Here is a 72089-nt window from a genome sequence, read left to right as displayed (position 1 = left end):
TAAAACTATGCTGTCTACCTAGTTAACTTGTTCCTTCTGTTCCTTAGCAAGTTCACCTATCCAACCAGAGAGACAGTTCCTTCAGCTCACCTTCACCACCCTCCTACTTTCACCTTTCTCTGCCTTTGCTTTATCTAATGTCTTTTTTTCCTTTCTTACCTACCACTGCACTAACTCACATTTGATATACTGTCAAACATGCAGTAAATAAACACTAACCAACACAATTAAAAGTCACTGGTGGACAAAAACTGGAATAACAACTAAAAAATAATAATTTTGAAACAACAGATTTGTAAATCATGTGTGTTAGTCATTCCTCCCCCTTCTTGAACCTGCTTGTTTCCATGGCAGGACCTTTCAAGAGAAGACCATCTCTTGCCCTCTACTTATGGGCCCTAATGATCACTGGAACCTCCAAGGAATGCTGCACTGCAATCAACAAGCAAAACAATATTGCACAAAAAGAGAAGAATGTATCTATTTAACAGAAGGATCTAGTACTTCTATCACTATTAAACAAATGTAATCAGATTTGACCAAAATTTTTCATTTGAGTTTTTATTGCCAAGGAAGCTTTGGTATATCATTTTGACCCAGACAAAACAATTACAGATTTGTCTGCACTATAAATATTCCTGTTTCTTTCTATAACATTGGCTTGCATTTCTTTTTCTTCTACTTAAGCAATACTATTTCATTCTGAAAGGTTCAAGGGGAGTGAATAAAAAAATTAGTAAATAAAACAAATATAACATAGATACATAACAGAACCCCACTATGGTTTATCTAACCCTCACTAGTCATGAGAAAATAGTTCTGGGGTCTTACAAGGGTTATACCCTTGAGTAGATTTCCAAAGATTATGAAGATTGAGACTATAGCTTTGATATGAATTAATGGATGGTGTTGTGCAATCCCCTCACAGTATGATGTTTTTTGTATGCTTATGAAGCAACTTGGGAGGTTAATGAGTACAGATGCATACTACAGATTCCCCACATAATTTTATTCCCCTAGAGACAAGAAAATGATGCAAAAAAATCTCTTAGCATGTCCTGATAAATGGTAGCAGAGAATTTTAAATGAGGAGAAGATGCTGCTCCAGGGCTCCCAGCAACCCAGACATGCCAGTTTTCTCTAATGAGTGCTGAAGACTGGCTAAGTTACAAGATGTATCTGCAGAGGCTAGCCATTCCTCTTTTTCCAGAAAGTTTATTAAAGTGCTTATGCAGTGCTTGCTCCAGTTGTCAGATCCTCAGGGCATCTTGTTGCAAAAACTCTCAGTCTAGACAGCTATCCAAATCTCACTGTTCTTGGAAGCGTCTGATTTCCTCATCAAGTTCTCCAAGAGCTGACCTCTGTTCTAGTGCAGAAGAGAATATATCAGGTTGAACACTGTGGAATCAGCAAGGCAATCTTCTTTTTGATAAGCAAATGAGACCTAAACTAAAGAGTGTGGTAAATCAGACCAAGGAACTCTGGCAAAACAGAAACATTTTCTGTCTGCGTAGTAGAGAGTGCAGCTGAAACTGGGTTTGTGACCTTAAAAGTCACAAAAAAGTACTACATCTGTTGTTGGTGTGTTTTTATATGCCTTTGCAGAAACCAAATTACTCCATGAGGAATGCTGGGTACTGTAATAATTTTGATACTTATATATCTCAGATATAGTCTAGTCTGAAAAAAAGCTGGATGAAATTCATCAGAACGAGTGACAGGTAGTCTCTGAAAGAAATAATCAAGCTGACAAATACAAGATGGAGAGCAACAATTAAAGGATGTGATGTGGGACTAACAGTTGGTAACCAGCTGAATCTGTCAGCACTGCTATACAGCTGAAAAAAACATGCCAAAAAACCCATGACTGCATATTCAAATAAGAGTCCAGCCTGCAAAATAAATGAAGTTGTTCTGTTTTCCACTGCACTGTGTAGGCATTGCTTAACGGAGTGATATGTAATGGGTATGGCTATGTATTTCAAGAAAGATGTGAACTAACTGGACACAGTTGAAAACTGATCAACTGCATGAAAAATGGGAGTTAGAAGGAAAGATTAAACAAACTGAGACTGTCAGAAAACAGGGGAATACATAACAGTACTAAATGGCTTGTACAAAGAGTTTACTAAAAGAAAGTCTTTTTTCCAAGGTTCACAGTAGTAAATATCTACCATAGCTGATATGAACACAGTTTGTCCTGCCTTGGATGTGATGGCACTTATCTTTCTACCCAAACATGAACTAGAAATGACCATTTAATTCTTTTCCATTTGCTTGATTATGATTGTGCCTATACAATAATGAGAAAAGCTATATAATGTTTCAATCTAATTGTAAATTCTTCTGTCCCTTTGTTTCTTTTACAATGTCCTAACTTCAATACATATTGTCTTCATTTAAATAATATAAAATTACTCTAATTGTTTATGAATTTTTTTATAATAATATGGGCACATCTATGTGTACTGTCATGTAAAGTTCATGAATATGTGATATACATGTAATTTCATCTATTGTCCTAAAAAAGAAAACTGTGTGATAGTGCATCTGTGACTTTTGAAAGCATGTGTCATTGATTCCCCTTTCCATTTAAACCAGTTCTATTTGGAAAAAAAAAAAAAGAAAAATAGTGCCTTTTGTTTGCATCTTTGACTTTGGGCATCCAGTAAAATATTTAAAACATTTCCTAATTACTATTATCCACTTATTTCTAAATACTATCAAAAAGCAGGTATTCAATGACACTTTTCCCTAACAGGTTTCGCTGTTGTCTGATTCTTCAGTCCCTACAACCCCAATCCTATCCCTACCTGCAGAGCTCTCTGGTTACATGCTCATAATCTGACGCCATGCTATTTTTCTGCCAATGCTCATATTAAGCACTTTTCTTGCCATATCAAAAGGACACTTTTAAGTGATGCTGAAACACTTTGTTAAACCATATCATTGATAGGTAGGGACACACTCACAGAAATTAAGCATGGCAAAAGTGTCCTAGACCATGTTATGTGATCATTTGTTTAATATGCATTAATTTAACAATGTAAATATATATATGCCTTCAAAATTAACGATATTTTGCACTGGGAAGAGGCTATTACAAAGACCACAGTGAGACCACTGATCTGCAACTGTGCCTGGTTGCTATAGAGTCCTTTTTTCAGGCACAACCCTTTCAAAAGGTGTGCAGGGCTGCAGAGTGGTCCGTCCATCCATCCAAACAGAGCTGCAGGGCTGAAATTTTAATTCTGAGTGTGTACCAGTAAGAGCAGAGATGAATGATGTGAAAACAGGGAAACAATTTTTAATGACTTTTTAAATAACACACTAATGTTTCTCCATGACAGAAATTCTTGAAAGAAAAGGATGAAGCCTCCATCAGACCGGCCTGTGTCATTATCATAACTTGTCTGAAAAAGCCGAAGGTCATTTCTAGCGGCATGCCAGCAAAACTGAATCTTCATTTCAGCTCAGCCTGTCCCAGTTAATTCCCTAGTGAAGAGGCAGCAGAAATTCATGCAGTGGGATAACCCCCGTCCTGCTGGAAGGCCAAGCTTGGTATTGAAACAGCACAGGGGGAAAGCACCTCTAGAGAACTGACAACTTCTGGCTCTAATTCCCCTGCAGGATTATGCATCTGATTTTCTGGTTTCTGATAAAGTTAGCATGAATGCATTTTTAACTGATCTCTATGGTTTGCAGAAACCTTTCACACAGTCTTTGCAGCTCTAAACCACCTGGTTTGGCAGGCAGGACTGTTTTTGTGTTTCACTAAAAGACCACCAAACTTCATAACCTGGTATGAACCACAAAATATCTAAAATTTTATGACGGAGTCAGTCCTGCCAAGACTTCTAGACTAGAGAAGTTCAGAATAATGGTGGGGTGCATCTGAATAACAGCAATATGTCAGGGCCCTGTGTGGCCTCCCTCCTCCCTTCTAGGGGTTCAGCTGGTGTCAAGCGGGGCCATCACCCAGGGCAGGAGCTACTGTGAGGGAAGAGTTGGATAACACCCCGGCCGGGGCTGGACCCCCCTTCCTTGGGGGCTTCCTCAACAATGCTCCCACCCTCAGCCTTACCATGTTTTCATGCAGCCATGTCTGACCCTGGTTCCCCTCACCAGGCCCAAGTCATGACGCCCACCCACAGGCCCATGTCCCTGCCCAGCCTTGGCGGGGCCCCGTCCCCAGGGACGTGTCCAATGCCCGGGGCTGGGGCTGCCCCAGTGCCCCCCTGGCTACCCTGCTCCTGGCTGGGGGGTTGGACGTGCCCTGGCTGCTGATCCCTGCCCCAATGGACCCCATAGGCAGCCCTCCCCCAGCCCCCAGGGAGCCCTGGCACTGAGCACGGCACCCAGCCTCCTGCTAACCGCATGGCTCCTGCACCGCACAGCTGTGGGAACACGGGGTAAAACACCATGCCGGGCAAAAGCTGACCGATGGGAGAGGGGCAGCAGTTATTATAGAGTTATTGCAGGCAGGAGTAAGGACTGACAAATAGCAGTGACCATGGAGCAATTAGAGGCTGACCATCTAAATACTCCATGCTAAATTTCAGTGTTTCTTTCTCCTGTCTAAATCCAGAGACTTCTTCAATTCACCATGCACACAAAAAAGAAAAAAAAAACCACAAACAATGTAAGTTAAAAAAACCACACTGGGGCAATTGAAGGTAATGTCAAGGTTTGCTGGTGATTAAAGGGAGAACCAGGCAGTCCCTTTCAATACATTGTTCCTTTTTGTTGATGTCTCTGTGAAGTGACATGTAAATTTTGTTTGTTTAATTTTACAGTACCCTTTAAAATAACCACACTGTCAGAAAGACAGAAGTCTTTGGACCACAAGTATTAGGACTGCAAGACAACCATGAATTTGGTAATATGGGACTTAGCTTTCAAATAATCTCACTTTTCTGAATAAATCTAACTCAACAGATTTTGAGGAGAGTAGCATTAAAAACCACTTCCTTTTTGTCAAGTTGCACAACAGTTTAGCTACCAGTAAAAATGAAAATAATATACCGCACGCACTGGCATTTTCTATGGGATTTAGGACAAGGAAAGTAATCCCATTATCATAGTTCTGGCCTTAATAAAGTCCTGTTGTGTATTAAAAAAAAACCCAAACAAACAACCAATATCAAGATACATCCAGAAAGAACAATAACCTTAAAGCATTCTTATAGGTAAATTTGCCTCATTATTTGTTTTACAAGTTTCGGGAACAGGACTTCTGAAGCTCTTTTTTAGTTTGCTTTTAAGGTGAGAATATGGCTCATCCTTTCTGCAGGGGTCCCCTACTTTTCAAGACCGCATCACCTTACACACGTACATAATGGAGCTGTTTAACTGTGGCAGTAGGTGGTCTAATGAAATATTACCACATCATTTCTTCAAGGACTCCTTGGCTTCTTGTGTCGTTTATCCTTCTCAAAATCATAGTGTTTACTTTGGACAGTTTTGCTGGAGTTGCTCCTTGGTGCCTGATTGATTTGATGAAAAGAAGGACAGGCCACTAGTGCCCCTTGGCCTCGTCCAATAACAGAAATGTTTCTCTGAGGTTGGCAGCTTGTGCTTGCTCTAGGCGCTGCTCCAGGTTTCCTCTGAGGAGCAGCTCTTTGATGATACGTAGCCCACTTGGAGGAGTCCTGTTGACATCACCAGAATTGGCTTTCCTTGCACGCTGGCTGTAGCAGATGCAATTCAAGGAGACATGAAAGACACAGGAGAACGGGAGAAGGAATGGTCTTCCATGGGTCGCAGATCATATGCGTTGTTTCTCCTCCAAAGTTGGAAATGGATTTCTTCGAAGCCAAGCTAGGGAATTGAGGCTGTCGGCCCAAACACAGCTGGGACTCCAGCTGAGCTGCTGTTGTTTGTTTAGTGACAAGAATTGTTCTCAGCTAGGACCTTCAGAAAACAATATGTGTTTGAAGAGGCAGGATGCTGCTGCTGCTGCTGCGAAGTACGGAGTATCCTCATCTCCCCACTCTGACTGCAGTGGGAGCTGAGAGCTCTCAGCACGTCATTGGCAGTGATCATCACCTCATGATTAGGTCCGTGGACAATTAAGGTTTTCAGATCTTCCCACACAGAAGTGATGAAGAGTTGCAAACATGAGGTTCTGATTCTCACTACTGTTATGAAGTGTGACTGCTGAAACATTTATTTCCACTTCAAGTATTTGTCCATATGTGTACTCCACTATTGGTATGCATACACAGTATGGGGTTGGAATTTTAAATCTTTGGCCAGCAGTATCTGCTGGGGACATTCCTTCTTGCATGCCCACCCGCTGTGATGCCAAAAGTGTAAAGGGCAGTTCAGGTATAATAGCACAGTTTCTTCTCAGCATTCATGATGTATAATCATTTGTACTATAGTCAATATATGCATTAGCTTTTACTTAACAGTGCTCATTACGTAGCTGTTCCCTGACAGTTCTTTAATCAGGTTTAGTCTGTAGTCAGAAAGCAAATGAGCTTCCTGCTTTGTCATAAGCTGTTCCACACTGGGATTGCTGGATTGAAACACAGACTATCTTTTAAGACAGAATTACTTCTTACTTAAAGAAAGCACTTCTTTAGAAAAAAGGACCTCAGAAACTGCAAGAAGTCTCTAAAGATGCTATTTTCCTTTTTTAAAAAAATTTTCCTACACCCTTCCCTATTCAGTATAACTAAACCCACCTGAAACCCCACAGTTTAGAACAGAAGTTCCTCCAGAGTTCTGTGTTCTCAGGATTCATCCTCACTTATCCTGGTTCAGCAAGCTCTGTTCACTCTCATAATTTTTATCCCAAAGGGAATATCACTCTCAAAGGGTGTGTTTTTAGAACAGCCGTAACTGAACATGCAATCTAGATGAAACAGATCTCTTTAATGGACTTTTGTTAAAGAAATCTAGTTGGTTTATTCAATCTTGTACCAAAGGGACTCTGCAAACAGAAGAGTGGATTCAGGAAACGAAAGAGACCTAGTCAGCATCTGTAGCCATGTTCTTACTTAATTATCCCTGTGGAGACTGGGATAACTTCTAACATTGCTTACAGAGCCCAGTGTAGAAAGGGCATCAACACTGTACACATTTGCTTCATTAACTTATATCCATACTGGTCCAGAATGAATTTCACAGCACTGAGTAGGATCACAGTGGCAAAGGACATCCAAGTTTTGAAAGAGTCAGTCACATCTGCTCTCAAATGGGCTGACGGTTCCTCCAGTACACCTGAAACAGGGGACAACCTGACACAGGCAAGTTGAAAAGCAACCAACTGTCCAAAAAGAAAGCAGGTGGCACAAAATTTGGTCAGCACTGTACAGAAAAGCACCTGTACATCACAGGTGATCATGGACTAAACTTTTGAAAAAATAAAAACTTCTTACTGGATGTTTATAAACTGGAGCATGGTTTTGCAAGATGCAGGATGCAATCCTTTTGCTCTGCTCATAATCAGTTGTGGGTCCTCTGCATATAAAAAATAGAGGACGCTTGAAAACAGGCCAGTGGAAAACAAGAAGAGCATTGCGTGCCCTATAAGGTGTTACTTATGAGAAAAGATTGATATTGGCTTGCCTGGGAGGAAGGGATTTAGAAAAAAATTTGGCCTTCAACTATGTAAAAGGTTGCCACAGAGTTTGGCAGTGAATTGTTTTCTATGTTCGCTGTGGATAGGACAAGAAGTAATAGGCTCAAATAGCAGCTAGAAATACTTTATGAATTAGAGAAATTCTTCTGTCTGTAACTGTGGTTAAACAGAACATCTAGGGCAGTTGTGAAATCCCTGTTCTGAAGAACAGACCAAGAAAATCATCTGTCAGGAGTGGGTTAGGTAGAGGTTGCCCTGCCTTGAGGAAGAAGCATGGATCTGGACCATGGATCTTTCCTATTCTGTGGTAATGATTTGATATAATATAAAAAGGGCTGAGGTCCACGCCTTAGAGAGGTTTCAATTAAAAAAAAAAAAAAAAGTTAAAAAAACCTACTATCCATTGTTTCATCTTCAGATTTTATTCTACTATTCAAAATTTCAATTTAAGACAATCTTTCTTTGATTTTCTCTTACACATAATTTACAATTCAAGATTTTTGTCCTCACTTGTATGAGTCTGTTCTAATTCCCCTCACCCTCCACCTTGCTCAGAGCCACTTTTTCTCCATGTGGTTTGACCCATATCACTTACCATACTACCACCAGCACAGTCTTTTCCCTGATTGACTTCTGTGCTTTCTGTGTGTTCCTCAACATCTGAGATCTCATCTTCAAAACTCTCCACCATTCTTCTGTCTTCTCCAGTATTAAAACTATGTTGCAAAATAAACATTTCATTATCCTATCAGTGGCTAATTTTCAGTGGAGTCTTCAAATCTGGGGCATTATTTCAGTCCCAATTATAATTACAGTAAAATACCAGTCAGGGGAATACTAACAGAAGTATATAAAATGAGAAACTAGGAAATACGCTCAGCTTCTTTGTGCTTATTTCCTTTTATAGAATGAGATGAATGAAGAGTAACTTTGTGCTTTAGTGATTCATGCACCAGTGAGAAGGGGGGACATTCATTTAGGCCATTAGCCACAGCAAGTGCTAATCTGGGATAAACCAGACTCTTATCCAATGAAATTATTGAAGGTTAAGTATATTTGAATACTGGGATAGATACAGACACAGAGTTAAACAGAACAGTTTCTTTAGCTCTGGATTAAAACACTTTGTCAACCAAGGAACCAAAATTTAGTAGATGAATATATCTGAAGGTCCTGGGAAATATGCAAAATCAGTAAATAATTATGCAATTCTGTAAATCTTTGATTGGTTGATTGGTTGGGGGGGAATGTTTTCTTCAGGATGTCAAGAAGCAAGATAAAATACCATGGTTGTCTAAGAAAGAAGGTAAAATACCATGGTTGTTTAGGAGGCTATAAAGAGCAAAAATGGAATGAAAGACCTTATAAAAGTCTGCCAGGGAGCTACCAGACAGTTTAACTATTTCAAACTAGTTTCTATTGAAATATAAAGAATAGCAGATCCTTGAGTGGCATGACTTTTTTTCCCTAAATTTTTTCCTACCTTTTTCCCTGGATGCATACTTGTTACTTCTAAGTGTATTACCATAGACAGTAATGTTTGTGGCCAATAACATGGAGGAAGACAATTAGTCTAAAAGATCTTATGTGCTAGCGGGCAAACTAAACTCATTCTTCTTGCCTTTTCAAACCCTGCCTAGAAAGAACAAAAAGTAGCATTTGGGAAAACTGTGGTTTCTTCTCAGTTCCTCACTGATCTGTGGAAACCTGGGAAAACCCCCTTAACTGTCTATTACACTGTTCTCCATCTGCCCTCCCCTCCACTCATGACTTCCACACAAGCTTGCACATGTGTATCTTTAGTCTATCTTGACCATTTAATGGATTTTCCAGGACAACAAACTGCATCTTAAACTGTACTTGTGCAGTGCCTAGCAAGCAATCCCTGAAGCTTGGCTAGGGCTTTCAGTGCTAATATAGAACAAAGAAATTACAACAACTTGGTTTTGTTTGTTTGTTTTAAATTTCTGTAAATAAGCCACTCTGTAAATAGGGCTCTCCCAGTATTCACCAGTGACACAAGTAACTCCATGGGCACTGGAACTAGTGACTGTCTTCCAATGCATTTGTGTCTTTTAGCCAATTTTTCACTGAATGTTACCTCATGAGCCTTACCCTTATTAGACATCAAAGAGAAAGAGATTAGAGATCTGCTAATTATGAGAAAATATTTCAGTCTTTTTGTGACTTACCCGTAAAAAGAGAATCCTCATGGAACAGAAATCTTAATCAATCCTATATGTGCAAAAATCATATGTACTTAATAATCTTTGAAATGTCTGTCAAATTCAGCTCTGTCAAGTCAATTAAAACTGGCCCATGAGCTTAAAAGTTCTGTTAGTGATTTACTAGCAGATGATAGACAGATGGATGGCACGATCATGCCAGCTTCATTTCTTTGAGAAATTAGGATTAGTAAAAAGCTTACTTCAGTTCTGAGTTAATTTTTCACTGTAAAATTGGTCTAGTAAGTACAAATCATGTCCTGTATCCTTAATGGTTTACTTCTTTCAACTGTTTGGGGTTTTTTTTCTATTTTATATTTTTCTTATTTAGGCTACAGTCAAGGCAAATGTTTTTCAGTCAGAGGAAAAAAGAGGTAGAAGCCCTTACAAAGGAGCATCATCACTATGCTCTGCAACTGTCTGATTTTCTGATGGAGAGCAGGTATGTTGGGACCAGTCAGGCAGTTCTGGTAATGGTTAAACCCAGTGCCAGCTCTAGACATCTTCTAGTCTCAGTAGGACTACACCGACTTCCTGCATCTAATAGAATAGTCAGTCTTCCCTCAGGATCTGTGTAATTTGATGTCCTGCATGTGGTACTAATACAGGTTAAACATAAGATAACCATACAGCCTCACACATATCACTGTCATTTCTTTTGAAAGTCAGATTTAAGTTCACTGCTGGAATCACAACAGACTTACAGATTTTCTTGCTCAGTGTAATTTACTGTTGAAGCTCTGCCATTGATGATGAAGCACCTGAATCTGGTGCTTCTAGCAGGCTGTGTAAGAGCTCCTTTAATTTTCCACCATGTTTTATAGAGTCATAGACTGCTTGAGGTGGGAAGGGACCTCTGGAAACTGTCTAGCCGACCCCAGCTGATCCAAGTAGATCCAGCTGGAGCAGTTGCTCAGAACTGATTTTTGGTTTAGTGATGAGGTTTCTTGTCTTCCAATGGCCTATATATCACAGCAGTGGTCCTAAATTTTAAGGAGATGATTTATATCTGTTCCAATGTTGTTGATTTCTCTAGATTTAGCAATGTGAAGTGAATGCAGCTGCTAGGATCCAGAATCACAGCCATTTGGGTCATTCTGTCTGGTCAGAGTCTTTTTGCCTAAGCTCCGATATGTCATTAATGAATCATTCTATTCAAATGCCTCAAAGCAGGGGTGTGAGTAAAGCAAAGGTCAACTTGGATGAAGTTAGTCCAGCAAACACAGGTAATTAATCCTTCTGAATCAGCATAATCAGAAACGAAAACTTGCTCTATTTGCCCAGATACAATTAAGCGCACCTTGAAAAACCTTTAGGGATATTTTTTTTTATACCCCAGTAGGAGTGTGTAAGAGAAATGTTCTCACCACAAGACTATACCAAAAAAATATAGAATAACTCTAGTGTTATAGTCACTTATGAGTGGAGCACAACAGGAGAGATGCTTTCCTTCTGCATCCTAAATAATAGTTTTGTAAGTGCATATCTCTTTTGGCTTGGATTTGAGCTTTTCAGATTTATCCTATTTTATATATCTACATTAAAATAACAACTCTTTTCTAGGAAGCCTGTTTTTCTTCACTAACTGAAAAGGAAGTATAAAGAGTTAGACCAGGTATAGGTATCTACTTATCAGATAGTTAAATCCTATTTCTGGTTTGGGTTTGTTTTTTTCCATTTATTTACCAGAATATCATCTGTCTCACACATACGGAAATAGAACTTTTCTTACAGCTATAGCTGCAAATGGTGCATTGTGATACACAGACCAAATGGCCAATCATTTTTAACCAGTATTCCTTTGGGAAATATGATTTAACAGTTGCCCTCAGCTCACCATTAACAATCTCAATTTCTGTTTCCATCTTTAAGCAGCCTCAGTATTCTTAGATATGAACATAGATAACTGGTCTTCATTCTGTTCTTGAAGGATTAAGAAAACAGAAAAAAGTAAAAGATCCCACCAAAAAGTATGTAAGTGAAAAATGCCACCTCTGTAAGCTCACTCTAAGGAACATCTGTATTTTATGCATACGTCTAATTCTTCAGCCTGCCTCTGCACAACTGAAGCAAGAATTTGGCTCTCTGGTTTTATAATCTATTTAATAAAAAGTACACAGCGACAAAGCAAGACTAGCAGCTGGCTTCTGATGCACACATCACAGCAGTTCCCCAGGGGATCCTGCCAGGCATCTTAGGTGGTTCAGATACTGGCTGATGATCTCTGCAGACTAGATCTTACATTTCTGCAAGTAGTGATTATGACTCTGAGCAGAGTGTTTTTCTCCCCTTGCCCACCTCTCTTGTGTGGTTTGTCAGTCCCCATAAAATTTTGTGCAATTTTATCGCTGCTGCTTTCCCTGCACTCATTCCTCTAAGCCACATCTGGTATGTTACATGTCTCCATCTGAGAGATTTCTGCTGGCTTTCCAATAGCTTCAGTAAAGTGATATTGGCATAGGTGCTTTAAAAAAGCGGAGGCCCCTTTGCAGTACAAATCATTGCAATATGTCTCCATCTGCCACTGAGCCAGTAAGCTTAGTATTGATAAATATTGATAAAGAGTCCTCCCCACCCTGAGGGGGGAGAGGGAGGGGAGGCGGGGGCTGACGCTTGGCTGAGGGGTGGTCGCCTGGAGGGAGGGTTGGTCCATTGTTGACTACAGTCCCGGCAGGCTCAATGTCCTGTCCCCTTCCCCCTGGAAAGAAAAGGGCCTCCTGGGCAGAGCTGAGGTGTGAGGGGTGTTTTGCTGCTGAGTTTGTTGTGTGCCCCAAGGGTAACAGGGCAGCCATTGCTGCACTCTCTTTCGCAGCCCTAGACCATGCACGTTTGCCTCACTACAAAAAGAACATTGAATGACTCAAGCGTGTCCAAAGAAGGGCAACGAAGCTGGTGCAGGATCTGGAGCACATGTCGTACGAGAAACAGCTGAGGGAACTGGGGGGGGGGGGTTTAGTCTGGAGAAGAGGAGGCTGAGGGGAGAAATCATCACCCTCTACAACTACCTGAAAGGAGGTTGCAGAGAGCTGGGGATGAGTCTCTTGAACCAAGAAACAAGCGATAGAACAAGAGGGAATGGCCTCAAGTTGTGCCAGGGAAGGTTTAGACTGGATATTAGGAAGTATTTCTTTACAGAACGGGTTGTTTGGCATTGGAATGGGCTGCCCAGGGCAGTGGTGGAGTCCCCATCCCTGGAGGTGTTTAAGAGTTGGGTTGACCCAGTGCTGAGGGATATGGTGCAGTTGAGAATGGTCAGTGTGAGGTTAATCGTTGGACTAGATGATCTTCAAGGTCTTTTCCAACCTTGATGATTCTGTGATTCTGTGATATTTTTGTCTATGACTATTTTGAATCAGCAGCTATGCTTTTGTTAACAGAAATTGTGCAAGAGCTTCATTTTTTCATTATGATTCGAATGTAAACCTCTGTGCATAGGAGCACAATTTTTTGTAAAAATTAATCTTTCTTCTTGAGAAAGTTCTGCATCTTGAGTTATTTAGACATCACAGACCAAAGGTTTTCCAAGCCACTTTTCAGTGTTAAAACCTTTCTAGAATATTGTAGGCAGAAAAGACACAAAAGGGCACAAAAATGTACATTGACAAAATCTTTTCCGTATGGATCTGGAAGTGTCAGCCTTGTAAAATTCATGTTACTGTTTAATCAAAACTGGACAGAAAAGTATATTTCCTGTTTATAAGAAGGCCATATGTGCAAATGGAGCATTAATTTCTTTTGAAGCTATAGAAATTAATGCAGTAGTTTTCCAAGTAACTTTTTATTTCTGAAAGTACTGCAAAAACTACGGTGGCTCCACTCTGTTTTGGGAATTGGGCAGGACCTAAGTAGCTGACATGAAACTATAGCTGATATGAAATAGGTTGTGATTTACCAACTGCATTGTTAGATCACATTATTTCATGCTCTGTTGGAAGAAACAATACAGGGAAGAAAGTATGTACATAAACATAGAGCTAAACAATGCACACTTTTTGAGAAATAGCAGCCACCACATTATGAGCTCATCCTGGACAGGAATGAAAAAGCACAAGAAATGATCCTTCACAGTGCTACAACACAATGCTTTGCACTGGAGTTTTTTTAAGAACTCTTTCAAAACATTATTTCATCCTCTGGGACATACAGAAGCATTATGAAACCCCAGTTTATAGAAGAAAAAAAAACACTGGCATGAATATTCCAGAAATAAGCAAGTAAAACTGTTTAGTTTTAGTCTATACGCATCATTTAAAAAAAATATCTTAAGCACAGCATTCAGGTGTTAAATCTGGACCTAGACTGCAGACAGATGCACTGGCATGAAGATGAGGGAAAGTATTTTAAGTACAGGCAACACAGCAGCCATGGAGCTGATCTGCAGACCTCAGTGTTTGAAGTAACTCTGTGGGCTTAGCACATTTTCCCCCTCTTCTCCGTAGGGGACTGCACACGGTATAGCTGTATGCAGGATTTCTTACCTTGGCTATTTCTTTGGCTGTCACAATGGGTCAAGTGGAATCACAACGTAAGTGCCAGCTCCTGCTTTGAATAACTCAGTTGTACTATTTCTCTCATCAGAAGGCTGTCAATGTCCACTGGAAGAGAAAGTTCTTCCTCTCCGCAGAAGAGAGAAATGGGTCTGGCTAGAACTTTCCTTCCCAAGACACAGGATTTCAGTAAAAAATAATTAGGCATCAGGTCTTCCACGCAGTTAAGAATGATTGCTAACAACAAAAATCAGCTTCTCATTTTCATTCACAAAGTTGCCAAAGATGGAAATGGAACGAAAAAAACCTAATAGCTGAAAAGATTTTACACAGAAGACCCTTCAATCACTGCAGAAAAGTGGATATTATCCACGCATTTCAAATGTAATATAGTAAATATTTCTCCCCCTTTTGAAAATATTCCAGAAATATTGTCTTACTAATAAACTCAGATAATATATTAAATACCTGGGTCATTTGTTAAAGTAGCCATTAGTTCTGAAACATTTTCCTGTACTCAAAACTAGAGATATGTTTGAAAGCCTGGGACTTCCAGTGTATAAGTCTCAACCTGCCAAATCTAACAAGTTAGCAGGAGAGCATTCTTTTGACCTACCTCTCCTGCGTTGTGCCCATGGTTGCATGAATAATCGGAATTTTCAGATATAAATAAGGGAATATGGAAGCATTCAAGTAGGATCATCTTTGTGGTTGTCTGTCTTCATTTCTCTTAAAGGGAGGTTAATTTATTGTTAGATGAATGTCTTAACAGGAACTGATGGTTTCATATTGCTGTCATGATGACTTGTGCCTGTTTGTTTTGAAATGTGTGGTCTTGTGATAAAGACGTTGACCTAGTGCTCAGAAGCTCTCTGCTTCATTTCTGTTCAGCCACAGCTTCTTTCTCCTCATGTTTAAGAGGGAGAGGATATTATCTTCTCACACCACAGGGCAGGCTGATGCTAGGCATGAAGAACAATAGGTTTCTTGATTGTCCAGTGATGGAGGATACAGTTCCTACTCAGGGTTGGGCACTCTTCATATCTATAATCATGAATGGCTTAATTTCTTTCCACTTAATGAATAATACCAATTTAAGGACTATTTCAAGCTCTGGACACCAGTCTTCAATGGAGACATCATGAAAGATGATCCGAGAGAGTAATTTATTATTTTTGAGCACTTGAATATTGTTGAATAAACCAAGAAAACTATAAAGTCTTCAACTGAAAGCAAGGAAATAAATCCTATGGATGGATTTGGTACTATATAACAGCGCTCTCAGTTCCCTCTATGTACAATAGTGGGAGCTTTTTAGTGACATATTAATGAAAAAATGAATGCAGTGACTCTTTCTTTCTCTCCTTTTTCTGCACTTAATTAAAAAGAAGAATTTCCAAGAAGAAAAAAACAAGAATGTGGTCTTGTAATTTTGCTGCCTATGGATGCTCCATTTCTTTGAAAATGGTGCAAATCTGAACCTGAGCATTTAATAATGTTGTTTTTCCTCCCTGCTTCTGCTCCCCTTTACAAACATTGGAGCTTCTTTCTTTAAATGGAGAAGTGCTGTTCTCTACAGTGTTGATTGCCGGTATCTTTGTAACTGAATCTCACTTGAGAAAGCTAGTGATCTTCCATATGCCACTTGTTTCAGCTCTAGACATTGTCCCCACCTCTTCAGCATCAAAGCTGAGCTACTGTGTATAGTTAAACCCACTGGATTACATCCACAACCAGCTGGGTGGTCCTTTACTTCTGACTGCAAAATCCTAGAGCAGAGACACTGCATCTCAGTCTTCAGAAATCAGGATAGATTAATTTGCTTGGGCTCCACACTCCAAGTCTAAAGTGCTCGAGTCTCACCAGCAAGGAGTGTTTTAACAATGGGTAGCCACTGCTCCTGAATATCTGTCAAAGCCAGCTGAGATATTGTTTTTGCCATATCTTGAATCATTGTCTGTTTATGATAGGCAGATCAATTCCTAAAATTTCTATTTGGATGTTGCTACTTCCAAGAAGGCAGCAGCAACAACTCCAGGAAGAAAACTGGACTGAATGATCAGTCAGAAGACTATCTGAGAGAAACCTGCCTCACATGAAACTGGAAACTCTGGGTTTCATTTTCTTCACATACATAAAGAGGTGTTGGTCAAAAATTATCCATTGCAGCAGTTGACAGTGCCTGAAGCTTTCCACCTTCGCCCTTGTTTTCTTTTGTGTCAGCACGTTTTAAAGACAGGAAATCAGCTCACAAAGGGAGAGTCAAGACTGTATGTCCTAAAGGTTACTGAATGACTATGTAATTTCAATGACTAAAAACAATTTCTAAGTTACAAGTTACCTTATTACAACTGTTGCTAAGATTTGAAGTATGATTTGCAATATATGCCTCCAGCATTCAGAGACTGGTGCATTCAGCAGTGCTGAAAAGAGTCCAGCGATGTCAGCAGGAGCCTGAAAAGAAATTCACTTGCTTCTAAGGGAACAACACTAAATGTGTTCACATCTAGCTCTACAAATATCAAGATGAACAGGTAATGATCAATGATAATTGACAGGATAAAAGACTGTAAAATATCTGTCCAACTCATTTGCCTGATTCCAAATGTGGCCAGTAGTAGATGGCTAAGGAAAGCATTAAGAACAAGACAAGCACAGAATAACACTTATCCTTTGCAAAATATGTAGAAGTGTGTGTGTGTCATATGACATGTCTATGCAAGAGCTAGACAGAGAGCCTTGAAGAAGGCCATAACCATGGGTAGCATCCTGTACGCAAACAGAATTACAACATGACAGCTGATCTTTTCAGCAAGCAGAGGAAATTCTGCTACCTTTGATGTACTGCATGAACCCATTACAGACACATGCACACAAGCAGTAAAAGCAAAGCATAATATTTTTTTTTTGTAACATGCAGTTTTATGATGAAATATATACTATTCACTCCTTCCCAAAGTCTGTGAGAAATAAAGCCCATCAATGAAATTAAACAGTAACAGACCTAAAACTGGTAAAAGGAAATCTATTCTGTATATTGTATAATCAACCTCCAGAACTGTCAATAGTTTGAGAAGTGGGATTAAAAACCCAAGGTATTTATATGATAAAAAGAATATTTGCAGTTATATTAGTGCAGGCATGAAGGCAGAAATCACCCATTAACTGCCTGAGGCTAGGAATGATATTTCCCTTCTAGGCATGCTGATATATGATTTTTAATGATAAATATTTTTCACCTTCCTCTGGTGCGTTTTGTACCGGCAGTTTCAAGAAGCAGGAGAATGGATTAAAAGGACCTTTGATTTAATCAGTCCCAGGTTTCTTTTGCTTTAAAGTCCCCCTTCCTGATCTTCAAGGGTGGTCTTCTCCACATTGGGAACAACGCTGTGCCAAGTTATTACATAGTTATTTATTTTTCAAATGGCTTTAGACAGCAGATGTTCCCATGCGAGCATTAGAGTTCTTCCTCTATGGACATTTGCAGCATAAATTGAACCCTGAATCTCATCCAGATATCACTCAAGTCCACAGCAAAACTCCCACTGGGCTGACCAAGATGAGGATTTGGCCCACTGACTGTGATAGTCTGTTCAGCTTCTGCTGACATTGTGTAGCTAGCAAGGAGTAGACACAGATGTTAGCATTCATGATGCTAATATTTGGGCTGCCTGATGTGTGAAATCACAGGTATAATCCTTGGGTGGATTTTTTTCCTTCCTTTCTGGAAGAAATCATGGTAAATGTGTAACACTTATAATGGACAAATCCTTAAACGCTGTGAGTTCAGCTTAACTTTTCAGAATTCAGAGACTTATCCAAAGTTTATCTGAAAAATCCATGTTTTAAAAGTGGTCAATAAGTCACATCAGAAATTAATTTCAGGGGGGTTTTGGGTTTTCAGTATTTCATGTTTTTTTGACTGGTCCAGAAACTAAGATACATAAAACTTATTACAAGGATTTTAAAGAGGAAGAAATTTACCCTTGACTTTTAGTAGATGGGAGCCTGATGCTCAGAGAAATTAAAACAATTCTGTGTAGTATCACGCAGGAGTCAGTGGCAGAATCAGCTCCTGTTCTACTCTGCTTCCCCTTGTGAGAAAAACAGCCTCTATGCAGGGTTTTCAGGCCGCCTTCTTCCATACCCATATCTCTCTGGGAACCAGAAATGCAGAGGCTGCAAAATTTTTAAATATGCATTTTTCATAAATTACACAAATATTCCTCAGTTTCTTCAAAAGCCTGTAGTTAGAACAATAGACAGAGGTCAGAGGATGTCACTGCTTTATATGAACCTGCTCATTCACAGCATTAATATTTGCTTTTTTGGTCCTTCCCGTTTTTCTCAGAGACTCTGTACTAGTACTGAAGTGCTGCTGTTATGGTTTCACATGTTTCCAGTCATTTTATTTCCCTGAGTCCATTTTATGGGGTTTTGTTTGGAAAAAAGGGATTTATGTTTTTTCCCTTTGAATCACCACTAAGTGTTCAGACTCAAAACTCTCTTGCAGATCCATACCAGACATTTAACTGGGACTCTTGAGAGCATGGGTAACAAGATCTTGATCACTCTATTACCTGAACAATGATGTCAATAATTGATGTCTTTGCAGCATAAATAGAAGAAAGCCACCTCTCTACAAGACTGGACATTTGTATTAGTTTAAAGGACTCATCAAAAGATTGTGCTGAAGACTATATAGCTTTCTTGTGTAATATTCTGAGTACTCACACTGGACCCAAAAGCCAAGGAAACCGAATAGATGGGATATTTGTAAGGCCAAGAAAAGTGAATAGTTGGGATATTTGTGAAGTCAATAGAAGTTAGTAGTTGGGATATTTATAAGAGAATATGACTTGAGTTCACACCTCAAATTTTGCCATGCTGGTCATTCTTACTTTTCCTAATCCAAGTCAAATTCCTCTCCCTGGGAACAGTTCATAATCATGGCAAAGATCTCTTATGCTAAGAATATTTTCTTGTATTTTATTCTGTTTGATTAGTGACAATTCACTGGTTCCTGAAAATCTCCAGCAGGAAGGCAATCGTTGCTCACACCAACACATCCCAATGACTCCGATGGGACTCACAGCAGAAGCAGTTACAGAGTAGGATGGTATATTTGTTCAGACACATCGGCCAAGACACAATACTGAGAATGTGTGTACAAGTCCAGCAAAAAAAAAAAAAAAAAAAAGAAGCAGGACCAAAATTTCGCAGTTGCAATGCCATAAATAAAACCTGAAAGTTTCCCAGATAAAGACTTCACGGGGAATGATGTCTTGTCAGAAAGACTAGGAAACCTGCTGTTTAGAACCTTAGAAAACAGTCAGTGACTTGTAACCAAGCAACAGATTTGCTGGTTTGCTTGAAATGAACTGGTTTATAGCAAGGCAAGAGGCTTATTTAACTAAGGGCTTTGGGGAATGGAATAGTTTCTTTAAAGGAACATTTTAACTATAAAAAAGGTAAAGAGAATTTTGTTTATAAAACCTTTTTACAGTTTATTTCCTATCAGTAATTTCTTAAAATATATATATATATAAAAAAATGAGGATCTGACTAAATGAATCAGGACGTTAAATGATAAAGTTCTGTCCTGTAAACAAATAAATAATTATTTACAATCTTTGGCAAAACAAAATGAAATTTCATTGATCTCACTCTCACACACACTTGCAAGGAAAAAAAAGAAAGAGAAATTAAAAAAACATCATAAATAATTTACATAGAATAGGAAAATTATGATACAGTCCAAATATTAACATCTTCATCCCCACACTGATGTCTCTCTCTGACAAAACAAAAAACCCTACACAGCCATTACAATCATTACATTTAATGAAGTCACCCTCCCTTCTGCTTGGGACTTGGGGATACAGTTTGAAACACCAAAAGTAAAAAACTGAAACATTTAAAAACCTCATGAAGATGATTTGGGAAAAAAACCCCAAACCAAACAGGAACAAAACAAAAAAAATATTTGATAATATGAACACTATAAAATGTGCAATAAAGCCAGCAACTGTGGATTCATTTCTAATGAATATAGCAACAAAATCTATTTCAAGGGAGAAAAAGTTGATTCAACATTTAGCTCACTGAGCCCTATAAGAAGGCAGAGGTACTGCAGTATTCCATTAGTTAACCCATCTATGAATAAAATTACACCAGCACATGTTCTTTTTGAGAACAAAGCTCATAAAACTTAAAACAAAAAAATGTTAAACATGTTTATACTATTGTATATCTGAGTAACTGTTGTATCTGTTTAGAATAAACACTGGTATCCCTTCAGCATTATTTAAGAAGTTCTATATACAGCAGACATAGGTAACATTACAAAATATTAAAATTAGGGTAACTGGCTATATATTAAGGTTCCATTTACAAATTCCTTATTATTATTCATTTAACTTTAAAGCATACATGAATATAACCCATAAAACTATACTTAAGTGTATACCATGCTTTGACAATATCTACATATTGTGATATGCTTTTTAAAATAGCTTTAAAATATTATTATTTGTGAATGTATTACTGATGCATTATATGACATGCTTTAAAATAAATTATCAGAGAAGGTAGCTCGGTGTGATAATCATAATAAATACTAACAAAATATTTATAAATGGAACCTTAAATTCATACGTTACCAAATTAAGTAATAGTGGCGTTGCCACCTTTTCAAAAACCCACATCAGGATTCAGGATGTCAAAGTGCTTTTTGCAGCAGAGGTGGGAAAGTGGTTCAGGTTCATTTTGCTCCACATGGTCATGGTATATTCTTTATTACAAGGGAATGCAAAATATGACTGAAACAGAACAACTGGAAATAATTTTTTGAAAGTCAGACAGTAGTGATAGCTTTGGAACTAACTCTTCCCTTTCACATGGGAGTTTCTAGTTCAATTCTGTTGGGCCTGAATTAAGCCTCTACTAGACAATGCATTAGGCTGCAAATCTGACATTTCTACCAACTGTAATTTTAACAGGTGTATTAAGAGCATCCTCATCAGCTAAACAACATCTTTTTGGATCAAGAAATGTTCATAATTGATCTTTACTTTATTATCCAAAGGCATTTTCATTGTTATAATAGATACTGTTGGTGTGGCCCCCATCACTTTGCTAAAATTAGACCCAGAGGCTTTGTGTTACTGAAGTCCAGTTCTGATCAGAGCAAGGAAGTGTCAACCATACACCTAAAAAAGTTATTCAAACACATTTTTCCTCACTTAAAGACAATGACTGATAATCATCACCCCCCTCTTTTTCTCCATATATATATAAATACATTAAGTAATTACATTTTTATATGTAAACGTCATTCCTTTAAAAAGACAAACAAACAAACATGATTTGCTAAATTTTCACTCTACAAAAGTGTTCTAATGTATCAATCTGCTTTTGCTTCAGTGGTGGGTCAGACGCTCACATTTAGGTTTCATTAGTCCTGGCTGTGAGAAGGCACTTGGGTGGAGGGATGGCTGAGGCACTCCTGGCAGCAGGGAGGTGCCTGGTGAGTGGAGCACGAGGACAGAGGACAGGAGGTACACAAAAATAGAAACTGGGAGTACCAGGATGTACTGAGGTGTCTAGGTTGCATAGCATTTACAGTACTTTGCTGGTAATGCAGCAACCATTGCTCAAGCATCTGAAAGAAATGGGAAAAAAAAAAAAAAATTAACTGTGGTTGCTTCATTTGGTTAGGAAGTCAATCACACAAGAACAGAGCTCCATCATGATACAGTACAGGGATGCAGCACAATGTTTCCTCTTCTGCATTTTCCTACAAATGTGAGGACATTTATATAGAGATAGGTATCTATCTGCCTAGAGACACACACATATGTGTATGTGCACCTATATATCTAAATGTATATAAAAAAATCATATGTAAGAAAACCTGGGAAAGCATTTTCTGTATTTCAAAACATTTTGGACAAGGCACTACAGACAGACATGCTCATTAGAAATATCTGCTCTCTCCTTCATGCCTCTTGAAAAAGGGGTGATCCAGAAGTAGCTGTCTGCCCACAGGACACACTGAAATAGCCTACAAAGGAAAGTAGATATACAGAGAGAATTCTAAGCGTGTATCTCACTCAGACATTTCTATCTCATTTTTTTCAGGTGGGTAGTATTAAACATCTGGGTTTTGTTATTCAAATTGAGCTTACTATCAGGGCAAAGGGCATTCATGGTATTTCAACAAATCACGGTTTACTCCGTGCTATGAGATTACACATTGCCTTCAGTACTAGAGAATACTTTTAATTTCCATATTTCGTGCCTTCTCCACAGGTTATCAAAGGCTTCAGCATTTTCCAGACATTTTCTGTAACTAACCTCTGCATTCATATTTGAGGTCAGAGAAATAAACCATCTCTTGAGAGAAGACAAAAAGACCTAATCGTCCACCAGCAAAGGTTGTATCGTAAATTGGTCCAGAATCCACCATGACTTGTTTCCCTTCATACACTAAAACTCTGTAAAGAAGAACATAATTTACATTGGACAAGAAGGATAATGTAATGTCTGCTAAGGGCTTTTAACAGTTCTGAAGAACTGAAACAGAATTAATTTCAACAAGGCATCAGAAAACCCAACTTCATTGTAAGGATCACTTCTCACGCCCACCTGGCTGTTAGCCATAACACATTAATCAGAAGCAGTGGAGCTGTTCCATAAGAAATTTTATGGACACCATCTGCAAAAGATTTCCTAATTCTTTATTTAGAGCAGTCTTGTCTCCTGGAATGAACTTATGTCATGTATATTGATAAGCTCCTGTCCCTGTGAACTCAGAGGTTAGTGCAAGACCCTGCCACATCACTTAGCAAAGTTGTCTTTACAGCTGTGTGAACAGCTGATTTATTTGTCTTTAGGTGCAAGGGCCAACATCAGAAAATGGCAGAACCATCCCTTTAAAGTCAAACAAAACATTATTTGGAGACATGTTGAATCTCAGTTTCAGACATTTTAAGAGCTTAGTGAAAGCTGGAAGGATTTGGACACAAACAGCTAGACAAACAATAAATTAGAAAAGAAGGAGAACTTGGTTTGGTTTTTTGTTTGGATTTTTTTAGGTTTTTTGGTAGTGTTTCAAGCATCCACCCCGCAGCCAAAAGACTTCTAAAGATGTCTCTTCATTCTCCTTCTCTGTCAGATAGACTGCAGTTCCTTGAACTTGGATTCTCCATTTCTCATGGGAGACTTTGAGATAGTCGAGGTTCTTAGGCTCTCAGTCTCTTAAAATAGCTTTTAGGCCAAATGAGAGATGACTCTATAGTCTGTAAATCAGAACAGTGTCTGGACAAAGGGATTATGGTCCTGCTTCGACTGACAATACGTTAGTTATACAAAGAAAGATGGCTTCACATGAGGATGAATACATTTGAGCAACTTCCTATAACTCAGGGACAGATTTCTGCTTAGGCAGAAATGCATGTCCAGTACTTGCTCTACCTTGAAGTGTTTTATTTTCTGAAAGGTGCCCAAAGACAAGTATGAAACTACTTCCTGAAAACAGTATATAATGGATGGTAAAAAGAACAGCAAAAAGAATGACAGGTTTTCATTCATTCAACGTAATTCTCAAAATTTCAAGAACCAAAAACATATGAGAAGTGTTTAATAAATTATTCATACCACCAGAAAAATTTATGCAGCTCTAATCATGTTAATACAAAATTGCTATTTCTGTACAAATAAAATGGTTTTATGACTATATTAGTGAAATAATTGAGTTTATTTATTTATTTTCTATAAAAACCCCCTAAAGAATGAAGGAATTTAATGCCCTGGACCTTAGAATTTCTCATGGTAGATTAATGGGATACCAGTTGAAACATGCTTTGTCTGACACTAAGTAGATTCTGAAATGGTAACAGCAACATGAATGAGAAACTCAGGTTTCGTTTTGACCTCTATCAGTCAGAGCTTTGCACTGCAATACTTTGATGCATAAAGAAACTCTTCTTTCCAAGAAACAGGTAACTTAGTAACTCAGTCTATCCAAATTTGTCTACCCTTTCTCTTTCACAGTCAAACGAAACTCTCCTGGCTCATAAACACAAACAAGACATAAAGAGGTAAGGTCAGCCTCTGTTCCATGAAAAACATCCTTTACAGTTACAGTTAGTAGAAGATAAAATTAACATGGACAGTTAATTCTCATTCTTTGGAACATCAGATAAACAGCTGGGCTCTAAGGAAAGTCATGTGCCATAGCTCCTTGTTGTGTGCATTACAGATGTTCTCATGGCTACTTCTGCAGCATCTCATATAAGCCACTATGGGAGACAGGATGCTGAAGTAGACAGGCCGTTGGCCTACTTCCCTGCAGCAATTCTGGTGTTTCTAATTAATTTCATTCATTCAAATTCCAGAGGCTGGAGACGAATCTCGTGTTCTAATCTTGCTTTGAGTTTTGTTCAGGAATTTTTGGTCCCTTTACAGAAGGGCTATTGAGAAAGATTTTTTTTTTCTTTAATTTAAGAATATTTAGCTGATGTAAAAATTGAACCATCCAGACTAAATTAAATACATCTGAAAATGAAAATAACTTATTCTAAAGATAACAAAATGTCCCTAAAATATCAGAACAAACTGTTACACAAGTATCATCATTATCAGAACAAAGAAACTGATAACATAGCTCTTATATCAACAGAGACTAAAAAGTTTTGCTACTAAAAAAAGAGAGGGGTGCGGAAACATTTCTTACTTTATTAATCCTGTTTTAGGCCTATGAATCAAATGCCACCTGTAAGCAGTATAATCTTTCCAGCCAATGTTCTTGGGATCATGCCACAAAGTACGCACCTACGGTAGGAATACAAATGCCTTATTAGAAACAGACTGCTCCAGTAACTCTACATCCACTATAGCAACTGTACATGCAGTCAAAGCTTACTTGCTGCCGTGCATGAAGCTGAAAACAGTGTTTAACATTCGATGATATGATGAACAGACCTCTCTTATAGGGTGAGAGTAATGAAAAATTCTGTCTTAAATTATTGATCATTACTCATCTGTAGTGTCATAGTTGGAGTCACCGAAGACCATGACAGCATCAAACCTAACTTCCCCTAAGAAGTCTTGCCTCTGTTTGTACATACACACCCACACTGACAGAGTCAGTGCAACTTCTCCTATCAGTCCAGGTACAAAGGAGGGGACTGCAGCTTGCACAGATGTTAGTGCCTGTGGCCTGCTCCTAGAAGTCTCTCACACTCAGTCAAGGTCTTTTTCCTGCAAGGAGCTCCAAAGCATGAAATTCCTATCCCTGTGCAAAGCCCCACTAACTTCATTTCCAAAAGGCACAAGTTTCTTCCACGGCTGGGCCCTAGTTGGAACAGCAGCAGTTTTCTCTCTTTGTTTTCATTTCTTTTGTCTTTGGCTGTGACTGGTTACTGAACTCTAAACCACATATAATTCAAACAAGCTGGAATGCCAAAGAAGCAAGCGCGAATACAGAGGTCACAAAGGATTTGTGGATAACTGAGACCTCTCACTCCTTTTTCTTTGGACCACACCACATCTTCCCTTTTATACATGTAATTTTTTCCATTCATAATCTTTTATATGTGTAATGTTTTCTTTGAAACATAATGCAAATATTATTATTGACACCAGTAATATGGGAATTGAAGAAAAGCTGATAAATGTCTGCAAAAATTGAGGTGTGAAAGGAAATTCTTTGAGACACCTCCCTTCTTTTTAAAATACTAGTCATGCATTGTTGGCCTGAAGTTTTAAATCTCTCACCTGCCCAGGTGTGTTCCCTGTGTGCCAGAGAGCATTTCTCAAGTGTTCACCAGTACCAGTTGTTGAGTTCACTACTTTGAGCGACACACCAGAATAGCCATAAGCCCTGGTGGGTTTGTCCTCCCAGTAGGTCTGAGTGACCTGCTTCCACATCAGAACATAGAACCGACTGCTGGACTGGTAGCCAAACACAAAGCCAGCATAGTCATCATCACGGTCTGTGTTAACATAGAATGTCCCACTGAAGTCAACGGAGCTGAACTCATCATAGCCTGGGAGAGGACAAAAGAGACAAACCATTGAGTTACAATGCTGGGTCCGGCCACCCACACCCAAGAGTCCCAGCTCTATCCTGAGTTTTGCCAGGAGTCGTAAACTAGCTTTTTCAGTTTCCTTACCTGTAGAAAAGGCAGTAATTATACTTGCCTACCTACCGCATGGATGCTTCTGGAGAGAAATAAGTTGTTTACAAGGGGCGTTGACGACAGCAGGCACTATGTTTATATCAAGTTCTTCAACAGTTATTGTCAGTGATGAGATGAATGGTCAAAGGCAAACAGCACTAAGCTGTTTTTAATTTGGGCATATACACTGTCCCCATGTGTCAGTCCAAAGCTTGCAGCACCAAAAAGGTATGTTTATCCACTTTTTTTTTTTTTCCTTATCACCAGATGACTGGTTACTTTTCCAAAGATGGTGGCTGACATGTGATACTCACCTACAGCTATTCCAGGATCAGAGTTGGCAGTCTGCACCAGTTCCTTGCCTTGGTGGCGAATAACCCAGTTGGGATCAATCTGAGCTGTTCCCTTGGGGTCCAGGGGGACCATCTGGAACTTTCGGAAATCAGTTTCACTTATGGCATTGTTTTCAGGACATACATCATAAATATCTGGGACATTGTCATTGTCAAAGTCATCTTTGCAAATATCACCTCTGCCATCACCTATAAGCAAAGTGAATAAGCAAATGAAATTGTTAGCAATTTGTCCAACCTTCCTAACAGCTCTCCCACTGATGGAAGAAATTTATGATATATATGTTATTCTCTTGTTTCTCAAAGAACACTCCAAATGACTCCAAAGAAAGCCTCATTTTCTGAAAGTCCATTTGAAATGTTGCTGGTAATGACCAGAAGTCATCAACTTAGATCAGGGCCAAAATCGTTGTAAATAAAACTGTCCTGTCAGTGGTTTATGACAGTGACCAATCTGGTCCCAGTCTACACGCTGCTTTGGAATCAGGGTGGGAAAAGTTGGAAGTCTGCTGTGTTGATGTAATTCACTAATGTTTGTATTACATTTTCAGTTTGATTTGTCCCATATGTGGATACAACGCCACATTCTAATATGTGCAATGTAAATGAATTCAAACAATAGTGTTAAACTGTTAATCTTCCTGCCTGTTACTAAATCTTTATATACTATTGAAGATACTAAACTTTTTTCAGACTCCTTTTATCTCTGTCTCAAGATTCCTTCAGCAACAATCTATCTAAGGTGCTACAGATTGCAGAAGTGTCATGTTTATGTCAAAAAAAAGTCGGAACAGTATTGCAGTAAAATATGCATACATGTTTAGTCACTCACTTGCAGGTAGAAAAATTTGTAGAAAAATGTAGCACTGCAGAAAAATGTAAGAAAAAAGAAAGAAGAACTGTATCCAACAGGACTAGCCTTGGAGAAATGGAAATACTAAGTTTCGTTACATGAATAGCAAGAAGATTTTTAGAGAACTTAAAAATACATCCATACAGCCCAGCTACAGTTGTGCTTCTGCTCAACACTTTTACTACACTCAATATTTAAAAAAAAAAAAAGAAAAATTATTTTCTTTCTTAATTACCCATAATATTGCTGGAAACCAGGAGATTTGCCTTGATTTGCCTTGAATAGTAGGTAGTGAAAGGAGGCATTAAAAAAAAAAATCTCATTGCCAATGCCACTGTTACTCAGTGGCATACAATAGTACAAACACCTGAAATAAAGTAGGAAAAGTTGGCTAGACAAGTGTAGAAACAAATACACAAATGCTCCAACATTTACAACAGAAACCACTGGATATTACACTGGGTACTAATGTAAAATCAGAACTGTTAGCTAATTTGTTTCTATCCTCATGTAACTGAGCATCTGCTTTTTTTAAAGTGTTTGTGACTGCTCTAAGAACATGGGAATTAACACAACGGAAAACAGCAATGATCCAGCTCATTCAGTACTGACCTGCTCCACAGACAAATGGAAAGCTACATTACTATGCCTAACCAGCACAGCATTATCCAAGTATGAAGCTTTCAGAGAGAAAGCTGAATGAGTTTTAGGCAACAGCCAAAAAACAGTTAGAGAAAGCTGAAACATCTAATATCTCAAAGACTTTCTGCAGTTCAGATATGTGGTAAAACGGTCCCATTTTCCACCCTGGCTATCAGCCATGGGGAACTCCAAATCCTGACCAGCTGCATACTCCTGCACCTGTTCGTCTTAGTACTTATTGGAGAAAAGAGAATTAATTTCCAATTTTATTCCCTTTGCCAATATCAAAGAGGTAATTCTTGAGTCACAGAAGAATCTAATTATTCACTGAAAGTCCTGCTGATGTTCATTTGGTACTGAGCAGCTGCTGACAACACTGATTCCCTGTCAAGGAAAGTTAGAAAGCATTTGTTTACCCAGCCATGTCCAACAGCTCTCTCCAGGGCTTCAACTTTATATGCTATAGCTCACATCTTCAAGAGTGTGGGAACATCTTTTGGCTTTATTTATCACTTTTCCAAGATTTCTGTTGGGCCTGCTGCTAATGATATTGATGAGCTAGCTAAACTGTAAATTTACGCTTTTTGTGAATCCTTATTCCATACATAAATGTAGTCTCCCTTGCAAGATCCAGGTGACAGACGACTACAAGAAACTATTCCAGTTTGGGGGCACCCTTATTCTGGAATATTTCTCAAATCAAGGGGCTATTCCAGAGATTAGTAAGTACAAAGACATTCCAAATACATAACTGGACTGAAGGGTTAAGTACTTAAGTACTACTGCTGTCTACCAACCAGAAACTTCCTACTGCCAGCAGTTGTCTTCCCAGGAAATCAGTCAGGGCTAAGGTTTTTATCCTTCTACATGTGAATAAAACCATTCTGTGTAGGTACTAAATTCTGCTTTCAGTTTCACCAGTGTAACCATGGAATAACTCCAGCAAACTGTATAACTCAGAACAGAAATTTCTCACCTGTGTTTATTGCAAAGGCCGTTACTTGTAGACATATTATGATGTTTTTCAAAGGATCATAAATTACATTTATGATGTGAAACTATCACTATTTCATTATTGAAATACTGCCAAGCACAGAGTAGAACTGTCTGAGAGTGACCAGAAACATTTTACTACAGTACTGGAGAACAGAACAATTACATATCCATTTTTTAAACTGTGACATGTAGATCATCAAGACATGTTTAAAGCTACCTACAAAGCAAATTTGAGAAAACCTGCTCAGAAATCTTTTTTTACAAAAGTAGTTAAAAATTAACAAGAATTTTAGACTTAAACCTGGGAAAATAGTCTGTTTTTCAAAATAAAACAGAGCAGTAAACCATATTTTTTCCCATTTTAATTTTCAGAAGATAACTTGTTTTGAAATCAAAGCAGCTCATTTTTCATTTTTTAAGAAATTTGAATTTCAAACTATTTTAAATATTTTGCCAGATTTTTAATATTTCAACTCAAAGTGAAAATCCGAAGTATAAACAAATTAAAAAATAAATTTCTTTTAAAATTTGTTAAAGATGTCCTTCTATAAATAAGTATGTGTGTGTTTGAGCCCCTGTCCCATTAGAGGCTCCTAATGCTCTCACCCTGGACCAAACTGGCCAGTTCAATTCCACTGAAATCCACGGTGTCTCGAATGTCAAAAGCAGCTCAGTTTGATCTGAAGTCTTTCTCTGTCACGTATTAATACTCCAAGATCAGAACTGGATACGAAGAACTAAACGACATTCACGTGACATTGTTCTTACCATCAGAGTCCTCCTGCTCAGGGTTGTATCTGAGGCGACAATTGTCCCTGTCATCCGGGACACCATCATTGTCATCATCAGGGTCACAGGCATCGCCTTTACCATCTTTATCATGGTCAGCCTGATTAGCATTGGGGATGTAAGGGCAGTTATCCTGGTTGTTCTGGTGGCCATCTTCATCTATGTCCTCATTGTTGTCACACTGATCACCAACAAGGTCATTATCTGCATCAGTCTACCCAAAAAAATTTTAAAGAGTAAATTTATTATTGTTACTAAACACAAAAGTACAGATAGCTTGGTACATAATTTCTCAACACTCCTCTTCAAGGATTTCTCTGGAGACAAGTGATATCATGATGACAACCATGCTTAAAGCATAAACATAACTTCAAACTAATATGGCTACTTATTCTGCTATCAGTGTATAAAATCTGGTCCCCAAGACATTTCCAGGGCAGGTCTTTGGACACAATCTTCATTGCTCTCATTCTAGACATCACAGGGGAGTGTCAGTCTGGGCAGCACATTTTCCGATTGCTTCTATATACTTCATGTTACTTATCTGCATGTGGACCAACAAACTTGAGCATACCAAATGCAGCCCTGAGGCTGTACTCACTTGCCATGGGGAAAGAAGACAGTTCAAAGGCTGGACCATGGATTAAAGGCATCATCACTCTATTTCCCTTTCATCTGACAAAGAGATCTGACAACCTGAGATGTGAAAACGAGCAATAGAGATCCACCTCTTCAGCTCTACAGTAAACAGGGACTGATAGCAATTCCTGTGTTCTTTTAGAACTCTGCCCTTGTTCTGACATTACCACTAAGGAAACTGTCTCTAACATTTACCTGGTCTGGATTATGCATCAATGGACAATTATCACACTGATCACCAACTCCATCACCATCTGTATCACTCTGGTCTGTGTTATAGACGTAAGGACAATTATCTCGTTCATTAAAAATGTCTATGAGGAAAAAAAGAACAAAACATTGAAGAAATTGGAATGATATAGCATTCAGCACAGACAGCCATAGACTGTAGGAGTCACCAGTAAAGAAGCAAGGCTCTTAAGAGGTTCATATACTTTCTGATGCTACAACATGAAATAGTGAAAAGGTGAATATTAGAAAGAAAAATTATGGCATCAATTCCACTTTTCTTGTTATGATAAAGTCTCCTATATGCATTTTCTTAAGGAATTTTGTTAGAGTAAGGGCTGATTATATCTTAAGAATTCAGCCCTTTTTCATAGAATAACAGATAAAGAGGTGGAGTATTTTTCTTTTTAAATAATTTGATTTGGGTTTTCTTCCCACACTGTAAGAAATGACATCAAATGCACAGCTATATCATGGTGGAATTTCTGAAGAGTTTTGTATAGGAACAACTGCATTAATGGTCAGCTGCCTCAGCACTAAATAATTTAATTTTACCAAAACAAGTGCATCATTTATTGTACGGCATGCCAAATTTTCAAAATAAACTGTTCCTCCTCAGAAAACTTTACTATACAACCAACAATCTCCTTCAAAATTATAATACATTGAAAAGAAACAAAATCAAGACATTTGTCTGGAAAGGATACAAAGACCCTTTCCTACATTATATGGTCTCTGGATATTTGCATAAGCTTTCAGCCAATAACATATGGTTACATTTTAGATCAAATTAAAGAACTACCATGAGTACTACTAAGAATCTGATAATCAGAAGGATGAGAGGACTTCAAAATGTTCAAGTCAGATAAGCATCCAAAAGTTTAAAACGTTACTGAAGGAAATCCAAAACTACATTTCTTCAGTTTCTAGTACTTCTGGATCCTCATAAGTTTGAAATGCAGCAGGGACACAATTTCTGAAAGACTTTTCCCCCTCCTTAATTCTGATCAAATCTGGGTCATATAGGCATGTACTGGTAGATGAAATAAACACCTTTAATAATATTTGAAGACACATAAAAATGTGTATTTGGATTACTGTGGGCTTTGCATTACATTCATAAAAAAGCAGATTAATTTCCTACAGATATTGTTTTAACCATATGGATGTTCTGATGTTCTTTTCCCTTCCTAAAAAAAGGAAAAAAAAAGTCAATAGAAGTGTTATATTAGACCCTGATTACTTTGGAACACAGACAAAGGAAAGAATTTTTTTTGAAGATTACACTGATAAAAGACTTGCTGTGAATTATTTTTCAATATTATCCATTGTAGTCAGTTAGGGACTTTATCGACAACTATACTACACAGGACAGATGAACCTCAGTCTTCTTGTTCTTCTCCTGCATTTTTGAGCTGCTAGACCCAACTTTATTCCATGTATAAAAGCAGGTAGCCCATCTTACTGGATGTAAAACAAAAGTGTACTTGTGGAACAGCACTTAATTCTCAAAACTGAAAGCATACCATCTCCATCAATATCCACGGCACATGAGTCACCCTCCCCATTATTATCTGTGTCAATCTGAGCAGGGTTGTGCACATAGGGGCAATTATCACAGCGGTCACCAACTTCATCCTTGTCATAATCAAACTGACGAGGGTTGAACAGAAGAGGGCAATTGTCCTAGTAAGAAGAAACAGATTTCAGAATATAAATCACAACTCAACATACTACAAAGTGGTAACTCTTCCTGTTCATCTTGGACAGAGGCCAGAAATCAAAATATTAAACCACTATTTTTTGGATGGACAAGCTGTACCTACACTGAAGATCTTGGTGGTAACGGGATGGCATCTGGACAGACTGGCTCACTGTCTGTTTTGGTGGTTTTGTACAAGGCACGTGAAATATGTTACATATCTCACTAGGAGAGCAACAGGTGTTTTAAATTGGATCTGTACTCAGATATTTCAACAGAAGTGTATCACTGGTACACGCATTTTTTAAAAAAAAAAAATCAGAATATGTTGCAAAATCAGGCCAGTTTCAGCTGCATATTATATTTTTTTTAAAAAATAGAATTGTTACTCTGACTTTTTTGGAACTATTATCAATATTCTCACTTTTAAACCGCATATTTTGATTTTACAATTTAAACAAGGATTGACTTTTTTTGTGGGCTGTGTTATATTACATACAATAATAAAATGTACAAAGTTGCAAAAAGCAAAGTTAAAATGGAATGCCCTCCTTGACCCAAAATATTTTTTCCCTGAGACCATTCCTTTTAGTAGAATTTTGAAAATTTCATTTCAGTTTAGTCCCTAATTTGAAAGTCTGCCAGAACAAGAATTCTTATGTTTCACACATCCCCAGATAACACACAGACTTTTGCACAGGCATGAGAAAATACTCAGTGTGGAAAGCAAAGAAGAACAAAACCAAACCAAAGCAGTGGGAGTGAGGGCGACATCACCGTCATGGAATCTGAAGGGAGGTCATATGGAAAAAATCTTTAAACTACTTTTCCTCTGCAAAAGCAAAACCTGCTTACTAGGAAATAATTTTTTTAGCACAACATTTTAAATTCCCCTGAAATACATTTTATGTACTCAAGGACAAGATATAGTGGCAAGTCAAAATTTTATACTGCTATAAAACTTCTGGCTACAATTTTTCAAAGACATGTTCTGAATCATATTATTTTATCAAATGATTCTTTGGGTTTTGAAATATTCCAAACAGAGGCTCCATGAACACAGTTCCAACCCAACTTTAACCATCTGAAGGTCTAGAGCGTCTAGTCTTCCTCTGATGGGAACAAAGAGGAACACTAAATTCCTAAAACCAATTCACTCATCCTAAACATGTTCAGAAAAGGCAGGGTGAAGCCCACTCGGAAGGTGTCTCTGTCCTTTTGCTGAATGTACAGGGAGAACAGGTTTAGACTAACTGCCTATCTTTTAGGCTCTGCAGGTAAATGAATTTCAGTCTTGTGGTCAGATCTAAAGGAGGAAAGTATGAATCAAGCTAGGTACTTTTCTTCTGTCATTTCCCCTTGATGCTGGCTCTGTTTATAGTTATTATTCATCATAACTTGTTTCCAACATACCTCAGATATATTTACCAGTTTTTATCATTCTCCCATTGCAAAATAAAAAAAATCCAATACCACTTACCATTAAACTGTTTTCATGCACACAGCTGAACCCCAAACTGATACAGAGAACGTAATTCAGCCCCCGGTTCCCCAGGCTGCTTTGCTCCACACAGTGCTACTCTCCTTTGACCCAATACAGCTTTACTGTGCACCAGAAATCATTCAAGGAAGGCAGTGCAGAATAACTCAGATGAAAGTCTGAACAATAAAGCTCTCATCTATTGCAATGATTTTCCTTAAAACAAAATGTTTAGGTCAAATGAACTGAAGACACAGAAATACATCTTACTTTGTCATCTTCAACACCATCATTGTCATCATCCTCATCACAGGCATCTCCTTTGCCATCTTTATCAAAGTCTTCTTGACCAGAGTTGGGCAGAAGGGGGCAGTTATCCTAGCCAAAAGAAATAATCAATAGATTATGTTTACATTATGTCAGAATGACTTGCCTGGGCAGAAGAGTAGATATGGTACACCAGACACTATAAAACAAGAACAATCAATCACAAATAATTTTTAAAGTGCCTGTTTGTTTGCTGCCAAAGATAGTAGTTCATTTGATGCTTTCATATTGTAAAGTAAGTGAAATACATCTGCAAATCATTCTATTTCTCAGCTCTCCTTCTGTTAAAGGGATGTTTCCAGTAAATTTTAGATGAAACTATCTGGCAGAGAACAAACACACCACACGCATACACATGCACTCTTACATCAACTTTTTATAGACAACTCATGAAGTATGTTTGAAGATTACATATAAAATGACCGGGTTTGGTTGACAGAAAAATAAAGATACAAGCCAGGAGATGGTCTTCAGAAATAATTGTTCATATGGAAAGTTACTGGAATGAAATAGTACACAACAATGAAGGGGAACATTGTAAGAAAGGGTTTTGAAAAACATGCTTTTATACTGTTCTGCAAAACAGTAACTTTGCACGCCCAAGCTCCTATGGCTTTGAAAAAAGGCAAATGTATCTCTATTTTGTATCACAGCTTTGTAAAGAACGATTATTTTAAAGGAACAAATCTTAGGTTACACTGAAAAAACAAGTGAAATAGTTTGCCAAACTTTTAACATGTATTCCTTTTTAAAACACTAAAGTCAACTAAAAATGGATTGCAGTTCTACCACTGGCTAAGAATAAATAAATCTATAAAAACCCACTTTGTTATTCTCACTTTTTCTCACATTATGTTCTACCTCAGACCAAAACTGAATCTTCCCATAAAGTGTAGAAATATCTCTTGTAACACCACCCTAAGAAAATGAATATTATAGTAAGGTTGCTAGCCCTGTTTTCAATCTCAGTGGTTCTAATAGTAAAGATTATTTAAGACAAAGAGAACTGGAAAATTTGTGATAAATATCAAAACCCCAATGCAACCCAAACTGTTTTATGACACTTTTTTACCAAATACCTGTGAACAGCCTTGACTGTCCAACTCAACACTGATTATCAGTGATATAAAAAAAAAATAATTTTGAAACGAGTCAAAGCTTGCTAAGATTTGTTTTTTATTATTATTTACAAGTACTTGCTTTATTCATATAGGTTTGCTTAGATAGTAAATTAGTTTTCAATGATTATCAGCTGAAGGACAGAAGTTTTGGTTTGCTTTTTTTAAAATCGAATTACTCAACTAGGATATTTCATAATGAATATAAGGACCTGAAAATATCTGGTATTTTTAGGTTGTTTTTTTTTTTTGGGGGGGGGGGGGGGCGGGGCACAGCCCTTAAATGAAGTACTTGTGTCCATTACATCAACACATATATTATAGAAACCATGAATCAACTTTTGGAAACAGTGTTTTCTGAATGGGTTCAGCATGTTGGGTTTAATGAAAACTAATCATTTGCATTACATCTTGAGTCAACATGTTGCAGATTCTGATCACAGTAACCAAAAAAGAATGTATGAACTGCAATCGCTGAATTGGCTGGATCCACAATGAACAGACATGAGCTATGGTGAGAAAAATCAACATCTGAGGCTCAAATTTCCATCAATGTCTGAAACTTCTGCTGATAAAGCCCAGATTCACAACTTCAAGTGGATTACACCTGAGTGACTTCTGATTCTCTCAAACAGCCTGATTTCAAACTTTCCCAGTCTCTCGATCTGTATTTGATTTTTTTATCTACAGTGGTCTAGAACTCAAGTCATTTTTGCATGTCTTTCCTCATTTTTTAAGTAGAAGTTATTGTGCTAGAACTTCATGAGAGTTTAGAGGTCGATCATTGTAACATGGAGAAGGAGAAACCAAAATGTTTCAGTTCTAAAGGAAAAAAAAAATAAACCTAAACACCTCAGAAGAGAAAGCATTGCCCTTGTAGCCATGATTAATTCAACAAAATACTTGAGCACCTGCCTAGTGAAAGCATATAGGCAATCCAGTGTTGTCTGTGGTCCCATGGACAGGCATTTGAAACTGGGCATGTGCTTATGCCTTCTGCTCAGATAAAGCTCACCCCAGTTGCTTAATTTGCTGCTTCAAACAGTGTATGCCCCTCTGTATTGTGCCTGTCATTCAACCATCAGTGAGGCCACCACTCAGAACTGGCATCCAGGGAATTACCTGTTGGGGGTGCCTTCACCCCTCAGCTATTTGGGCCATTGTTAAACTGATGGACCTGGAACAACTTTCAGCCTGGTTTTGCACAGCAGTGTAACTGCATCAGGGTGAGACATCCAAGCAGGCTCACCATTTCTGAGCAATTTCCACTGGAAGGAAACTCAAGCCATGGAGCTAAGGATCACTTACTGCTTCAGATGAGTACAGAACCAGGTTCTAGGGAACATACTATGGTGGGCATCCACTGCTAAACCTACATACCACCATTTTTAGGCTCTCTGATGCTTATTTTCTCCTCGGTGTATAATGTTTCATTTTTCACTACAATGGCATGGTTGCAGCAGCAAGAGTGGAGAACAGTCCCCTGCCAGGTCTAGAGCCAATGGTGGCAGGTAGGTTATTCTCCTCAGGAGGGTGAAAGCTGGGACTCCACATCTCTGAAGGGTAAGAGAGGCTGAATCTCCCATCTCCTCCCACTGAGCTTTTGCAATAAGGAGAACTCCTCTGTGTAATTACTCGTATTCATTCCTCTTAGGTTCCTATTGCCAAAAATTATCTCAGGCTCTGAATCCAGTTTTCACCATGTGACCTACTTAACTCTTTAAAAGGAAGGGGTAGTTCAAGAAAGAATTTGAAACTGTAGACCTTACCTTGCTGTCAGTGTCTTGTTACAAGCCTTGCAGGAAGGATTTCATACTCACCTGCACCCAGAGATTCCTATTTAGTTCTCACTAACTGCATGCTCCACACCCATGCTTTAGGCAACTCCTGCTCAGTGTGCTAACTCTATTCATAAGCATCCCAACCTTCCATGTATTCTGAGTAGGAAGAAATCCAAAGCAGGGGACTCTGGAATTCATTCTGAGGATTCCTTACTGCATTTAGTGCTAAGTGATTACACATTTCACAACATCTACGAAATGAGCACGCTGTAACAGTCAAAGTTTAATGAAATCAACCACCAGCTTGATGCTGAAAAGTGTTATTCACAACTATTTAGGAAAAAAGACAGAAAGTTTGGTTATGGCATTTTTATCAACCTTTTTTGCTTACCTTCACACAGTGATATGTTGCATTAGCAGCACAGACCAAGTTATTATTAGGCCAGCCATCCAAATCTGAATCCTCACCACAGATGCGTCCATCACCAGCATAACCTGTCCTACATTCACATTTGTACATAGGATCACTGAAATGGCCCAGATAGATGCACTCTGCAGACTTATGGCAGCTGTGGGTCTTGTCCTTGCATGGATTCTCAGGTTCACAGACCTGTAACAGATAAGAGTGTATTCACTGAAACCTGATAACATTCACAGCCAGCTGTGTGTGCCTCAACTTCGTCAAAATCAGGCCAGTTATTTAGATACCTAAAGACAGGAACTTTGTTTTAATTGTGCTTAGTAAGTAAACTGACAGAGAGTATGACAACTCCAGACAATGTGTACAATTAAAATAATTAAAACAAACCACAGGAAAAATTGGATATTATTCAAAAAGCAATTAAAGTGTTCAACATTTTCAGAACTCTATCTGCTTGTTTCCAGAAGTCATTAATCCCTAGAAATTAACTGCAACAGAAAGTAGACTGTACACACCTCTTTCCTTTAGTGTTCTGCCTGTCAGTATGCAAGGACTATCTTATTTTCTTAAATCAAAGAGACACTAATGAATTCTCACGTTTCCCTCAAGCTTTTGTTACCTCTTTCTTATCACTTTGCTTATTTTCATTGACAACATCTGAGAATCTTATACAGATGTTTTACATTTAGACTTCACATGTCAAACCAAACACAGATTGATTCAATATCAACAAAGAGAAGGCATCCCATGACATCCATTTTAATGTTTTTGTTTTGTCTATCAAACCGTAGTCTTCAATATCACTTCCACTTCCTTCTGTCCTTCATCACTGATAGGTGTTGGCTCAATGGAATTTAGGGAGTGAGAACTTCAGACATATGTCTGATGACACCCACATTAACAGCATTATATTTATGGAGAGAACAATCTTGATTCTTCAGTTTCAAGTCCCCAGAGTAGGTATATATGTCTGAGAGACAGTAATGCAAAGCAGGGGAATGCTTGCTCCTGGCATCTTAAACTCATTTGGTGCAACTGTACAGGTGCCTAGAGAAAATAAAATCCTTAAAAAAACCCAAGCCCAAATTCAGCGTTTTGTTACTCAAAACAAAAATACCCTGGAACAGCAGATATCTATTTCAAGTTATCTTTGTTCGGTACCCAAGTTTATCACACGCTTTCATTCACAGGTATTTTCAGGTCGAATTATTCAGTTTCAAAGCCAATTCAAATTCTCTTCGACACCACTTACTTGTTTCTCTGTCTTGGCAACTTCCAGCCCTACCCCATAGGGTTGACTTCCTTTATAGCGTGGAGGACACGGCAAGCAGTGGAAGCCTGGATTTGTGTTTACACAGCGATGGACTTGATTCACTTTAAAGCAAACATCTGACACAGCTATACACTGTAGGAAAAGAAGGAAAGGAGAAACCAGTTAGATGGCTGTCTAATTCTCAGATAATGAAAATTTCACAGTGAGTTCCTGATGTTAATGGAAACAAAGTCGATACCTCATCAAGATCCTCACAGACAGTACCATTGCCAAGGTAACCTGCTGGGCATGGCCCACATGACCAAGACCCATCTGGATAACTGTTGCATTCTGCTCCAGGAAAGCAAGGATTTGACAAACACCCATCTGGAAAAGACACATAATAAATTAAGTTAGGAACATAAAAGGCATATAAAACTTCATTTAAGAAACAGGTATTCTCCGTTCACTAGCTTAAATCACATCTGATGCAACAGACTCTTATAAAAACCCTTATAATTAGGGTTTAATATACTACTGATTTAGTATGAAAATATTACAGATTGCTACATCCATTTGAATACATTACAGCATATTGAAGCCCAGTTTAAGAAACATATCCTTGTTCAGGAGAACTCAGTATTAAGAATATATATAAAATCCCACTGATCTAAACAGCACCCAAAATAGTTAAATGTGCTTTCCTGAAACAAAGGTATAATTAGGAGACTTCTGTAGAGTCAATTCATAATTACCCATTAAAGAAATAACAGCAATAATAATGACTCAGACTGAATAAAGAATGACTAAATACCAACCAATTGGGCAATCCTTCTTATTGCACATATCATGTTGCTTGGTATCTCCCACACATGGCTTTCCTCCATACTGTGGCTCTGGACTGTTACAGAGGCGAGACCTCTCACGAATTCCTCCTCCACAGGTAACAGTGCAGGCAGACCATGGAGACCAAGGACCCCAGTGGCCATTCACTAGGATATGTAGAAGAGAAGAGCATCACAGGATGTATACTGGGGACAACATTTGGTGCCAATGACAAAAGCCTTTCTTCAGATCCCTGACTGGAGACAGATTCTCACTACACACACAGGAAGAAAGATGCTGGCAAAGCCTCACACTAAGATAGCAATATTTCAGAAACAAACAAATAAAAAATACCCAACTGCTTTATAGGCATTTTTTGGCTAGTAATTCAAAACAACATGCCGTGCTCACTGGCATGGTATATTTCCATTTAAGTTGATCAGAGCAAGTACAATGCCTTCAAAGCTCCCTACGAAGCTTTCATTTTGTACAGAAAGCAGGGTGTGACCACAGGATACAAATTTCTGCTGAGCCAAACCTGAGCTCTGTGGCTTTTTTTATGGCAACACTATGCTCAGCAAGGCTGCAGCTATTATTCTTGTTTCGCAATTCATTCATCAGTGTATCCTCAACAGAATTGCTTGCCTCAGTATAAATAACTTATTTCAATGATTCTTCTGCACATTTTATATTGGTACAACTCTACTGATCCTGTTGTCATCAATCCTGAATTTTCTTGAAAAATTAACATCTTCGAACCAAACTCCGTGTTTGATCTTGGTATTGAAAAAAAAAAAAGGAAGGACAATGGTGTGTGTCCTTAAATAAATAACCTTTTCACTAACTTTGAATGCACCGGTAGATCAAAAATCAGATGAAGTGCGTACAGTTATTTAAGTACTATTGGGTTAGAAGCCTGACATCAGTTTCAAGCTCATATCCCATAAGTAGAAAGGAAAGGCTGAACAGAGGGAATGAAGAAAGATATACAAAGGGAAAGAAGTCAGTAAAATTTATATGTAAGGTAAGTGAAAGTGAGTGGGCTGAATGGTCTCTAAAAAGGTTTAAAAGTGTAGATGAGGGATAAATAATTATAATAATAATTAAATCTGTTGAATATGTGTAAAATATGTATGCATACTTTCAAAGAAACCTGACTATCAGGCGACTGTATGTCTATTCCTAACATATACAGGATCAACTTCCTCTTAGAAAGTGTTCATATTTTTGATATGCAGAGATATATCACTAAGTTATAAAATGAAATTTTATCAAACTCTTAATGTTTAAAGCCAAGTCATAACTTGGGAAGTTTACAAAAACCTCCAACTGCATTGTTGTCCTCATTTTAAAAGCATCCTTGTGTGTTATTTCGCCCCTGAGCTACAAATTATATTTTCCATCACAGAAACTCACTGTAATTTAGATCTGAATAAAGAAAAGAAATTCAGCTGGAATATTATGGCATCACCTTGGATTCAAGACCAGAGACATACCTGGACATGGAGCCTTCTCACACTTCTCTGTTTCACGCCCATTTCCCACACAGTTTTTCCCACCCATCTGGGGGATAGGGGAATTGCAGAGGCGGATGCGGGTGATATTTCCTACTCCACAGGTAACTGAACAGGAAGACCAGGGAGACCAGTGACTCCAGCCACCATCTTGACGTACTGTCAGAGAAAAGAGCAAAACTCAAGGAAATAGCCCACCTGCAGCAGTAATACAAACTCACTTGTGAAGTTAACCTTCTAATAAGCCTGTCATTACATTTGCAGAATGTCCCATCCCTTTCCTACCACTGTCACTTACAAAGCCTAGAATGTCAGCACAGGCATTCAAGTACAGCTTTCTTAAGAATCTGTCAGCAACATATGACTAACATGGATGTTAGATACTTTACTTAACAAGAAAGTTGTTCCAATGAAACAAACACTTATTTAAAATGTACATTTGGACATCTAGAAGCTTCAGCAATAGCCTTACGTACTACAGTAGCCTGGATATAGCAGCTACCTGCAATAGTATTAACTTACAGCTCTGTAGACAAGAGTATGATCCTTCTAAGTGCCTTAACTGTATTTCTAAACACTACTAAGCTAATGGAATGGGTCAATAATCGTGAATGAATGAAAGATCAAAACGTGGCCCCATGTATCATGATTATGAACTGAGTGTTGTCTCCAAACTGATTTCAAACAAGAGACTCAAGTTCATAACATTAAAGAAAAGATCACGCAAAATCTTTTTGTTTAACAGATCTGAGCCCAGAATGCACATACCTATTAAATTGTCAGGAAAAGGAGAAATATTTGAAAGGGGGAAGATTACAAGAAATCTAATGATAGTTACTTTAATTATATGTATACAAATATTCCAATATATACTGTCCTGATTAGTGAGACTTCATAGAAAATCTAGAATAAGCTTGTTTTCACTTGGAGATGTCCACAGAAGCTTTAAAAACCAGAAATTTTATTACTTACTGCGATGGTCGCATTTCTTAAAGCTGCACATCCTCGTCTGGATGTGTGGGCCTGTACAAGCACTCCTGGTGACATCACACGACCTTCCTCGCATCTGAGTCCCAGAGCCACAGGTAACTGAGCACTTCGTCCAGTCTGACCATGGTGACCAGCCCTCCTCACTGTCATCAGCTGCAGAGCAACAGGTAAGAAAAAGTGCTTAGCACTGAAAGTCACTCTTATCCTATTTAGAAGATTATTGACTTCTCTTTTTCTGTAGAACATGTACTTTGTCCTTTAGATCTCTCTTTTTCTAATTTTGCTTTCCCAAGATGCCACTGAAGCTAGGGAATTATGGTTTAATGTAATGAGGCATTAGCCCAGATAAGAATCCTGGATCTTCATGAACTTGAGTGCAGTGTGTTTGCACGAGGCAGTGACCTTTGGAGGAAGAACAACATCTTATTTCTAGAATGGACTGAGCCAAAAACTGAAGTCCCAACTGCCTTTGACTTCAGAATATAGTCAGCAAGATGAGATGTGGCCCCACCTCTGAACACAACATAACGGTGAACATTATCAAGAGCACATTGTAACAATATTCCCTATGCTCTAAATAGGAAAAAAACCTCTGAGTATATTCCAATGCAATTTTATTTAGAACATCTAAGCAAACATTTTCTTCTGCAACAGACTTGTCTAGTACAAAGGGAAATGTACTGAACCCACACTGAAGTCACTTAATCAGTGAAATTATTAAAACATTGTCATTCCAAAGCCTAGTTCACAGTCTACAATGCTGTCTTAAATGTGAAACATTGTCAAGATTCAAAAGTAAAGCATTACACCAAAAGAGGGTATATGACAGAAGAAATAAACAGAGTAACAGAATGACAATAACAGGGAGGAAAAATAACTTACATTCTTAATAAGTATTGCATCAAACTGCATGAAGCTTTTGATCTGGAACTTAAACATCCTCCACAAGGAGCCAAGAAGACATCCTAACCTATGTTAGTCTGCTTTAACCAGGCAGTATGAAAAAACATTAGTGCACAGTGGTATGGCAAACCAACGAAAATCAGAATGTCCAGCCCTGGAACACACAACCGGGGAGGAGCATGCATCTAACCTTCAGTGTCCAAGTTAGCTAGGTAAGTTTTCAGCTTACTTCTAAGGAACCAGTATAATCACTGAAGAGAGACCAACTCCTCCATAAGGTAACCTCAAGCAGACAAGTTCTTTCATATGATCTTTGTATACATACAAGTTTTATATCTGACCTTACCTGCCTTGACCTCTTACTTGTTTTGATCTTTCCAACACACTAGTAGTGATTTTAAATGTTGCCAGAGTATCCTTCTCTTTGGCCAAATACTCACAGTGAGAGCAGACTGGACAGCATTCACCTTCAACAAAAGATGGATCGGCACAGGAGACTGCTGGGCAGGTGATTTGATGGCACACAATTTTAGAATCCTACAGGCAAAGAAATCAACTTACAGACTTCTGCTCACATACACAGATAAATAAAGGTGCACATCTGGGGAAGTTTCATGTGTGGAAATTCATTGATTTTATCTAACCGTCATGGACATGGGGTCTACTTTTTATAAATATCAGAAAGTCTAGGGCAAGCTCTGACTAAACATGACCTGACCTGGACAGTTGGTCTGGATTAAACACACTATCCATTTCTGCAGAGAAGAGAATGTTTCCAAAACCTTACCTGGCAGATACACTTGGTGCAGCTATCTACAATCCAGCTTTCATTATCTGCAAAGACACGGCCATCCTGCCAGCAAACTGACTGGTTCTTTAATGTTTTGTTAGGTCCAATCAATTCCCACATAATCTGGTTCTCTTCAGACTAGAAGATGAAGGAAATGAAAACAAATTGTGTACTTTGTAAGCATACTGTTTTAAATAAACAAACCTGATACACTACTGGATTTAATTCTTCCATTTAAAAAAATAAATTTTTTACATATTTACGTACATAAAGATGATGATCTCAGGTACCACAATACTACATAGCAACTCTTCAGATAATAGTACAAACATAGTCACACAATACTAAGAGAAATCTGTTTATAGCAGTTTTGCTTTCCTCTAGTACCGCTCATCTTTAGATGGGAAGATTTTAGTCCTGAGACATATGGCATAGTAATAAACTTGCTTCAGAAAGAATTCACTGATTCAGAATAAGAAGAGAGGAAGCCTACAGTAAAATGTCACCATCATACTTCAACTATGAGAACCCCATACATTTACGTACAGTTTAGGTACTCTGTGTAGCCACTTGCTGGTGTATTCATAAATGGTATAAGCATGGCAACAACACTTAAATAGTACACAGGCAAGGTTGGGTTCATTAGCTTTTGATTACCAAAGCTGCAGTAACCTTTAAGAGAATTGATTTCCACTATGTATGAGTGCATGTGTGTGCTCTTTTAAACCCAATCTGTGAAAACCAAGTCTTCATTAAAGTGTTATACTCAAGAACTACCTAACTAGTCCCTTTGAAAATGTAGGTCACCTCTACATTATATAGATATACCAACAGGTATACACATGTAATACAGCAATCCCTACTAACTGCACGGCAGACCTCTTTCAGTTCTTCAGACTTACAGCTACCTACCACTTTTTGGAGGTTATCAGCTAAGTTGTTCACCACAATGCGCAGGCCGGTGAGCTCTGTGAACATCGTTCCCAGCTCTTCACAGGAGCGGTCACAGAACTCAGCTTTCTCTGGTTTCTCACCCACGTACTCAGTTGTGACAGCAGGGCTCAAGTGAAGGATTTCAGTGCTCTCATTGATGGTGTTCACTTCGGCTGGTAGCAAGAGAGGGAAAGAGAAGAGTGGTATATACAAAGTTCTTCCACAGATTACAGACTCCTGCTGAAATCACAGATTGGCACCCATGGGTAGGGTTTAAACATATCTATTTTAGCACAGCTTCACACTAGATTATACCCATGAATAAAAGAGAGGGGTTAGATGTCAGCTGGTTCCAATTATAGGTTTTCCCTATGCAAAATTAAGAGCCAAGCTGTGTCTCACACAGCCCTCACTTTAAAACATTGTTGGCACTGCAACATTAATTTATGAAGAAGGTATAACAGAAGGACACAGTATCAAAAAAGCAAAGCCATTTTATCCACTCAGAGCCATGAAAGGTTTCAGATTTGTTCATGATCCTCACATTTTTTTGATACAGAGAAAAAGCAGGAGAAAGTTTTCTTGCAGAACGTCATTGTCCTTGCTCTGCCCATAAATTCCATGGTTACTTGGATCAAATTCAAACCATTATACAATTTATACCAGACTCTGCTCTGCTCTATGTTGCACTGCCTGGTATTAAACTCAGAGGAGCTGTTATAATGATAGTTTAATTTTGAAGTGAAATGGAAGTCAAGCTAAGATCAGGCTGAATATTTGATTTGTCACTCCAAACACTTATCCATCAGGCAGATCACAATTAAAACAGAACTTTGCATGCATTATACAGAGAGAACTGGACATTTTCTAATATCAGTTTAAAAGACCTCCCTGTCTATAGCAAATTTTTGAAAAAGAATATAACAGAAAGCATCAGCAGCAATTAATAAAAAAAGAACATAGATAACTAAATAAAACAGTCTGTGTTCCGTTTAGGATTTAAGTCTCCACCAGGTAAATATCTTATGGATTCCATGTAAGCTTTCTCTAAGGACTTCATTGTACTCTCAAATTTGGTGTCAGCTATACAGAAATCCATACTGCCCTGTCTTTTTAAAAGACTTGTTTACCAGATTTAGTAATGTTGTAATAACTTAAGGTTACCAAACAGAAAGGAGAAGCAAAGGGTACAGCAATTTAAAAAGAATAAATCAGCACAGGAACATGTGCCATAAAACATATGCGTCAAGTCACAGAAGTCACAGGAGGTGGCAATGCTTCAAGAATTTTGAGAGCTTAATTTGATGCTTGACTATACAAAGTAAAATGGCATATTTAAATGTACAAGCAACAAAATGGGAGCAAAATATTCTTCATTCATTTAGAAGGCTAAAAAAAAGAGCAAAGAACCAACCCATAAGATGATATTAAATAATTACTTCTCAACCATACTTAAAATTATTAGCTTGATGTGCTTTTAAATTAGCTATGAAGTATCTGCTGCTAGCCAAGGTCTACAAAAAATTGTTCGCAGTATTCCAGAGTTGAAGTAATTGTCCAGCTTCACTTACAGGATGGAAGAAAACCAATATACCACATAGCAGATCAGAACTCTGTGTCATAACTGTTTACTTCAGCTGCTTTTTGATTCCCTGGAAAGAATGCAATTTTCCTACCGCATTGAAACACTAGGTTTCTCAGATTCCCCCATAGCACTTCTCAGGTCATTAATTTCATATTTTTCAAGCCAACATGGAGTGTGCCTTGACCGGAACATTCTGAGGACATTAATAAAGCTGCAATCTCAGCAGGAAACATAAACCAAAACTATGTTAGAAGAACTAAATCCACACTTCCTACTGGTACTTGGCAGTGACTGAAAGAAGATGCCTGGGGATCACTGGGAAATCAGTTCTCTGCTGCTGGCTTCCTGCTAATTTCCTAAGGACCACATGATTATCTTTAAAATGAGAAACCAGAAAAGCAGAATGTGCATCCTTTCACATATGCAAATGTCATTCTGTTGATCTAGCTGAAGGGATTTTATTGATGTGCCTATTTAGGCATGTTTTTGTCATCTCTCCTACCCAGCGCTGTGTGTAAACCCTGCCTAAAGTATTTACAGACACCACACTACAGAAATACTTTCCTAGCCTCAATCTAACAGCAATCCCAAGCTACCATTTCACCATACCTCACATTCTCATACTAGGATTAAAAATACAGTAGGAAAACACAAGTCCTGCTTTTGAAAAAGCAGCAGGCTTTTTGTGTCCTCAAAGCTGAGGGCACTTCATTGGTAACATCTGCCATGTTGTTATAGGACACTCACACGTAAATATGGCATCTTAGTGCCTGCACCTCAGCTCAATGAGTGAGCCATCAAAATGAGAAAACATGTACCTTGTGGTCAGTAACATATCGCCCATGGCTTTTCAACTGTGGTAATTAAGATGGATAGGCAATGTTAGAAAATCAGCCATGCATGTAACAAGCCTCTCAAGTAATTTTGATGGCCTCAAGCCACAGCGTCTTCAGTTGTGGCACAAGTAATTTCCATCTTGTAGTTTTCTCTTGGTCTTGCAAAGTAAAAGTAAAAACACTGTGAATTGAACTATTTGCTAAATACTTCCCAGGAAGGATAAAACAAACAAAAAAAAATCTGTATATTTTATCAGACCTGAAAATGTGGGAGTTGACAGATGTGATAAAAAATACATTAAGGAAATATTATCTGTTGATTATAGCTGCAACAGCTGAAGGATATAAGAATTCCTCTGAAGGTATGTATCAGCATGCAGAACTCAATTATCCCTTTAGGCTTCCATCAGCTTCCTCTTCATAGTAGAAATACAGTAACATCCCATTTCTACTTGGTGATATTTCAAAACATTTGGTAACACTATTTCCCTTTGTGGTAATCAACCAATAATAATATAAAAAATATTGGAGACACTATTCTTCATTGGTTTCGCCGGTTCAATTCATCTACACCTAGGGATCCCATCCTCTTGACCGAGACTGTTTTGACTCTGACTACTGAATGTGCCCTTAAGGTTCCACCTTGACTTCTGGGAATTTTGTATCCACTGGCAAGTGAAGCAGGATGGCTGAACTGTATCCTTTCTGAAACTAACCTTCTCTTTTATTCAGATTACAATTAGACCTAAATACACGTTCTATTTTCCCACAGCAGTTCTTCTCCTCAAGCATTTTCTTCCACTAACAAAGTTGAAAACCAGTAATCAGCAGTTCTGAGTAGTTTCTCAATAGTTTCTGAGTACAGAAAACAGCCTGGCTGGGAGAGATGACAACGAACAAATGAGGGCTTATCTTCTTGCCTGTGCCATCTAAGACCACTTTCCTTCCAGCTCATCCCATATGACTCTAACACATCGTCACGTTTCTGTCTGAGGTCCTGCACCAGGGCACACCTCTGGAATGTATGAAATAACCAACCAATATGCTTTATCAAGATTTAAAAACAGACTAGTAAGCTCAGTTAAATTTTTTGTGCATATACATATATATAGACCCCTATATAGATATATACATACATACATATGTATATACACACATTTATATATGTTAAAGAGACTTTTCATTACAAAATCTCAATATTCTGGCCCCCTTTGAAGAAGTCAAGACCCACCACTGATTAATTTCTGGGTTTTGCATAAACAAGGAAAAAAGTTGAGTACAGTCAGCTTAACTGATTTGCTCTGTGTCGTATGTTTTAGCAAAGTGACAGAAATAATGGCATTTCAGATGGCAGGAATTTCTAATAAAACCCTGAAGTTCTGACTGCCTTGTGCACCCACCCCATTCCTCTGATGGACTCAGTTGTCTCTGATTCTTGCCTGAGCTCTTGCCAGTTACAAACACTGGAAAGTAAAATAGCCAGCACCTCCTGTGAGCTCGAGTACAAAACCTCAGTGCATGTTTGACAAATTTTCATAACTCTTTCATGATGACTCCAATATATTCCCACACACAGAGGGCTCCCTCCTGGTGAGGTCAGCATGAACCGGACTAATAAGAACATGTCAGCCTGTCACACACATGCCTTCCATATCTCTTCAGGTTTTTTTCTTATTTTCCCTAGGTTGTTTTGATTAACAATGCTTCGGGATTCAAACCCAAAGCCTCTTTCAGTCAAAAAAATTATTGCTGAGGAATTCAGTGTCTTGAAGTCTTGCAGACTTGTTCATGGGCCCGTTGAGAGTCAGAAGCAGAATTCAGAAGTTCAAAGAATCACAGACATCTCATGAAGCAATGTAGATATTTTCGTAGATATTTTCCTTCTACTTCTAGACAACTTAACAACTCAAAAACAGAGGCTCAGAGTTATAAACCTAAGGAATAAGAACTAAAATAGTAGGCTAGAGAGTAGAAATGGTATCTCAAGATAGCTAAAAAATATGTTCCTATTACCACCAAAGAGCAACTAATTTTCATTTTCATTTCAAAGGGATCTGTTGCATGGTTTTAGGAAAATATGTCACCATTGACATTTCTCATATTCACAGTGAACTGAACAGTATTAATGACCTAAAAAAGCCTTACTTGACTGGCTTCTCTGGCATCCTTTTTTACGCAGCACATCCTCTATTGAAGTATCAAAGATTAACTGAATATTTTGCAAAAGACCCTGTAATAATAATAAAAAAAATAATTAAAAACAGTTACATTAATTTGGGAGTAACTAATAACAGATCTGTCTCAATCTCATGCTACTGACTGGATTCAGCCATAAAAAATATATAAAAAACAATCTACAAGGCACTAAACACTGAAAAAAAAGTGTTTATAGTTTTGTTATGTACAATTTCAATACTATATGCAACAAAATGAGGTATCTTCTGAAATTAGTCATAACAGAAGTTCTTAATCAGGTATGAGCTCAAATCTCCATTTTCATAGCCAGTTTAGACTGTAGTTCAACGAGACATTCATCATGAGGTCAAAGCCAACTTTTGGAGTTCCTGGCCCATTGCACTTCCATCCTTAGCCAGTTATTTCCATGCACCGTACTTTTCTGCATCCTCAATTGTGCTGACACTACCCTGAGACAACACTATAAAACCAGACTGGTATCTGTTTCACTTAAAGACTCAAAGAAAAAAAATATTTTAAAATCAGACTATTTCAGTGACCCACTTAACAGTACAGCTCCAGAACCAGTTATATGAGCACAACTGATGGAGAAACTTAGTCATGGAGGTAGGAATGGAGAGGGTCTGGGCAAGAACTTCTGGCCTCCCTGCCAAAACTGGTCAATCCACCGAACCACACTCCAGCATGTCATGCTCTGGCTGACAACTAGATGGCACAGCAGGATGAGAAAGGAAGGGCTTTGTGAAATTTTTGAAGCCATGAGTTCAAGTCTGATTTCAGCTGTGAGTGAAAAGAAGCCGTCCTTAAAGCACTGGGGCCAGATCACATCACTATACGAGGCAGGAGGTAATTTTCATTTTATAGGAAAACCAGAAAGTTTGTAATTGCTTCACTTTAAAGAAAAGAGAAACAATAAATGTTTTCCAAAAAAAATCTCGTTTACAGGACTGATGGAAACATTTTTCTATTTTTTTTTTCAAATTTATTTTTTTCTTTTTTTAAATTGAAATAAAAGGTTATTCAGAATGGCAAACCAAGATATTCTGTTAGGGGATGGACCAACACCACATGCTTCAGCTTCATTATAAATTCTTTTATTTCCCCCTTCCTCTTCCAAATAAGATTTAAAAATATCAACAGGCTCTTATGACTTGAATAGACATTTTTCAATGGAAAAATAGTTCAAGAAATTTCCAAATAATTCTACAAATCACCAGAAACATACAACATCCAGTCTTACATCTGGAAAAGAAAGTGGATGTTTCCACAGGAAAGCCCATAAAGTGCGTTTGTGCACCTTTCCTGGACTTAGACTTTATTTTATCAGTCCTTTGCTTTCAGGAACCCCAAATTCACACAACACAGATCTATCAGTGAATAAAAACACACTCTGGAGAAATTCTGCTTGGGAACACCTGTGACCCCATCAAATCCAAAAGGCTCTGAGGGAACAAAACTGCATATACTGCATCTTCTCAACCTACTTGCAGTTACTTTCTTACTTCACCAGAGACCCAAGCTTCTCCAGGTTACCTACCCTGAAATGATTCTCCCGAATGGACCCTTTTGCCACATACATTCTGCTGTTCTCTGCTTTCAGCTGCTCATAGAAAGGCTCCTCCAGGATGAAGCTGTCAATAAGGTCACAGCCAACATAGAGGTTGTAGTTCTCCCCTGTTATTTGCACGGTGAGGTTCTTCCACTGTGAGTCCGCAAGGTCCACATCTTCCAGGGAAATCACGTTCTGGAAGCCATCCACCCAATAGATAAGGTCCAGGGTGTTGGCCCGGCCATTGGAAATGATCTCAAACTGCCTCTCACTGATGCCAGGCCCCTCTAAAGCAAGGATAGTGCCTCTAGATTGCCTGTCCTGTCTCAGGGTGGCTGAAAGGATAAAGCCCTCATTCTGCCGTATGAGTCTGATAATCTTTTTTAATTTCTCTGGTTTACATGGAGGTATATGGTCAAACCGAATGAAACGATACGCTGGGATAGTGGGGTCTGGACCCCGAAACAATTTTGCTCCAACTGTCTTTCGGTTTATGTTACTGATTTGAAGTAAATCAAAGGTAGTCTCCTCTTCCTTGTCACCATCTGAAAAAGTTAAGAGTGTGTGACAATGCGTCTATAAAAAGTCTCTTGTAAGAAACAACTCTGCACACTATACTTAGCAACTGCAATTATATGACAGAAGTAAGAATCAGCGGCGTAAACCAAATACTTTTTTACTTCCACAAACAGAACTGTTCCTACTGGCATGCAAGTGAATCATATTTTCCACCTGTCATTTTCATTTACATGACAACTCTCTACTTCTGTGTGTGTAGGTCTAAGTATGTTCAATTATATAACTAAACATATGGTTATATTTTTTATAGCACTACATAATACACACTTGTATATATAAATATACACACATGCTGTATGTCATGTATATGTCTACACATGGATGCATGTAACAACGCATCCGTTAAATATTTTTAATATATATGAATGGATAAGGAGGTTGAGCCAATTTCTGTATTTTGACTATCAGCTAATAAAAATCAAATTATGAGAAGCCATGTGGCCACGTGACAATAGGAAGCAAGATATTTGCTTTTTAAAGATTCAGGCTAAGAAGTCAGATGTAAACGAGGGTTCTGCACTGTGCCAATTTACATTCTACTTATATTTGGTCTGTACAGGTCTATTTCTCTACCTCTGTCTTTTTAAAATGTTCACTCCACTCAGTGATTCTCTTTATGTTACTTTCACCATATGCTTCCACTGCAGAGGAAAGTATAATAGCAAGTATTACTGATGTTATATACATTTTGTTCAATAATTTATAAAGAAAGCAATTTTTGGATATTTATTGGGGAATCTTCATTTAGCAGTAGTAAGATGTATCTACTGAAAATACCCCCAGCAACTACTATTCCAGGCACTTCTAAAAAGAACATATATGATTAATTTGCCCACTGTAGCTTAGGTAAGCCAATGTTTTACACCAACTTTTAGCTTTGGCAGTTATTCTGTATCTAGTTAAGAAGTGTCAGAACTTACCCTGAGCATTTGAGGAAACCCACAGGGTTATCAAGACAGCAAGCCACAACAGCCCACTCCTCTGCAGCATAACTCCTATGAATAAACCAAAAAGTAGTAAGCATTAGGGAAAGAATATTTATCAACTACAAATATTTTAATTTACCTCGTGAAATGCCATAAACAGAACTCTCATTATAAGCAACTATACATATAAAATCAGAATCTCTATCTTGTCTGATTCTTGTAATACTTATTCTGGGGTTATTTTCGATGCCAGAAGTAAAATATGACATCAGGCAAATGGAAGGGGAATTCTGGACGATAAAGCTCCTTTTTATGCAAATGTCCTTAATAATAAAAAGGAAAGACATACAGATAATATACACCATCATTTTTTCCATGATATTTCAGCAGCTGGCATAGGGACCACATGACACTACACAAGATACCACATATTAGCAGTTGCATCTTTACTTTGGAGCACAACGTCCAGCTGAAATTCCTTGCAGGATAATGGCATCTCACTAGATGTTGGTTCTGAGTACTAGGGGTACCTTTCAGTACCTTTGTCAGTGCCATCATGCAAATTCCTCTCTCTTTCCTGTCTCTATATTTATCTCTCTATCATTTACCCATTCTTATGATCCTCTGTACCCAAGCACAGCTGGATGAAGTGACTTTTAACGTGATGCCGTTTTTGCCCTGAAGCACTATGCAGTCATAAGCCACATAATTGCATCTCCAGATGTGTCTGCACTCACAATGAATGGAGCAGACGCCATTCACTGGAACACGTAGATATACGTTTCTCTGGATACAGCCACACCGCTTCAACACTGCTAATTCCACACATTTTTGTAAGGACTCAGGGATGCCACCTTTTACTGTCTATATTTTATGTTTCCTACAGGGAACTCTCACTAGCTGTCACCCGGAGGTATCACCGCTACAGCCAGGAAGCCTCTCTCCCCTCTCAAAGCCAGCGCCTCCCCCAGAGGACCCTGCCCGTAGGGCGCGGGCACGGCCACCGACGGCTGCGGCACACCGACGGCTGCGGCACACCGACGGCTGCGGCACACCGACGGCTGCGGCACACCGACGGCTGCGGCACACCGCCTCTGGCCGGCCCTCCCCGGGGCAGCTCTCTTCACCTTCCACCCGAAGCACCCGCGGCAGACGGCAGCGCCCACCCGCCTGCCCACGGCGAGCTCCGACCGGGGCTTCGCGGCTGCCCACGACGAGCAGCCCCCGTCGCCCCCCGGCCCCGCCGGGCGGTGGCAGCCCCCCGGGGGGGCTTCACAGCAGGGCACGGCGCCTTCCCGCCTTGCGCCTCACCTGGCATGGGGGGAGCCGACGGCGCGCCGAGGCTGTGCCGGGGAGGCCGGTGGGAGCGGAGCGCGGTGCCCTGCCGCCGTCGCAAGTCCCTCCGCGGCCCCGCGCCCCGCGCCGCCGCCTTTATGGGCTGCGGGCTGGGCCCCGCTGTCAATCAGCGGCGGCGGGGCGCGCCCCCGGCTCGCGCCTCCGCGGCGGTGACACAACCCCCCCGCCGCCCCCTCCCCACCGGGCGGCCGGCGCTCGCCTACCTGCGAGGCCATCCCGGGCCTGGGCCCTCCCCCGCCCCGCCCCGCGGCCCCGGCCGCCCTCCGCCGGCGGCGCAGGGGCGGTGCGGGAGGCGGGCTGGGCGGCCGGGGCCGCCCCCGCGGGAGCGGAGCGGCGCGGAGAGGCGGGAGAGAGCGGCGGCCGAGCGCGCCGTCGCGCCCCGGGTCTGGCGGGGGGATGAGCGCTGGAGGAGGCGTCAGGTCCCGGCAGCGGGGAGGCGAGCGCGGGCGGGACCCGCCGCCAGGGCCTCCCGAGCCCGCACCCCCGCGGGCGGGGAGCGCGTCCCCGACCCCTCCGGCCCGGCCGGGGGCTTCGCGAAACCTCGCCGGCTGAGAGCTCGGTGCTCCTGCCGCCGCTGCGGCGAAACTCCGCCTTCCCGAGGCCTGAATCCTCTCGGGTTTATCCTTTTTATTTCCAAGTTACAGAGCAGCCCAGAGGCGAGAGTTGCCCCGGTCACCTCCCCCGCCCCGTTTGTACGGGGCTGACTGGAGGTCAGCCAGCAGCCGCTGGAGCGAGCCCGGCACCCCGGTCCCGCTCGCCCCGTAGGAGGCACCGTCCCCTTTGATCCCTTTCAAAGAAGGAGCAGTGGCCTTGCTTAGGCGCGCTGCTCCTCGGGAAGGGAGCCTTGCCTCGGGCTAATGAGAGTGGCACACAAGAAATCTCGCACTTGGGCTGCTCCCAGCCTCGGTGGGAGGACTAGAAAGCATCTCTGCAAGCAAGGACTCCAGTCCCAACCCTTGGACTAGCGGGTCACCGTGCTGAGGAGCAGCCAGAGCGGCTGCAGGCACCACGCTCCGTGTGGAGCAGGAGACTGGATCCCTGCGGTGGGTCTGCGGATGCCCTGGCATGCAGAAACGTTTCAGAAGTCAAACGAGACCAAGATCCCTGCTGCTGAGGCCTGAACTGGGGTTGTGGAGTATCTGTGGAAGGATCCTGTAGCTGATGCAAAGAGGCATGGATTTGGCTGAGTTGCCTGCAGAATCCAAGAAATGGAGCCCTGTCAAATGTATAGGTGGATAAACACCACAAACGTTAACACCAAAAAAAAAAAAAAAAAAAAAAAAAACCACCCAAAAAAACCCTCAAAGAAATATAAAGAAAAAACAGCATAGGAAGTCATCAACTTTACTCATCATAATTTGAAATTCCAGTAGAAAAAGGTGTTGACGTTTCGGAACTCAGAAGACTTCAAAAGGCTCAATCTGTCACTAGAGCAGAAAACGCCAACGCAAGCATCGCTGCCTTTCCTTTTGCCATGGAAGCTCCTTCCAACTTGGCTGGCCTTGGCCTTGCAGGGTAGCGGGAGCCAAGGAGCCTTCCCCTTTCTCACAGGGTCCAGGAGACTGAGCCAAGCTAGGAGGGAGAGGGCTTTTTTGTGTTCCTAAGACATTTGGTTTTCAGTTTTGCGAAACCTCAAGAATTTAAAAAAATAGCTAATGAAGTTCACAAAACCTCAAATTCTACTGAGTTTACTCATTCTCTCCACTATATTACGACTTAGTCTTTGTATCTCTATATGTAGTTGTATGGTGCGTTTGCCACAAGACTTTGAACAGCTCTTGCACAACTCTTGTTGGGAAGCTGCTCTGGGTTTCCCGTTAGAGAGGGCAGCAAAGTGTTTAAGAGACCTACAAGGTATCTCTGAGATAGTGCAGTTTACTATTTGTACATTCCTATACGTATATGTTTTACAGTGGAAATTTTTAAGTCAGTAAAAGGACAGTTTAAAGACAAATTTGATTGTGATTGCTTTTAACCAGCTACCTCATATCAAAACTCTTCTTTCCATCTCTGTGGGTGTTACAGGAATGAAGGATTGATAGCATATTGTTTCAAGCTGAGTGACTTATATATAGGATGATGGCCTTTGAGAAGACAGATTTGGTTCTGTTCTTTCCACGACTGTGAAAATGCTCACTGCTCACTTTCCCCTGGCCACCTTGGAAGAGGTAAACATCCTCTTCTTTCCAAGATTCCTGATGGAAAAGCTCACAGGAATGAACGCACACTCTGCTTTCCCCACCTAGCCAATGTACACAAGCAAACATTGGAATTACATTCATGTTTCTCAACCTACCTGCTTTTCTAGTACAAGGTGAAAGCGAGCAATGGTAATCAGAGAGATAATAAAGTCTGATTTCCTAACACTTAGGTAACAGTAGTTCTCATACTAAAGGTTTTCTGTAGTGTTTTACCTTTCATTGCGTTTTGCTTCAGACTGGCACATCGGGCACGAGCACAGGTCCTTAACTGCTCATTCCTTTATGCAGGTCCTTAACTTCTCATTTTTTTATGCACCTCCCTTTGCCTTTTTTTGTCTACTGTTTGGGTTATTGCTTTTTTCCCTTCTGCACCAGCCCTAGGGGACTTCCATTTTGGATCATGTGAGCACTGTGCAAGGTAACATTCATTACTGAAAATCACTGGGGAATGGCAGGATTCTGGTCTGGCACTATCAGAAAGAACTGTGATTTGATGGATCTCCGCCAAATAATCCTTGGGTTTTGCCTAGGAGTTTGTCACTGATGTTCTGGCTTATCTTAGCTTGGGGCAAGACTTGAACTATCCTACATTAGAAGAAATCTCATTAGATAAGTGGAATAATAGAATATATTTTTCTGACTGTTTTTCTGATAAAATTGAAGCTACTGTGGCATGATGCCAGAAGACAAATTCCATGAGTTCTGCAGGGTGAAATCCTGATCAACTTTTTTTTTCTTTTCCCACAAAAGCATCCCCACTAATTGAAAAGGATCTAGTTGAACAAATATGATGAATAGTCCTTCAGGTCTAATCCTGCAGTCCTGGATGCTCACCTGTTACTGATAAACATGCTTTCTGAAATGCTGTCCTGCAGGCATGAAGAACTTTTCAGTTTTTTTCCTGTGGTGAGGTTTGATGTTCATAATTCACTGTATCGGGGTTCCAAAGCTGAAAGAGATGACTTCAGATTAGCATGTGACTCAGCCACTCAGTTTTTTGAATGAGCTTGTAGTGAATCGGAGAGAGACCTGTATGGTTCCTCAGACAACATGTTGTAAGTACTCCAGCTAAATGCAGATTTTGAATACTGGAATAGATTGCACAAGGGACAGTGAATTCACCTATGATGAGAGAGGAAGTTATTTTTGACAAAGCTTTATTGATGCTTTGGTTTAAGTTCTGGTGCATAAGTAGAGAGAAAAAATGGGCATCATAATTAGGTACTTATTTTTCCGTTCTTTGATTCAGAGGGAGAAGTGGTTTATTTCCAACCTTCCTTAAATAATTTCCGGGTATAAAATGTATCCAGGTAGAAATGCTAACACATTCTGTCAGAACAAATAGCCATGGGCTGTACAAGTACCAGCTGGTATACTTTTACAGTAATCTTGTCAAAGAGGGAAATCTTGCCACCACCTGTTTACGCACTTCATCTTTACTCAACAAAATGCTTATACATAAAAGCTTGTTCAGTGGTTTCAACAGGAGGACTTGGAGTTTAAAGCTAAGCACATGTTTAAGTGTTTTGCTAATTGGTTCCTACATGATTTAATGGGTGTCACACAATAACTTAAGGAAAGAGCTGTAAGTGGAGCCCTAGGCTTCTAACTCACAGTCAGAAACTGGTTTTTCCCTTTCCTTACAGTACATATGACAAAACAAATATCCGTCTACAAACAGTTAAATGTGTCCTTAGCCGTTTTACAGAATTTTTGTATTCTTTCCCCACGTGTGAGCTGCTGAACGTGTTAGGGCTGCCAAATATTTTCAGCCTCCAAAAAGGAACATTCCCCTACCAAGTGCAATGCAAATGAGCACTGAAAATGCTCAGTAAATCCCACGTTGTTGCTTTGGGTTCCAAAAACCCCCTTTTACTAGATTCAGAACAGATTTATTACCCTAAGACCTGCTTTTATTACAACTTTGTTACATAGTTTCACATTCTATCACAAAGGTATTGATAGTGTCACTATAACAGGAAAAGAATACATCACTACAGCACTGACTTTTAAACATCTAAAACTATCCTTATTATCCAGGCTGTAATATGATAATTTTTATCTTATTTGCAGTACTGTGTTTTCTGTATATCAAAAGGAATTTGGTCTGTTGTATTTACATATGTCCAAAGACAGCCCGAAGGTCGAAGCTTTTAGATGGTTTGGATTCAATCTTTAGAAGTAAAACATACTGCAGTTGGTAGTAGTTTTAGCTGAGGAGTAAGTGAATACAACTTAAAAGATAACTTCAGTGGACCAACTGGATTATAAAAGTTGTTCAGGGGACCAGATGCCATTCATTTCAGGAGGAGGTAGAGCCAAACTACCTTTGAAGGCTGGGGCCTAGCTTCTTTTCACTTATTTAGGTGAAGTAAAATACCAAACACTTACTGAGAGCTTAACAAGTTGTTGTAAATGTTTGAATTATCTCAGTGTAAAAAGAATTTTTTATGGCAATGAGACACACATTTGCATTTCACCAGGATCATGCTGGGTCCTTGACTTACCTGCACAACTGTCCCATGAAATCCAGATTATTCCCACTGCTGTGTGCATTGGCTGCTGGGCGGGGGCCATCCTGAGGAGACTTTAGGTGCAAACACAGGACAGGAGCCCTGCTCCTGGGCACACATGCAGCCTCATGCCCAAGGGTGCTGCCTCTGCCATGCTTTCTCCCTCCTCCCAGCAAGGGCCTGGGCATCTGCACCTTTCCCCTTGCCCTCCATTTTTCTGTAGGTACAGCAGGGTGGCTGGCCAACAGCGAAGTATGGTCTCACCAGGTACAGTGCGTCCCTGAAACACAGGATTCACAGAGTCTGAAGAGATCAAGAGATGCAACTAGGAAGAGAAACCAAATGGATGAAAGCCCCAACAGGGCAAGAAAAAAACATACTCAAAAGAATTGAAATTGAATGCAAAAAAATTGAAAGGCCACAGAGAACAGCCTGGGGGTTTGATATCTCTCCATATGTTCAAAACTCCCACAGATGGAGTCGTGGGTCCCACAGGATGGAATGAAGAGATGAAAGCAAGCAATTCATGAAAGTACTACAGCTGGCTGTTGGTCTCTAAGTGGGAGAAAGAGCGTCATTCAGCTGTGGCCTGATAATCATTATGATGATTAAAGCTGAACAAATAATTCCCATATTTTTTTAATTCTAATATGTGTTTTGCCTCTTTTTCCCCCCATAAGAACATCCACACACAGATCACAGCTTCCCCTAGCACATTCATTACTTGGCTGTGCACAAATAGCCATTACTTGCATTATTGATGAATATATAAAATGCAAATCATCTTGCTTAGCTGTGAATGGTCAGAGGAGTCAGATGGCAGCATTTCAGCTGCCCAGTCAGCACACCATCACTCCCAAACAAATGCTTGGGCATACATCTTAAAAGTGGGGCCTCTTAAAGTACTCGTGCCTACAAGTATCCATTTTACTCTGAAATGGCTCTGAAAGCCATCATCCACATAGAATTAAATGAGTTCAAAAACCCCTCTGAAATAGTTCAAAGGTGAAGAAAATTGGTTTTGTTGTGATGTTCCTTGTTCCACTGTGGCTGTCTCTGGTACTCTTGAAAAGTGAACAGAGAAATTTACTCCTATGATAACCATAGACTATTCAATTTGATATCAGTCATATAATGAAATGCTGGGGAAACTAGAGTAATGGGAAAAATGTCATACAGCAGACACCAGAAACAAAACAGTGTATCTCCACACACATTTGTGGCAGACTTGCCAGTTCTTGCAAGTGATTAGCTATTTATTTATTTGTAATTAGTTCTATGTTTCAATGTATTTAAGACCTAATTGGCTTCATGTCAGTAAAGACTATAAGGAAACTGCAATTTTTTCCCCTTCTTACAAAACATAGTCTTCCTATTTCTATCCATGTTCTCTGGCAATAAAAATTATAAGCTAATCAACAGTGATATAATTCAACCTATGCATGTTTTACTGATATTAATATTCTTGCTTGTTTACTTACCTTGCAGCAATTAACTGCACTTCTCCCTAGTGATATAATTTTCTTAACATGGCTTCATTTTCCTTTCCATGAAGGCTCACAATGATGTGCTGGAAATCAGGGCACAGGAATGGACTGATATTCATCAAACGAAGAGGGACATTAATATTTATTATTGTCTTATATTTATTTAGTTGTTTATTTTATGTTTTGAGAATATTCACTTCTAGGAAAACACACAAGAACAAAGCTGGTTCTACTTCACGAAAAGCTCTGCTGACCAGAAACTGTCTCATTTTTCTCTCAGCTAACCACGTAATGCATCTTAAATTTGCATGGTAATTTGCATGGTTCACAACGTTAAGGAAAAGAGAAGTAAAGTTGATGGTTGTGGCATTTTTGCAGCTGGGTGAATGTTTTTGTAGAGGTGGGGATGAGCCCATCTTCATGTCACTGGTGGTGGATGCCTGCATATTGGTGAGGTTTCATGATGTTCTGTTAATGCATTTGTGTAAGCATAAGTGTGTGGCTGTTCAGAGATGTGTCCCTCACTACGATATCCCTGGAAACTACCTGTGTTATGATAGATTAAAGATGCTGAAGTTCAGACCCAGTTTGGGTAAAAATGTGTAGCTTTACTTCTCTTTTGTTTTGGTTAATCATATGCTACATGTTAATTCTGTCATCAGACAACCATTGTTCAAATACAGCATAATGCCTTTCATTTGGCTTTTCATTTGGATTTAATACATTTTTCTCAAAACTAAAGAAGGAAACTAGTAATTCTTCACTTAATTTTAATTGTGCTTACTGTTATTCCTCATTCTTCTGCCCCCAAATCCTTAATGAAGATGATGTTTAACAGTCGATATAAAAATATAGAAAACCTGTGTACAAGTCTTGATATCCACTTACAGGTCTAATCCCTTGCATATTTATCAAACTCCGTCCAGAAACCATCTAGAAACCAGTTCAATAACAACCTTCAGACAATGTTTGTCTAAGGCAGCTTGCTAACTACTTATCTGCCAACCTGGATGGCTCTTCATTCAAAAGTCCATGTCTTGTAGCACTCTTCGTTTCCTGCAGTTTAACTAATAATTCTCCATGTGCCACTGGGCTTAATGTTTTACTAACAACTGCAGAATTAGATATTTTTCATTTTCCTACTCTAAAAGGTCTATCTTAGCATAAAAGGTACCATGAACTTCCTTTGGTAAATGCATCTTGTTTTTATCCAGTTTTTCTCCCCATTTTTTCCATTCTCCCCAATACTTTGTTTCAGTATTTACTCTAAATTCCATGTGCATTACTCAGATCTGCTTTGCTCTCTTCTTTTTTATGAGATATATTTATATTAATTTTCCCCGTTTCCTGTGAGACTCAAATTATTTGTTGCTGGGTTTGGAACCTCCCGTGCCAGTTCCTTCAGGGTCCTGGTACAGAGATTATTTGATAATGTAAATTTTGAGTTTGGGAGTCTGGGCTTTTCTTCCACCTCAGATGTTCTCATTCTTTTTCAATACCCTTTATTCCTTTTCCTTTTCTTTTATTTTCTTCTTGTATTTATTTTCTTTTTTTCCCCTTGTATCCAAAATCAATGTATATTTTTGAAATGTTATGACCAGAAATGGATATAGTTTTCCAGTCAAATGAGTGATAAAAATATCTTCGCTGTTCTATTCAGTATTTGCATATGTTTGTGTGTCCAAGGTTTACATGCTTTTTCATAATCCTAAAATAGTGCTGGATCCATTGTTCAATTAATTATTGTATCATGACCCTTTACAAATCTTTATTAGAGTTACTACTTCCTATGTTCTCACACTTCATTGAATTGATATATGTGTTCTTAAGGGAAACCACCTCAAATTTATGTGTAATTTGAAAACCTCAACAGTTCTAGTATATTGTTTCAGGTACAACAAAAAGGAGGGGCTGGTGGGGAGTGTGAAGCTCAAGGGCAGCCTTGGCTGCAGTGGCCATGAAATGGTGGAGTTCAAGATCATAAGGCAGCAAGAGGGAGCACAGCAAGCTTGCTACTCTGGACTTCAGGAGAGCAGACTTTGGCCTCTTCAGGGATCTGATTGGCAGAGTAGCATGGGATAAAGCCCTTCAGAGAAGAGGAGCCCAAGAAGGCTGATAAATATTCAAGGATTACCTCATCCAAGCTCAGGAGCAATGCATCCCGACAAAGAGGAAGTCAGGTAAAGAACACCAGGAGGCCTGCATGGATGAACAAGGAGCTCCTGGACAAGCTCAAACATAAAAGGAAGCCTGCAGAGAGTAGAAACAAGGACAGGTAGCCTGGGAGGAACACAGAGACACTGTCTGAGCCACCAGGGATCAGGTTAGGAAGGCCAAAGAACTGGTAGAATTAAATCTGGCCAGGGATGTGAAGGGCAATAAGAAAAGCTTCTATAGGTACATTGGTGATAAAAGGAAGACTAGGGAAAATGTGGCTCGTCTCCAGAAGGAAATGGGAGACTTGGTTACTCAGGATATGGAGAAGCCTGAGGTACTCAACAATTTTTTTGCTTCAGTCTTCACCAGAAAGTGCTCCAGCCACACTGCTCAAGGTGCAGAAGGCAAAGGCAGAGACTGGGAGAATGAAGAACCGCCCACTGTAGGAGAAGATCAGGTTCAAGACCATTTAAGGAACCTGAAGGTGCACAAGTCCATCGGACCTGATGAAATGCATCCACAGGTCCTGAGGGAACCGGCAGATGAAGTGGCTAAAGCCACTATCCATCACATCTGAGAAGTCGTGGAAGTCCAGTGAAGTTCCCACTGACTGGAAAAGGGGAAACATAGCCCCCATTTTTGCAAAGGGACAAAAAGAAGTCCCAGGGAACTACAGGCCAGTCAGTCTCACCTCTGTGCCCAGCAAGGTCATGGAGTGGATCCTCCTGGAAGCTATGCTAGGGCACATGGAAAATGAGATGATTGGTGACAGCCAACATGGCTTCACTAAGGGAAAATTGTGCCTGACAAATTTGGTGGCCTTCTAGAACAGGGTTACAGCATTGATGGTAAGGGAGGAGCAACTGATGTCATCTACCTGGATTTGTACAAAGCATCTGACACTGTCCTGCATGACACCTTGTCTCTGAATTGGAGAGACATGGATTTGACAGATGGACCACTCAGTGGATAAAGAATTGGCTGGATGGTCACGCTCAAAGAAGTTGTGATCAATGACTCGATGTCCAAGTGGAGAGCAGTGATGAGTGGCATTCCTCAGGGGTTGGTATTGGGACCAGCGCTGTTTAACATCTTTGTTGGCAACATGGACAGTGGGGTTGAGTGCACCCTCAGAAAGTTTGCCGACGACACCAAGCTGCGTGGTGTGGTTGACATGCTGGAGGGAAGGGATGCCATCCGGGGGACTTGGACAGGCTTGGAAACGTGGGCCCGTGCAAACCTCATGAAGTTCAACAAGGCCAAGTGCAAGGTCCTGCACACCAGTCAACACAGTCCCATGCACAAACACAGGCTGGGCAAAGAGTGTATTGAGAGCAGCTCTGCAGAGAATGTCTTGGGAGTAGCAGTGGATGGAAAACTGACTATGAGCCAGCAATGTGCACTTGCAGCCCAGAAAGCCAACTGTATCCTGGGCTGCATCAAGAGAAGTGTGGCCAGCAGGTCGAGGGAGGGGATTCTCCCCCTCTACTCTGCTCTCATGAGACCCCACCTGGAGTACTGTGTCCAGCTGTGGGGCCCCCAACATAAGAAGGACATGAACCTTTTGAAGCAAGTCCAGAGGAGGGCCACAAAGATGATCAGGGGGCTGATCCTTATGAGGACAGGCTGAGAGAGTTGGGATTGTTCAGCCTGGAGAAGAGACACCTTACAGCAGCCTTCCACTACTTAAAGGGGGCCTACGGGAAAGATGGGAAAAGAGTCTTCATCAGGGAGTGTAGTGATAGGACAAGGGGTAATAGTTTTAAACTGAAAGAGAGTAGATTTAAATTAGATACAAGGAAGAAGTTCTTTACTGTGAGGGTGGTAAGGCACTAGAACAGGCTGCCCACAGAAGTTGTGGATGGCCCCTCTCTGGAAGTGTTCAAGGCCAGGCTGGACGGGGCTTTGAGCAGCCTGGTCTAGTGGAAGGTGTCCCTGCCCATGGCAGGGGGGTTGGAACTAGATGATCATTAAAGTCCCTTCCAACCCAAACCAGTCTATGATTCTATGATTCTATACATACAACTACTGAACATAACTACATCGAGAAGAGCCCCTTGTAGGACCTCTCTGCAGTACTAACTCTTCAGCCACCCACAGTGAATATCTTTCACTTACAACTAATATTACAACTACAACAGTTACTATGCTCTATTTACAACTGCTTTGTATCTATGATGGATCTATGTTGAAAAGTTTCTAGAGAAAATAACAAACACTTAATATACATGATAGCAGAAGAGTTTAAATTTGGCTTGGTAAACAATTCATTATTTTCTTGATCCTGCTCTCAGGAAATTTCTAAAGCATACAACATTACTGAATTTGTAAATTATAATCTGAAAGAAAATTAGGAAAAAACAAAAACCTTTTTTGATAAAAATCTTCTTAGTGTTTGGCAAAATCTACTCCTTTCTACCATGTCTGTAATATATCTTACTTCCCTCATGGAACTATTTCATAGATTAATCATGCCTAAGGGTGTTTTTATATTTTGAGGTGGAAGATGCCCTGAAAATCTAAATCATTTAAATTATGTACTGTTACGCCTGTTACAGTTACCAAGAGGACCTATCGATGGCTCTGTGTACATATAAATATTCTTGTCTCTGTCTGAAATGGAACTTGCTTTCTAAGTAAGGCTATGGGCTTGAGTAAGAAATGCTCATATAAAAAATAAGAAGAGAACATATTGTTGTACTAGCTTTTCCTACTAAATTTCTTAGTAAGTGCTGTCTTAGTACTGAAACAGTCAATCATACTTTTCTTCCAAAGTAAATATTGTAACTTTGATAGATATTTTTGTTAAATTACACAAATGCTCTCAGATTAGCTGTTGTTCAGCTTCTTCCTTCGTTGGGCCCTAGAATTACTGTGGCAGTTTGATGTGTTTAAGGATGGTAGAGGTAGGTATCCAACTACCACCCTGTGCAGAATTGAAGAGCTTTTTACATAAAACTGTCTATATATCTTTATTTTTTCAGACATCCAAAATAATACTAAAATGGTATTGGCTCCCATGTCTAAAAGCAGCTGGTTTTTAATCAACTCAACACAGTTTTAGAGTGACTAGTTCCTAGAGAATGTCTATGGAGTTGTAATTCTATAATTCATTAGAAATAGGCTTCTATGTGGGGTTATTTTTTCAATTCCTTTCTAGATCTTGGGAGGGGAAGTAATATTCCTGGCACTGAATTTTGGATACTAGATGAAAAATAAGATGGCTTTTTGGAGTAGCTCATTTTAAAGTCTTATGACTTAGTTTAATATTTCAATTTTCTGTATGGCTTGCATAATATTACTGTGATAAGAAGAGGTTAGTAGATAGTCTATAGCCCTGTTCAGGTTTGATCTTGAAAAAATGTTCTTGGTCAGCTGAAACGCATTTCCCTTCAGAGAGAAAGTAGATAGTAAGACATACGTGAACCTTGCGTCAACCTCTTTGACTAAGAACTGTAGCTATAACTTTCAAAAACTTATGGGTAATTATACCCATGTGAGTCCCCTTGAGACCACATTCTTACATGTAATGATAAGCCTTTTTCAATATAATAAACAAAGTTTGTGTTTTCAAATTCATTTGGAGGTTATTAGATATTTAAAAGTTGTTTATTTTTCACACCATCACAGATAGTTAACTAAGTCCTGATTTGTGTCCTTTATTAAATTCTTCAGTGCTCTCTTGTTGTTATGATTTTCTCAGATTCATTTCCAGTATATGTAAATTAGTGGAATATTTGGAGCATGAAAAGTTGTGTGTAGATTTTGTGTGCCAAAATTAGATTGAGGTTCTTTGTTTGTTGGAAATCAAGTTTTTAATAATTAATAAAAACCTAACTGCCTGACTTTTGTTTAGAATTACTATTTCAGCCTCTTGGATTGTAAAGTGAAGCTAGACACCACCTATAAAACAGTGGATTTCACTCTGTAAATAGAAATGGTGCAATCTCTTTAGCCAGCCTGGGGTTTCTTGTAGGAACTTGTATGGACTATGGAGTAGGGTATGTTCAGCCAAATACTGCTTCCAGCCTCTTAAACCACCTTCTGAAGGAAGCTGATGAGTAGTACATAACCAAAGGATGAGATTATTTGCACTTCATGGCCTAGGTGGGTCTTACAGAGTTGCTTTTTGATACTGATGCATAAGCTTGCCTTTTCACCCTGCTTTCTCCTTAGAGGTCTGCATCAGCTCAGTGTGAACAGGATGTAATGTGCCTCTTTGTTGTTGTATGTCAATTAAAAGACTGCTATGAGATGATCAGGAGACTGACATCTTTAATACATCACAGAGAAACAGTAGCAGTTAAGCTTACATGGGCTGTAGTACAAACAAGCTTTGAAGACATCTGGCTAATTATGTCAGTGGTGTAGTAATAGGTATACAAGTCATTCACTGACCATTGCTACTATCTCAGTTAAGAGGGTGTTTATCATCTTTCTTTTAAACATACAATAGTGACTTCTGCTCCTGGTAGGACACAGTCTGACCTTATCATATAAATCTGCAGTGATAGTTCTGCCAGGAAAATCAGTAGCCTCCAACTGCCTTAGACATATGGCCTGCAAAAGTCAGGTCTATGGAAGAACGACTGTGGTGCAGCAAAAGAAAATTATCTCAGATTATTGTTGGGAAAAAAAATAAAGGCTCTTTTCTGAGGTTTGGCCTGGTTAGAATGCTGATTTTCTTAGAAATTCAGTCCCAGATATAATTAAAACATCACCAGACTTCTGCATCATAGAAGTCTGTGTAAGGTTGAACACACAGACAAAAGGAAATGTGTTTAAGAGCTTTTATAACTCAAAGCCAGCCTGAGATCTTCTTTGATCTTCACTGGATTTCTTTACAGACAATCTATTTCACAATTTCATTTAGTCATCTGCCTTTGTGATAGAAAGCAGATTTGGTGTACGCCTGTGCATTGTAAAAGTGGTAAGCAGGTCATGACACAGGATCACGGAACGGTGTCATCTCATGGATGTTCCCTGTTTAGGTCCATTCTACAACTTCATGTCAATTTACAAAGATGTCAAAGAGCATCCTTTCCCAGGTAAATTTAAAAAAAAAAAAAAAAAGGGTTTTTTTTTCTTATTTTTGTGAGGAAAAGAAGCAGGTCCATAAAGAGAATTTTAAAACTAATTGAATTATGCTAGCTAATGAAGAAAAAATGTAAAGTTGGACAGTGAGATTTTGAAAAATTCAGATTGTGATGGGTTGAGAGCTTCCCTACCTATAAAAATATTTTTTTTTCTCACTTAACTCAGAAGCTGGTTATACAAGTCTTAGCTAGTCTTAGAATGACTCTTTCTGTGGTCAACACAGAGACACAGACATTTCCAGAGGATGAATCCTCACCTCCTAAAAGCAAGTTTAAAATGAACAAGATCCAGAGGTGCTTACCAAAGACCAAAATGAACAAAATATGCCTTTAAAGGTTACAGTGACAGTAACTGACTGAGATGTCAGAGCTCATATGTTGTTCTGATAAGCCTGAATAGATTTTTTTTTCCTTAAGTGTTACCATCTATCTAACCTTTCCAAGGTCCCTTAGGCCTTTCCTGCTTAAAGTCTCTGAGAGTTCATAATTTGTTTTTACCTGGCCTCACAATTCAATGTTAGCCAAAAAAAAAAAAAAATTGGAAAATGCAGATTCTGAAAAGTAACAGTGAAGACAAAGAAGAATGAGTACTTAAAATCCCAGAGTGAATGAATGAGGACATTGAGCCCATCACAGAGAAACAGAGGAAAGTATAATGTGCTAAATTCAGGTATAGATCTGGATGTTTAAGTCAAAGCTGGACTCATATAAAACCAGATTCTGAAGGGGAGTTAATTTCTCATTGATCTTCCAAGCTCTATAATGGCAAGACAAACCTGTGAGACAGCCAGGCTTGTAGGGTAAAAAGAATAAATTATTCCAGCTCTTGTAGCACACCCCATTATTTAGAGGTTCACAAAGTGATGTAAGACCCAATGAAAACATCCAGAAATTCCTTCATGTCAAAATTCATTTACCCACAGGTTGGATCATCAGTACAGACTTCTGCCAGACATTGCAGAGACGGTGGGAAAAGCAGTGGCTGAGTAATGCGTCAGGCTTTGGACAAGGATGGTACTACACTTTCCTACAGGTTTCACACACCTCTTTGGGAGCCATGGACTCAGACATTTAAAAGTTCAACTCTGCAGTGAGAGTGTTAAATCTATAAGTATTCTCTAACAAGTTAACTTCTCTCTTGGACATAATTTCTTCTCTCACTACTATAGTCCTCTCTCTTTCTCCTAACACTCTCTCCTTATCTGTCCCCTATATGGAACACCAATCACAAGATGCCCTTCCTGCCTTCATCTCTCTTTTCTAGTCCCCAGATCTGCTGTCCTTCTGCTATCTCCTGACCAACACTACTTTCCCACACTCCTGACTTCCCAATCTGCTCTTCAAAGTAACTCCCAAACTGCATTCTTGACACTTTAAAGTCAGACTATTTCTGCTTTTAATTGAATTTTGAAATTTTATTCCAAAATTAGGACACAAAGCTTCCTCTAAACAACTTTTATGTATAAGTTGGGAATATCAGATATAAGATGGGCTCTTTCCAATCTCAGAAACAACCTTCCCAACTATTTTTTCTGAAACTTTCTAAAAAATTAACTTTGAGACAGCCTCAAAACCAGAAAGTTTTAGTTTAGAGTATTAGCATGGGAAAAACTTAAAAGCTAGTAAAAAGAGAATCAGATAGCCTTAATGTAGAGCTGTTGCTATCTGCACTGCCTGTAACATTCGTATCATGTATATAGCAGTTGTTACTGGATGTGTTGGGATAATCCACAAGTATCAGGTTAACTACACTATCAAACATTAAGCAAACAGAAGAGATTTATGTCAGTAGGAAATAGAAGTTGACCCTCACTGTGTAAAAATGTTCTTAGGAAGGGAAGATCAAGGAATTTTTCCTAGTCAGACCATGATCTGTTGAGTGATTATTCTAAGAAGAAACTTCTCTCTAAATCTCTGACTAGTCCAAAGGGTCGAAGTTAAGTATGAGTGAACAAAGAAAAAAATCCTTTAATTCTATACTGTTTAAAAAAATTTGGACTTAATTTATGGGCAGATACAAATGGAAATGGCATCAGTACAGTTATCTGAAGCTTAAAGAATGAAAGTAAAACCTCAGTAAATATACAATTCATGTTTCAAGCAGGCAACATGAAGATAAAATGTGATGCTCATTGTATAAACCTCTGGCATTAGAAAGGAGTCTTGCAGGAAAACTTAGATCTTCCAGAGAAGTGGCATGCATGACAAAAAAACTCACAAAGGGTAGATGATCCTTTATATTTTTCAGGAAAATTTTGCATGTCTGACATAATTTCAAGTTAGTTCTGTGTATCCAATTTATGTAACAATGATCAGCTAAGAGTAAAACCTATTGGGGAAATGCCTAATGCTTCTTGCACCACAAACATGATTTTTTGTTAGTTCTTTCACCCATGAGACTTGAAGAATCTCAGACGACAACTGCTAAATTGTATCCTACAGACAGGCATGAAAAGAACTCCTCAGCTTAAATGGATGGCCATAAGTAACTGCTCATTACAGCTGATTTGGAAGGGAGTGTGAAGAGGTCACTAAACTATACATCACACTGGGGAGTCTTGCCAGGAAAACATGCATTTCTGGACTTGACATGACAGCATGCAGTGTCTCAACATTATAGTATATGGAACAAATTCTGATGTCCATACTCAGTTTTTAATCATTCTTTACTCAAAAATGTCACAGAATTAAATGGAAACAGCGCCAGAATAAAGACTGAGTTATATTTGGTATTGACAGCAGTTTACTGTTTCAAAGATAACTATTCCAAGTACTCCAAAATTCACATATAACCCTGACTGTTTGGAACATTTTTGGTTTCTTGAGGCTGCATGGCAGGGTTAGAGTCCCAGGTTCAAGGTTATTTAAGCAATCGATTCCAGAGTGCCCCCCTCCCATACCCATGGAGCAGCATGCAAAGCCACCTGATCCTTCATTTTATATATACAGCTAAGACTCAAACCTTGGCTCAACCTTTCCCAAAATGAACCAAGATCTTTTGGATATGTCTCAACCACAGAACAGCCATGGCCTCTTAGGCAAAGAGGTAGTGGGAAGGGGTTAACATACAAAATTTCTCAAGGTTTAAGTTAGAAGCTCAAAGCCAGCCAGTAAAATCAGCCAAAAGAATCATCACATGAATGTTGAGGCTTAGTGTCTGTTGAGGAGCAAAGGAGCTCCACACATGCACTGACTCAGTGCCTGGGAGGGTCAAAGAGACATGCCGCTCCCAGTAAAACTAAGCTAAACTTCATGCTTGGGGTGTCTGGAGAACCTGTGCTGTTCCTGCCTCCTGCTTAATGGGGGTCCTCTGGGAAGTTTCACATGGGCAGGTACAACTGCACAGAAAGGGTGTACATCATTGTCCTGAGCCATGGGTCATCCAGACTGGACAATGACTGAAATGTGTTATGCCTACTTTCTGGCCTGCAAGCTGGATTTCTTTGCAAGGAAATGGGAAAATGACAATACGGGAGGTCATAAGGAAAGGCCTAGAATTTGCATGGATCTCATCCTGATGCTGTCTTGAGACATGAATTATATATGCATGCAGAAGTGAAAGCTTGGAGCATACAAAGATCTCAGTGTAGCTATCACCCAATATATATAGCATCATTATTTGTTGATGCAAAAGACTATTTGAAGGTGCTTTAAAATCTATGTACAGGTTCTGGTTTTATTTTAGGAATACTTTCCAAGGAAATTAATGCTGATGTAGTAGCTAGGATTATACTGGCATAATTTCTGACCGACAGAGCTGAGTATAAGCAAAGTACACCAAGTCATTAGGTCATGTGGACAAGGGATCTCTCACACAGATCCTGTGGAATGAGCTCTTCATAACTCTTCCAGATGCTTCTCAGATGCTTTCTTGGGTCAGTGTGAATGTATAGATGTCAGCATAAGGAGAGAGCAGGGGACTCAGGAGTAGGGACAGACGAGGTGTACAGTGCAAGAGGGTGCTCCAGAGGCAGAAGAGATGAGGGCAGGTAGATTAATTGCATTTCCTTGTTTTCACAAGGTGAAGTTTGTATTACACTGAGTAGTAGCTTTTGTGTTCTCCTAAACTCTGTATTAACAATGTTCAGAGAAATGTCACGAAAATGTAGTTAAGACTGTGAAAATTTAACACTGTATCTACTCCAAGGCTTTTTAGGAGTCTCTTGGTGGAAGTTTGATATTCTAAGCTATTTCAAGAACACGTATCATTTGTTTCTGAGTTCTAACCAGTCACACAGTCACTGAAGAACTCTGATGGCTCTTTCAAGTCCATCTAGTTTAAAAATTACAAACAATGAAAAATTAAAATTTGCAAATAGTGAGGATACAGCAGCCCCTGGGTGTAATGTAATGCATATTTTAATTGGGGAAAAATGGTATTGATATCTGTCATAACTGTATGTTTATATATTGTGATAGCCAACTGTGAAAAATATTCCCATCAGCTATTTCCTTTCTCTGTCATAGTTTGTAAAAAGCCTTCTGGAATATTTTAGACAAGAAATATGAAACTACTTTTTTACATATTCCATTAGAACTTTTTCCGTGGTCCAAGAAAGTGGTGGAGAATAAGCTGAACAGGGA

The 72089-nt window shown here is 39.3% G+C and overlaps 1 protein-coding gene across 1 annotated transcript; it reads right to left on the bottom strand.

Annotated features, from left to right (window-relative positions):
- Positions 1 to 19402: 19402 nt before the first annotated feature.
- THBS2 (thrombospondin 2) lies at positions 19403 to 57175 on the bottom strand. Its single transcript, XM_074818560.1, has 22 exons — positions 57087 to 57175; positions 52690 to 52764; positions 51179 to 51735; positions 49591 to 49675; positions 45004 to 45197; positions 44089 to 44229; positions 43742 to 43838; positions 42381 to 42551; positions 41391 to 41567; positions 39888 to 40061; positions 39329 to 39456; positions 39070 to 39222; positions 37788 to 38006; positions 34441 to 34548; positions 32515 to 32674; positions 30956 to 31074; positions 30101 to 30335; positions 26803 to 27030; positions 26085 to 26356; positions 25042 to 25139; positions 22662 to 22801; positions 19403 to 21966 (listed from the first exon to the last, which is right to left on the bottom strand). Exons 2-22 carry the CDS (start codon positions 52757 to 52759, stop codon positions 21959 to 21961), a joined length of 3534 nt encoding a protein of 1177 aa, XP_074674661.1. The 5' UTR covers positions 52760 to 52764; positions 57087 to 57175; the 3' UTR covers positions 19403 to 21958.
- Positions 57176 to 72089: the final 14914 nt, after the last annotated feature.

The sequence above is a fragment of the Strix aluco genome, chromosome 3 (genome assembly GCF_031877795.1).
Source record: "Strix aluco isolate bStrAlu1 chromosome 3, bStrAlu1.hap1, whole genome shotgun sequence".
NCBI lineage: Eukaryota > Metazoa > Chordata > Aves > Strigiformes > Strigidae > Strix > Strix aluco.
The sequence above is the reverse complement of the archived record's forward strand: the minus strand, read 5'-3'. Positions and strand labels throughout refer to the sequence as shown.

What these genes read in the sequence shown, in the direction of transcription:
- THBS2 (XM_074818560.1), bottom strand. Translation starts at nt 52,759, where the DNA reads ATGCTGCAGAGGAGTGGGCTGTTGTGGCTTGCTGTCTTGATAACCCTG. An exon ending in TGAGCAGGAGGACTCTGATG is followed by an intron (nt 27,031 to 30,100) that starts GTAAGAACAATG and finishes CTTTGCTTATAG; the next exon opens with GTGATGGCAGAGGTGATATT. An exon ending in CAGGGAACACACCTGGGCAG is followed by an intron (nt 25,140 to 26,084) that starts GTGAGAGATTTA and finishes TTCCTACCGTAG; the next exon opens with GTGCGTACTTTGTGGCATGA.